Genomic DNA, 72,089 nt, shown 5'->3' with positions numbered 1-72,089 from the left:
CCTCGGCACCTAAACAATTTTTTTTTCTGTTGGACTGTGATATTGGGCTGTTTGATTCACATGGAAATAATTTTTCGAGGTTGTCCCCCTGTCTCCCAGAAGAATGGTTACCCTTCCCGCATCCCACCCAGGGCCATCATAACGTATAGGCACAGGGGCCTCCAAGCAGGGGCGGGTGGTGGTCACACAATCATAGCTGCGAGGCAGCAATCTCTACCTGCCTCCCAGCCTGCAGCCAGACAGTGAATGCCTGTTAGCATACTGATTGGTGGATGGCTAGACCTGCCCACTAATCAGAGTGCTGACAGTCGTCTACTGTATAGAATCATGTGGAGTGATGGCGCAGCGCAGGACTGCAGAAGGGGCATGTTATGATTTGGCATTGCTTTGCCAGGGCCTACAATTCTGTTAAGACAACCCTGATCCGGCCAACTTGTTAGTGAAGTGGACGGAATGGATGGGGGGAGGGATATTACCTGTAATATGAGGAGGGGACAGGGTCTATCATCAATGACGATCTCAGTACAATTAGTAAATGTCCCGTAAAATATTTATGTTATTACTGAATACTCCCACCAGGTTTAGTAAACTACCATTCATTCTAAGTGACCAGTGATATCTGGTGTTTCTCTAATGCAGGGGTGGCCAACCAGTGAGGGGCAAAGAGCCAAAAAAGATCTGTAGTGAAAGGTGCGTGCGCAAAGATGGAGGTGTGGCCTAGTTGTCACAAAGCCACACCCCATTTTTGTGCGCACACCTTTCGGTATGACGTTAATAGTAGTGATGAGCGGGTTCGGTTTCTCGGAAACCGAACCCCCCCGAACTTCACCCTTTTTACACGGGTCCGAGGCAGGTTCGAACCTTCCCGCCTTGCTCGGCTAACCCGAGCGCGCCCGAACGTCATCATCCTGCTGTCGGATTCTCGCGAGATTCGGATTCTATATAAGCAGCCGCGCGTCGCCGCCATTTTCACTCGTGCATTGGAGATGATAGGGAGAGGACGTGGCTGGCGTCCTCTCCGTTTATTGTTGAAGTTGATTGCTTTATTGCTTAATTGTGGGGAGGACTGGGGAGCAGAGTTTTGCTGATAAGTGACCACCAGTTTTTATCCGTTCTCTGCCTGAAAAAAACGCTCCATACCATATCTGTGCTCAGTGTGCTGCATAATATATCTGTGCTGAGTGCTCACACTGCTTAATTGTGGGGACTGGGGAGCAGCATATAGCAGGAGTACAGTGCAGAGTTTTGCTGACAGTGACCACCAGTATACGTTGTCTGCCTGAAAAACACTCCATATCTGTGCTCAGTGTGCTGCTTTATTGTGGGGACTGGGGACCACCAGTATAATTAATATTATATAGGAGGAGTACAGTGCAGAGTGCACTGCTGTACCTACCTCTGTGTCGTCATCCATTAAGTATACTATCCATCTACATTCTATACCTGTGGTGCATTTTAGTTTTGCAGTTTGCTGACACAGTGACCACCAGTATACTATATATAGCAGTACGGTAGGCCACTGCTGTACCTACCTCTGTGTCGTCATTCATTAAGTATACTATCTATCTACATTCTATACCTGTGGTGCATTTTAGTTTTGCAGTTTGCTGACACAGTGACCACCAGTATACTATACATAGCAGTACGGTAGGCCACTGCTGTACCTACCTCTGTGTCGTCATCCATTAAGTATACTATCCATCTACATTCTATACCTGTGGTGCATTTTAGTTTTGCAGTTTGCTGACACAGTGACCACCAGTATACTATATATAGCAGTACGGTAGACCACTGCTGTACCTACCTCTGTCGTCATTCATTAAGTATACTATCCATCTACATTCTATACCTGTGGTGCGCCTCTTTTTTCTTTGCATCATGTGCTGTTTGGGGACAATTTTTTTGAAGTGCCATCCTGTCTTGACACTGCAGTGCCTCTCCTAGATGGGCCAGGTGTTTGTGTCGGCCACTTGTGTCGCTTAGCTTAGTCACACAGCGACCTTGGTGCGCCTCTTTTTTTCTTTGCATCATGTGCTGTTTGGGGACAATTTTTTTGAAGTGCCATCCTGTCTTGATTGACACTGCAGTGCCACTCCTAGATGGGCCAGGTGTTTGTGTCGGTCACTTGTGTCGCTTAGCTTAGTCACACAGCGACCTTGGTGCACCTCTTTTTTTCTTTGCATCATGTGCTGTTTGGGGACAATTTTTTGAAGTGCCATCCTGTCTTGATTGACACTGCAGTGCCACTCCTAGATGGGCCAGGTGTTTGTGTCGGCCACTTGTGTCGCTTAGCTTAGTCACACAGCGACCTTGGTGCGCCTCTTTTTTTCTTTGCATCATGTGCTGTTTGGGGACTATTTTTTAAATCTGCCATCCTGTCTGACACTGCAGTGCCACTCCTAGATGGAGCAGGTGTTTGTGTCGGCCACTTGGGTCGCTTAGCTTAGTCACACAGCTACCTCATTGCGCCTCTTTTTTTCTTTGCATCATGTGCTGTTTGGGGACTATTTTTTTGAAGTGCCATCCTGCCTGACACTGCAGTGCCACTCCTAGATGGGCCAGGTGTTTGTGTCGGCCACTTGTGTCGCTTAGCTTAGCCATCCAGCGACCTCGGTGCAAATTGTAGGACTAAAAATAATATTGTGAGGTGTGAGGTGTTCAGAATAGACTGGAAATGAGTGGAAATTATGGTAATTGAGGTTAATAATACTATGGGATCAAAATGACCCCCAAATTCTATGATTTAAGCTGTTTTTTAGGGTTTTTTGAAAAAAACACCCGAATCCAAAACACACCCGAATCCGACAAAAAATTTTCGGTGAGGTTTTGCCAAAACGCGTCCGAATCCAAAACACGGCCGCGGAACCGAATCCAAAACCAAAACACAAAACCTGAAAAATGTCCGGTGCACATCACTAGTTAATAGGAGTATGACCTAGTGTCATAACCCCATTTTTAGTCATGTTGTACGCCACATACAAATAATGCCCCTGTACAGTGCCACATAAATAAAAAAACACCAAAAAAGGGGTGCCTCCAGTGCCAGATACATATATGCCCCACAGTACCAGATACATATATGCCCCCAATGCCAGATACACATGTCCCCACAGTGCCAGATACATATATGCCCCACAGTGCCAGATACATATATGCCACCAGTGCCAGATACACATGTCCCCACAGTGCCAGATACATATATCTGGACATGTCCCCACAGTGCCAGATACCCATGTCCCCACAGTGCCAGATACACATGTCCCCACAGTGCCAGATACATATATGCCCCCAGTGCCAGATACATATATGTCCCCAGTGCCAGATACACATGTCCCCACAGTGCCAGATACATATATGCCCCCAGTGCCAGATATACATGTCCCCACAGTGCCAGATACACATGTCCCCACAGTGCCAGATACATATATGCCCCCAGTTCCAGATACACATGTACCCACAGTGCCAGATACATATATGCCCCCAGTGCCAGATACATATATGCCCCCAGTGCCAGATACACATGTCCCCACAGTGCCAGATACATATATGCCCCCAGTGCCAGATACATATAGGTCCCAGGTGCCAGATACATATGTACCCACAGTGACAGATACATATATGCTCCACAGTGTCAGATACACATGTCTCCACAGTGCCAGATACATATATGCCCCCAGTGCCAGATACATATATGCCCCCAGTGCCAGATACACATGTCCCCACAGTGCAAGATACATATATGGCCCCAGTGCCAGATACATATATGCCCCAGTGCCAGATACACATGTCCACACAGTGCCAGATATGCCCCCCAGTGCAGAGCTGGATTAAGGGGTGGGCTCCGGGGGTAAGTACCCCGGGCCCCCCTGTCTAAAAGGGCCCCCTGCCACCCGCCAGAACGGATCTCTAATCCGATCCGCGCCGATGTGCTCCCCTCCCCACTGACAGCCCAGCGGTCATACTCAGAGCCGCCGTCACTGCAGAGCTGGCTGGGCTTCTTGCTGAGTGACGGCTCAGCCGCCCGATAGGATGGTAAGCTGCAGCCTGCGTCTCAGTGACTGGCTGAGCACGCAGGCTGTAGAGAAGAAGGAAGCTCCCTGGAAGTGTGGAGTCTGTGCTGTGGACTGTGGATGTGTGCTGGCCGGGTGGAGACTGGAGAGACAGAGAGGAACCTTCAGGCACTCACTGCCCTATTAGTAAGGATTTATTGATTTTTTTCCTCTTAGGTATGCATTCAATTTGTGTATAATATTATATATATATACAGTAACAACAGCTGTGACCGGCACTCCTACAGCAAAGGATGAATACCCGGGTACCTTCCCGTGGCACCACAAGGCCCAGCAAACAAAAACAATGTAATGGGCGGCACTCCAATGGATTTTAAGAAATCATACAGCTCACCAAGCCAGCTTCGTTCAACGTTTCAGGTGCCTTTATTTACACCTTTCGTCAGGATGACGAAAGGTGTAAATAAAGGCACCTGAAACGTTGAACGAAGCTGGCTTGGTGAGCTGTATGATTTCTTAAAATCCATTGGAGTGCCGCCCATTACATTGATTATATATATATATATATATATATATATATATGCACACTGTATGTGTGTATATATACATATATATATATATATATATATATATATTTATTTATTTATTTATTTATTTATTTTATGGGACCAGGTCAGGATCCTGGCTGTCGGGATCCTGGCAGTCAAAATACCGACACCAGAATCCCGACACCAGAATCCCAACCACCGGAATCCAAAATGACTGTTTGCAGGCCCATCGGAGAGGTAAGCCACAAGGGGGGAGGTTAGGTTTAAGCTGCAGGGGGAGGGTTAGGGTTAGACTGTGGGGAGGGGGGTTAGGTTTAGGCACCCCTGGGAATGGTTATGGTTAGGCTGCGGCAGGGGGGGGGGTTAGGTTTAGGCTGCGGGAAAGGGGATTAGGGTTAGGCACCTCCCGGGAGGGTTAGGCTGCGGGGGTGTGGGAGGGTTAGGTTTAGGCTGCAGAAAGTGAGGGTTAGGGGGAAATTAGGGAAAGGAAAGTATACTTACCTTGCTCCTGTTGGGATTCTCACCATCGGGATGCCGCGGTCGGTATTCTGACCGCCGGCATATAAGACCCAATCCATATGTATGTATGTATGTATGTATGTATGTATGTATGTGTGTGTGTGTGTGTGATATATATATGTGTGTGTGTGTGTGTGTGTGTGTGTGTATATATATATATATATTTATTTGTGTATATGTATATATGTGTGCATATATATATATATATATATATATATATATATATATAGATGTGGAGAAAAGATAGGCGGCACTCTCCGGGCTTAGTAGATGTGAGAAGTATAAGGCTGTTATTTCCTTATACTTCTCACATCTACTAAGCCCGGAGAGTGCCGCCTATCTTTTCTCCACATCTAAATTCCACTTTGAGTGGTAAGGAGGGCACCAAGGCCAGTACTGCTTTGCAGATTGAGTGCCGGCCATTGCAGCATCTACATATATATATATATATATATATATATATACAAACTACCCGATACTCCCCTAGTTCAAATGATACAGCGTATATCATAAATATATATATATATATATATATATATATATAAATATATATGGGTACTGTATGTATATATATATATATATATATATATATACACATACAAACTACCCGATACTCCCCTAGTTCAAATGATACAGCGTATATCATATATATATATAACTTTAGTTTTAGACCCCAGGCCCCCCAATGTCTTAATCCAGCTCTGCCCCAGTGCCAGATACACATGTCCCCACAGTGCCAGATATGTCCCCAATGCCAGATATGCATGTCCCCACAGTGCCAGATATGCCCCCAGTGCCAGATATGCCCCCAGTGCCAGATACACATGTCCCCGCAGTGCCAGATATGTCCCCAATGCCAGATATGCATGTCCCCACAGTGCCAGATATGCCCCCAGTGCCAGATACACATGTCCCCACAGTGCCAGATATGCCCCCAGTGCCAGATACACATGTCCCCACAGTGCCAGATATGTCCCCAATGCCAGATATGCATGTCCCCACAGTGCCAGATATGCCCCCAGTGCCAGATACACATGTCCCCACAGTGCCAGATATGCCCCCAGTGCCAGATACACATGTCCCCACAGTGCCAGATATGCCCCCAGTGCCAGATACACATGTCCCCACAGTGCCAGATATGCCCCCAGTGCCAGATACACATGTCCCCACAGTGCCAGATATGCCCCCAGTGCCAGATACACATGTCCCCACAGTGCCAGATATGCCCCCAGTGCCAGATACACATGTCCCCACAGTGCCAGATATGCCCCCAGTGCCAGATACACATGTCCCCACAGTGCCAGATATGCCCCCAGTGCCAGATACACATGTCCCCACAGTGCCAGATATGCATGTCCCTCCACTGCTCTGCTGTTTGTGAGGGGAGGAGAGTGCAGTGTGTGCCTCTCCTGCCCCTCAGTCTCCGGCGGCGTTGTCTCCAATTAGGCGCTGGTCCATGAGCCCATCAGAGCTCGTGGACCGGCAGTTAAGACTCCTGATCCGTGAGCTCTGATAGGCTCACGGGCCAGCGCCAGTCACTGCAGTCAGGCAGCGGGAGGCAGGACTCAAGCTCACAAGCCGCATGTGGAGGAAGAAACCGCAGGGCTGGCCACCGCTGCCTTAATGTATAAATGTGTTTATTATATTCCTATAATACTAGAAGAAGTCAATATCTATCACATTTTATTTTTATATAAAATCTTCCCAAATCCTTATATTTATGTATGAGAATATACAGCACTTTCCTTGTTGCTAAAATATCTCCTGTGATAAATAAATGGGCTGAAGGGAGATAAGAGGGCATCTTATTTAGTTGTAATGACTGGCTATTATCAGTCTCACTGCTTCAGTGACCCACAATGCTTCACTTTATCAAGAAATGTAAGCAGCCTTTCTCCTGCTGCAGAAACAATGTAATGTATTTCCGATTGGGATGCAAAAACATAATGTCTTTTGCTTCAGTGGCACAGTAAAACATATCTTTGTAATGATGTTCCATTTTCATGATTGATATGATTAAGATTCTCTATAATCATCCACCACTGCTTTGAATGAATCCTTTTTTGTTAAATCCAAATATCATTTTGAAGCTGTGTGTTTGATAGCTGTTTACTGTAAATAAAATAGATAAAACAAGTTCTCCAGGAGCTCTGGTTATGTGATATATGTTGGTTATTAAGGCGATTGGAGTAAGTGGCTAATAATATACGTGACTAGTAGTCGTAGATGCCTGATTCTAATGAATCTTGGCTAATTTGCTGTGACTGATGAATCCTGGTGTTAGTACTGAGTACTAAAGATTTATGACATTTATCACACAGCACCATAACTCATTATAGATTTACCCAGGTTGATCTAGTGCAGAGGTTCTCAAACTCGGTCCTCAGGACCCCACACAGTGCATGTTTTGCAGGTCTCCTCACAGAATCGCAAGTGAAATAATTAGCTCCACCTGTGGACCTTTTAAAATGTGTCAGTGAGTAATTAATACACCTGTGCACCTGCTGGGTTACCTGCAAAACATGCACTGTGTGGGGTCCTGAGGACCGAGTTTGAGAACCTCTGATCTAGTGGATACAGGCTACAAGAATAGTGCCGGGAAAGTGATGCCGGTAGTAGTAAGGTATCTGGTGTTGCACTTTGGTTCCATTGCCTTTGGACATGGACAGGTCTGCAATGTATCAATATTCGTCCTGATTCATGCTTGCAAGTAAAACAAAAAAGCAAACAACTGGGCAAAACCATGTTGCACTGCAGATGGGGCAGAATTAATATGTGCAGAGACATTTATGGCCTGTACACACTGGCAGATATATCGGCCGTTCTTTTGATATATCGCAGGTCCGTCGGCCAGTGTGTACGGGCGATATGTCTGTGAACTCTGTTGTTCACAGACATATCGCGTCGGCCCTGCAGCACAGTCGACCGATATATTGGCGCATCGCTGTGTGTGTACGGGCGGTCAGCCGACTGCCCATACACATGCTGCAGCAGCTGGCGGTGATTGACAGCTGAACTGGGTGGGCGTGTACACACAGTTCATGACGTCAGTCCCCGATGGATCAGGCAGTGTGTATGCTCAGCACACTGCCCGATCCATCCATAGATATATCTACCAGTGTGTACCCATCTTTAGATTTGGGTGTGGTACAGCAGCGCAATCCAAAATTCAAGTAGGCGAGCCACACTAACTGCCACAAACTGTCATCCCAAAAGGACACACTGGCAATTAGTGTGACACCCCTATTAGAATTTTGGTTTGTGCTGCAGCTGCATCTCTGGTGCCGCCACTGGTGGGGTGTGTTCAACTTCAAACTAAAATCTTAATTGCAGTGTAAACATAAAGTTGTTTAACATTTGTAAGCTACATGCAAAAGCAGCCAGTATTTCCCTTGCACAGAAAAAAATTAAATGTATTTGCTCCCCTTGTATGGCAACATGGTTTGTCCATACACTGCAATGACTGATTATCACGCAACAGAGCGATTATCGTCAGACTGTGCGATAGTGCTACTGCGATCTCGCTTGCAATGAGTATTACATTGCAAAGTGATTGACAGGAAGTCACCATTTGGAGGTGTCAACTGGGAGTTCATAGGGAGTGGTTGGCAAAACGCAGACGTATTATGGCTGTATTCGGGGCATATATCTGCCATCAGCTGCGAGCTTGTATGTGCTCAAACATGGCGTCTGTGCCGCTACTGCTATGTCTAGTCTGTGTAGCCACTGACCAACCCTTAGCTCCGATGTTCCTTGTTTTTGTGTGTAATTAGTGAGTGTGTACACAATTGTTACTGAGTTTGCGATGGCTCTGGTGGGCGTCTATTTTCATACCTGGGTGGCAGCTTCTCTTACTAACATTATCAGCTCCGTAGCTTAGAAAATCACAACTGCATTTGTGTACAAACATGAATTAGGCCCACAGTTACTTGCTTTTCCTGCTTTACTTACAAACATGAGTTAGTTACTTGCTTTTTCTACTTTACTTATACCCCTTTCACAACTCCAATGCCGGATCCCACCTGGGAATTGGAAACGGGTCCTTCCCGGGTGGGATCCGGCATTGGAGCCTCTGCGCTGGCTTCCCGACGCGGCAATATGCCGGGTCGGTTGCCGTAGCAGCGGGGGGCAGGGGTGGAGGCGGTGCTGGGAGATGAGCTCATCTCCGCGCCGCTTCTCCCAATGTAGTAAACGGGTCCCGGGTCGCATCGACCCGGGAACCCGTTGACACTGCCACTGACCCGGTATTAAGCCCAGGAATAACCCTTCTTATTACCCGGGTTAAATTACCGGGTCAAGCGGGAATTCTCCAAGGCTCCTTTCACATCGCACACTAACCCGTGTCGACCCTGCATTTTTTTGCGATGTGAAAGGGGTATTACAAACATGAATCAAGCCCGCAGTTACTTGCTCTTTCTGCAAACATGAATTAGGCCCACAGTTATTTGCTTTTTCTCATACGTCCTAGAGGATGCTGGGGACACTTCAAGAACCATGGGGGGTATAGACGGGATCCGCAGGAGACATGGGCACTTTAAGACTTTGAATGGGTGTGAACTGGCTCCTCCCTCTATGCCCCTCCTCCAGACTCCAGTTTTAGAATTGTGCCCAGGGAGACTGGTCACACACAGGGGAGCTCTACTGACTTTCTCTGAAAAGACAGTGGGCGGGATTCAATTATTTTCACCCGTTTCCACACTCGTTCTGTTTCTGCCCTCAGGGACGTTGTATCATTATTTCAGCTCACTACTCCTGTAGTAGCAAGGCACTCATCCCTTTACACAGTAAACCTGATTACTATGGGCGCAATATGCGCGATAACAGAGATCATTTTAGAAAGGAAATTGGGCGTGATATGTCATTTGAATCTCACTATTTATGTTAGGTTTTTTATTTTCAGGGAGACTGCTGGCAACGGTCTCCCTGCATCGTGGGATTTAGGGGAGAGAAGTCAGACCTACTTCTAATGAGTTCAAAGGCTCTGCTTCTTGGCTACAAGACACCATTAGCGCCTTAGGGTTTGGAACACTAGGTACGCCTAGGGGTTCACTCCCAGAGCCCGCCGTCACCCCCCTTGCAGAGCCAGAAGTCAGAAAACAGGTGAGTAGAAGAAGATAGAAGACTTCAGTGACGGCTTCTGAGGTACCGCACAGCGATCGCGCTGTGCGCCATGCTCCCATACACAACGGCACTACAGGGTGCAGGGCACGGGGGGGGGGGGGGCGCCCTGGGCAGCATTAAAACTCCTCATAAAAGCTGGCAAAAGTGGATAATATGTGCCAAGGCACAAAATCTTGACCCCCGCCAGCGTGTTTGTATTATAAAATAGCGGGGCTGAAGCGCGCCATTGAGGGGGCGGGGCTTAGCCCTCACAGCTCTCATCAGCGCCATTTTCTCTTCACAGAAGCTGTAGAGATGCTGGTCCTCTCCTCCACACTGCTGTAACAAGTAACAAGGTGCAAAAAACGGGGGAGGGGGGCACAGTTAATTTGGCTAATATAAGTTATAAAAGCGCTAGAAACAGGTCTGGGCTTTATATTAATGTTTCAGTACTAGGATTGAGCGCTGGGGCTGTGAGCTGGCAAACTCCCTCTGTGTTTCTCTGACAGGCTTTACTGTGGGTCTGTCCCTTATCTGCCCAGTGTGTCAGTGGGTGTCGGTACACGTGTGACGGCATGTCTGAAGCTGAGTGTTCTTCCCAGGAGGAGACTGTGTTAGAGACAGAAACTGCTGTGGGAGTGACCATGTCGGCACCGCCGACTCCTGATTGGGTAAATGTTTTGAATGCCTTGAATGCTAATGTGGCTCTTATTAATAAGAGATTGGATAAATCTGAATCTTAGAACCAGGCATGTAAGAAATCTGTGGAAGATGTGTTATCACAGGTCCAGACCCCCTCGGAGTCACATAAACGTTCATTTGCTCAGTTGGCAGACACAGATACCAACACGGACACTGACTCCAGTGTCGACTATAGTGATGCCAGATTAGACCCAAAGTTGGCAAAGAATATTCAGTACATGATTGTGGCAACAAAAGAAGTGTTAAATATCACTGAGGACCCTGCTGTTCCTGAAACTAGGGTCTGTGGGGGTAATTCCAAGTTGATCGCAGCAAGAATTTTGTTAGCAGTTGGGCAAAACCATGTGCACTGCAGGGGAGGCAGATTTAACATGTGCAGAGAGAGTTAGATTTGAGTGTGGTGTGTTCAATGTGCAATCTAATTTGCAGTGTAAAAATAAAGCAGCCAGTATTTACCCTGCACAGAAACAAAATAACCCACCCTTTCTGCACATGTTATATCTGCCTCTTCTGCAGTGCGCATGGTTTTGCCCAACTGCTAACAAAATTCCTGCTGCGATCAACTTGGAATTACCCCCTGTATGTATAAGGGAAAGAAACCTGAGGTAGGTTTTCCGCCATCTCATGAACTGAATACTTTTTTTGAGAAAATGTGGGAAAATCCTGACAAAAAGTTTCTGATTCCCAAGAAGATTCATGTGGCGTATCCGTTCCCCTCTGCGGATAGAGAAAAGTGGGAGTCTTCCCCCATTTTGGACAAGGCTCTGTCACGGTTGTCTAAAAAGGTGGCTTTACTGTCTCTTGACACGGCAGCCCTTAAGGATCCTGCGGATCGTAGACAGGAAAATACATTAAAATCCATTTACGTCACCACAGACCAATGACAAAGCTAAATTCTTTTGTCGTATAAACAACCCTTTATGAGGTCTAAGAACACTGTACGCTGTTTACTTAAGAAGTACCGTAAGGGTACGCTAGTTGCGTAACGATCGCTTAGCCGTAGGCGAGACGCTCAAGCGTCACGTTCGCTCACGGCCCAGAGATCACAGGCAGGCACGCTATTGGCTGTTGACTAACGTAATGATTCGCTATGGCGTAGCAGACGCTCGAGACCACGAGGAGATCACCAGCGGCGCAGACGCTCACAACGCTATACCTTTATGTCTAAACCTTTTATCAAAGTAATACACAGAATACCTTAATGTGAATACAGGGTGTAAGTGCAACCTTGTGTAACCTGACTAACTACAAAGCTGATTGAGCGTCACCGACGCTCAAGTGAACACTTAACACTATGAGAAAAATACACAGATACTTGATTAGGGTCCAAAGCCTATTAACTGTATTATAACTAATATACTTGTAAAAAGGAATCACAGTACAAATGATACACTACAATATAACAGAGACTTCCTATACAAGAAATACAATACAATACTATGCTGATCTAATACAATACAATACTAGTCAATGGGAGATACGAGAGAAAGAGAAGGGAGAGAGAGAGAGAGAGAGAGACGGAGAGAGAGAGATTGGCTCACAGTAAGACAATATGATTACGGAGAAAAACTTACGCACAAAGGGTATGATCGCATGCGCCTCTGGACTGCCAGCTTCCCGATTATCAGCAATGAGAACCGTTTGATGAGAAGTGCCAGCTGGATGCCACAGGCCCGTCTTTTATGCTACTCACACAATGCAATCCAATGGTCCCTACAATCTCATTGTCCATTGGACGCAGGAATTCGGCTTCGCATTATAACAAAGGTCATAGGTTGATTCATACAGGTGGGCTGTGTTGTATCAGTGGCCTTGGTTATGCAACACAATGGGTGATGACCAACACATTCCTGTCTTCTGGAGAGCTATTGTTTGACGAATACAAAACAGAATCCTGTCTGGGTTTTGTTCTATATTCATGATGTCCACTTTCAGTTGAGACAATGACATCTCAGCCCTCATTCTCCTGGATACAAACCCTAATCCATTCGAAAACACAGGTGTTGGCCCTCCTCATTGAGTCTCAAAGCTCAGTGTAATTAAAGGCTATTGTACTCCGTCTGCGGGAAAGATACTGATTTGGAGTACAATTGATCTTCAATTACTATTCCGGTGCTTACCTTATGCATGTAAAGTTATGAGGCCCTCCCAACATGCAAACTATTGTTTGGGGGATCTCTGAGGTCAAAGAGCCATTTGAGACCCACTGATACCTGTCTCCACTGTTCAGGTGCATGACTAAGTAAGAACAAATAATAATAAATGGACATAACTTCTTATGTCCATAACTATTCGCACGAGCGATTAATCCGCTCCAAACCAACACCGGAATATTGCTATTTAAATACTCTTCCGATGGGTACCAAACACTGCTGTATGACTCCTGTTAGACCCTTCGCACAATACAAAGAGGGATTCCTCCGTTCAGGGACATTCTATATTAACCAAACTTTCAGAATCTATCAAAGGGACCATGATCTATAAAATACATTATTTATAAAAATGTGTAACGAATGAGTCGCACGCTACGACTACATACTCTTTACCGTAAATACGCATACCGAGTGCGAGCGAGTGCACACAGTAGCGGCTATGCGCCTTCACGGGAAAGCGCACGCATGCGCAGCGCGTACCAGGGTGAGGTGCAAATATGGCAATGTGTATAGAAACATTTTTCTGACTTTGACAGTCCACCCTTTGGCAGTCAATAATAACTGCCACCTTCTAAAACATTTCAAAAGGAGAAAAATGTAAGTCAGGGGTTAATTGATTTCCATGGTGGGGTAAGGAAGAAGAGTGGAGCAGGTGTGAAGAGGGTATGACCTAGTGAGAAAGCAGAAGCATGTGTGTATGAGTCCATGTTTGGAGGGTCATGTATCATCGTGCCGTACGTGTGGTAAATCAAGCTTCGAGGTATTGCGAAGTATACATTTGAATTCCTTCTTATCCCGTGGTACAGGTCTGTGGATGGGCTGTCAAACTTTACCGAGCTCATTTCGGCTTTCAGTTGTAACAAAATGGGGATGCACATTTTAGTTGATGATACATGAATGGGGGAAGTATGTGGTTGCTGATATCTGTGCCTGTATTCCCTATCGACTATGTGTGTCATTACCTGAGGGTTGTAGAAATGAAGAAAAGACATAATTACGGTAAATGCGGTGGTATTCTATGTCAGGGAAATGTACATCTGTTGTTGAAGTTTTGTTCGGTATCTGTTGAGAGTCGTCTTCTTTGCGCTGTATTGCTCCTTGGGCATGAGCAAATAGCTTTGTCAGTGCCATCAGATTTACAAAAATGTTGGGCTAGCGTGAGTTTAAGAATACTAGGGAAACTGGGGATCCATGGCAAAGTTCATCAAATGTCCATTTCTCAAGTGGTCAAAACTTCATCTTTGGTGCTTGTCTGTTGTCTGTATAGCGTCTCGTCAACTTCCTCGTCCAAGGGGGTCTTTGTATCTTGGGGAAAAGCAGAAAAACAGGTGAAAGAAACGGACCTTATAATCGCATTTTCATCACATCATGGTTTCTATCATTGGGTCATAAATCAAATCCAGGTTAATTACAGTTTCCTCACTCCTCAAGCTCATCACTCTTGTACTTTGTTTGCACCTCATTAAAGCCTGCCCGCATCTAAATATCAATCCAATAGATATAACAACACCTAAAATACATAGGAGAAACTTTCCAACATCCATTATGACTCCTTGAGCCCAGTCTCCTAAACCGGAGAACCAATTTCGCGGGTTCAACCATGACACCCAACTAGTCAGCTCATTTCCTACAGCGGCAAGGGTGAGATTGTGTTTTCGGCGAAATTCCCATTTTAATTGGAGAATATCGTCCATCTTTTGGTCTATGACCTCTACCGGATCCTCGGTGCTATTTGTGATATACGTGCAACACTTTATACCGTACTGTGTTGCCAATGTAACACAATATCCGCCTGTCACTGCTGTGAGGTAATTAAGAACCATTCTATGCTGTACCAGTTCTGTTTTATAAGCTTGAAGTTCTCTTCCAGTGTATCTAAACGTGTCATCATACATTTCAGTGATATTATCTAACAAATTGGCGAGTGCGGAAATGTATCTATAGTTCAACACTCCTCGAGCGGTGCGAGTGAAATCTAACGCTACCAGAACCTGAATCCCGGTGGATTCATGGATCAGGTCAGAGGCCGGATGCTCCAACCTTTCTGACAGTTGTCTTTTAACTCGGTGCTCGTAATGAGTGTGAGTATAAGGAGCTTGGGCACCACGGTGTATGTCTTTCATTTTTGTCATGTGTTACAGTCATCACTTCAGGCAATACTTTTCCAATATAACACAATCCTTCAGAGTTTGGGGCAAGCCACTTGTACGCCTTTCTCCCGCATATGAAATATGCATCATCGGGGAGAACATATGGGACGGAGAAGGACATTACCATATTACACACCTTCCAGGTGAACTCTCCTGACCCTAATTCTTCCATCTGCTTAATGCATGTATCAGTTTGTACGATATGTGCACAGTATCCTGGTGATACTTCTCCAACTCTAGTAATCCTATTTCCTAAGGTATATCGATACCGGAAAGATTTTCCTCTACTGGCTATGTGGCGTACAAGCTCTGTATCTGTAGGCATTCTATCTGCTCTATGCGAGAAGGTCATGGTTAAGTTGCTCCATGACACTTCCCAATTTCCCGGCTTTCGGGGATTGGAGATGTTGAAACATAAGAGGGACCTATCCACATGGTATTGGTGGAGCTTCAAACTAGGAGGGCTGGAGATATTAAACCTCCTGTCCACCGGTCTCCCACCATTTAGCTCAAGTACCTCCCCTACCGTTAAAGGAAATGGTACTAGCCCTGATTTACTATGACCCTGAGGTACTTGAGAGCATACCCAACAATCTGTTTGGTTTAATACGTTACCCACTAAGGAGTGATAGTCACTCAATGGATGCCGGTCCATATGGATATTAAAACTGGATTGGCATTATTGTTACAGAGCCTACAGATACAGTTTTCTTTTTGAACTAACAATCCTTCACAATTGTTTACAAATAACATGGTTGTTAGATCGTGCCCGGTACTCGCCTTTGCTTGGTGATTGGGTTGCTATTGGAAATTTACACCTCCGTCTCAGTCATCAGGACCTTTCTGGATCCTTTCTCGACCTCGCTGGTACTTTCACCGAAACAGACTGCTCTGGTCAACATCTTGGTCAACAGGAAAATCCATATCACAGTCTCCTGGGGCAAGTCCATCTTACAGGAGGAGAAAAGAAGAAATTTGTAAAGGGGGTATAAGAAAACAGTTTGAGGGGGAGAGAACTTGTTACGATAATAAGTTCTCTCGTCTTGTTGTTCTTCTTGTTCTGCTGTCCTCTCAAAGGTGCTGTCTCTCAGTCTTCCAAACGAACATTCTGGTGATGCAATATTCCTTCCTAGCCGGCGATCTTTCTGTAAGGAGCAAAAATCTGGCATTACCATTGGTCCAACTGAGGGGTGACATAGCATCTTTAAACCATGGAAACATGAGTGGGAAGAGAGAGACAACAAAAAAAACAAAAGAGATAGAGAACAATTCATGTGCATATATACATTACATAACTCGACAATAACCATCAATAAGAAAAGAGAAACAAAACATTTTTAAACATTGTCAACATTAAGAAAACATTGTTAGCATTAGAAAAACATTGTCAGACTTATTAGGCTGTCATATCTATGTGTCTAATGGTCTCCTTGAGCAGTCCCTCCCCACCAGCACCTGCATTACTCCACTGTCTGTATCTGGCCAGAAATACATTGTGGCGGAGGTCATGCTGGGGTTTGGTAGACTTCTGCAAGGACCAAGTGGATATGCAATGTGTGAATTCTTACCACTACTCGTCAGAGATGGGGATAGAGAGAGAGAGAAAAAAAAACATTTTTCACAAATACATTTACAACTTTTCACCTGGTCATTCCTGTGTCTTCAGTGAATGACCTCCCACTTTGTTAACCGTTACCTCAGGCTTACCATCCGTCGTATGCTCATCTTTCTTGACTACCTATCATGGGTGTGGCTCAAAATTTCCTCCTATCTGATCTCTGATTATAATGGTGTGTGTTGTAATTTTGCTCATTTCTTGGTCTAGGGGGTCTAACTTTATGTGGGTTATTACAGTTGTTGGCATAATGCCCTTCTCTTAACAGATCCTTGGCTTTCTCCAAGTGTCAGTGAACTGGGGTCTTGGCTGATTTGATGCCTCCTCAAACGCTTGGATGCTCATCACCATCAACCGCTTTCCCTGTACCTACCTGATTCCTTGGATACCATGATTATGTCGTTGTCTAGGGAGTTGATATACCTTCTGTGAATCTTTGATCATACAGTTAGATCTTTCCTAGGATCTGGGTAATCAGATATGATTGATCTCAATTCTGTCCGGGACCAGGGATGGAGCATTGCACTGTCCTTGACGGGAATGGTTCCCTGATCGTCAGTCTTCCCATTGGGGACTGTGATCACCCTGACAGGACTAAACTCAATTACATCACCTTGTTTTGGTCTTACAATATGGGGTACATTTGTTTGTGCGTAATATAAAACATTGTACGTACCTGTGGACACGACCTCACCTGACCCTCCGTTAGGGGGTTTGATTATTGCCTTTACCGATTTGATCGTGTCCACCTGGATGTCTTGTAGGATGGCTTCTGGAAGAGGTGCCGACATTGTTCTGGGCTCACTTTCTTGTTTGTATTCCTGGGGAAAGTTTGACATGGGGTGCAACTTGCATAGGTTAATATTAATAGTTGTACATTCAACAACATTACAATAATCATTGTTACATTTATTACACTTATTCTTATGATCTATACTACAGTTGCTAAGAGCGTTTTTATTGTTCAACCTTGTGCTTTTCTCCGCAACCACAATCCTCCCTGATGCCATGTCTCTCTTCTCAAGATAAGAGTCAGAAAAGTCAATTGACTCTCTTTGTAATTCACCTTCCTGTTGCCATAACTGCAAATAATCATAATGTTTACTTCGTCTCTTTGTTGGTTCAATGAGACATATCCTCCTCCTTAAATTTTGTAACACTTTTTGGCTAAAGCTGTCTATATTTGGGAACTTCTCCCCATCATGTACAGTCATTCTTTCCCATTCATCACATAAAACTTCTGTGTGACTTCCATGTTTCTCACACATTATGTACCTGGCCGATCCTACTGGACGGTCTTCTGAATCAACCCGAACCGAGGTTGATCGCCCCCTACCTGAACAACTGGCCCCCATAATCTGCAGGTGTTGCTTACTACTCCTTTGATCTTTATATCACGGTCTTCAGCGAACCCTTACAGCAAACCAAATTATTCAAAATAGGCCGGCGGTGGCGGTTTACCGAGTACCCCACTCACTCGCCCACCTCGACCAATACGACCTGATCACACCGATATGGTGCTGGCGTACTCGATACAGGGCCCTACCAGAAACCTTCTGTTTACTGGAACATACGAGGGTTACCCACAGGACACTTACTCTTTCCAGTAAAGGTGGGGTTGTTAGATAGTTCCTGAGTGACCAGCGAACTTCCCTTTAAAAATAAAAAATTACACAAATCACGTCAGAATGTACAAATAGCGTTTGTGACCACTTTACTCTAATGGTATTAGGTCAGATTACTAACTACTGCACACAATTACGTGCGGTACAATCGTTCAGTACATAAGCACTACCTGTTATGTACTGAGAGATCAATGGAATCGAAAATTGCGGCTGCGAATTCCTTCAGCCAGAGCTTCCAATGGCCTATATGGGTTTTAGCACCAACCCCCGGGGTTGTGCTTCTTGTACCTTTATAGCGGACCTTCTTGTACCTTGTGACCTCCTGGTCTTGTTCTGTACGACCTCCTGGTCTGACCTCCTGGTCTTGTATACTGGTCCGCTATACTCTAATGCTCATATTTTATTTAACCAAGGATGCCTCCTTAGCCACCGTATATGTCACTTACACGTATGTCCTACCCGATTTCTTTTTGGTTCAACCTCTAAGTTATATAAACTTATGTAATAAAAACACACTCACTCAACACATGTACACTTTCGTTTCTATATCTATTTCTGCGCAGAAATTTTCTTTAGCCCAGCTGTGTTACCAATTAGGAGCAGGATCTGTTAAACTAAATTTCAAATTTTCCAAAAATAGATTTGCGTTATTTACCGCGTCGCGTTACTTACCGCTGTGCGTTACTTATCGCCTTTTCACAACTTGAGCTACGTGGGCGTAACCGGACGCTACGTTGCGTAATGTACGCTGCGTGCGTCTGCCTTTGGGTTGCGTACGCTAGTCTTTGTTAGAGACACGTGTACGCAAAACAAAAGATCCACCGTAACACAATTTCTTTTATCAATGTAAACGATCCCTGATCATCTACCGCATGGGTCTTCAACCTGCGACCCTCCAGCTGCTGTGGAACTACATATCCCAGCATGCCCTGCCTCAGTTTTAGCATACCTTAATAGCAAAACTGTGGCAGGGCATGCTGGGATGTGTAGTTTCACAGCAGCTGGAGGGCCACAGGATGAAGACCCATGATCTACCGCGTACCCCACTGGCTTTGCCTTATCTCCCAGGCAAACCTGTGTGTTTGTCTACACTTTTAACTATTACCTCTATTCTTAAACTATGAAATAACAGCAAGTCTCTTTTAGTACTTTCTATCAACTATAAAAATTGGCAAACAGGAATAGTGATATACGAAATTGAAAAAGAAATGCAGATATATATGTATGCGTGCGTGTATACGCAAGACAGAAGAGAAATAAACAGTTTTAAAAGACACAAGCGTTTTGTTCTTACTTCCGGTTCCCGGATTCCTTCAGCACTCTTTATCTAAGCGAAGCAGACGCTTATCCCGTCAGCACTGCGAGACAACCTCCCACCCTTTGCTGGGGGATAATGTCTGCTGATCTACCTAGTGCAGATATGAGAAGGACAGGACGAGTCCCCCAATTGACAAAGCTAAATTCTTTTGTCGTATAAACAACCCTTTATGAGGTCTAAGAACACTGTACGCTGTTTACTTAAGAAGTACCGTAAGGGTACGCTAGTTGCGTAACGATCGCTTAGCCGTAGGCGAGACGCTCAAGCGTCACGTTCGCTCACGGCCCAGAGATCACAGGCAGGCACGCTATTGGCTGTTGACTAACGTAATGATTCGCTATGGCGTAGCAGACGCTCGAGACCACGAGGAGATCACCAGCGGCGCAGACGCTCACAACGCTATACCTTTATGTCTAAACCTTTTATCAAAGTAATACACAGAATACCTTAATGTGAATACAGGGTGTAAGTGCAACCTTGTGTAACCTGACTAACTACAAAGCTGATTGAGCGTCACCGACGCTCAAGTGAACACTTAACACTATGAGAAAAATACACAGATACTTGATTAGGGTCCAAAGCCTATTAACTGTATTATAACTAATATACTTGTAAAAAGGAATCACAGTACAAATGATACACTACAATATAACAGAGACTTCCTATACAAGAAATACAATACAATACTATGCTGATCTAATACAATACAATACTAGTCAATGGGAGATACGAGAGAAAGAGAAGGGAGAGAGAGAGAGAGAGAGACGGAGAGAGAGAGATTGGCTCACAGTAAGACAATATGATTACGGAGAAAAACTTACGCACAAAGGGTATGATCGCATGCGCCTCTGGACTGCCAGCTTCCCGATTATCAGCAATGAGAACCGTTTGATGAGAAGTGCCAGCTGGATGCCACAGGCCCGTCTTTTATGCTACTCACACAATGCAATCCAATGGTCCCTACAATCTCATTGTCCATTGGACGCAGGAATTCGGCTTCGCATTATAACAAAGGTCATAGGTTGATTCATACAGGTGGGCTGTGTTGTATCAGTGGCCTTGGTTATGCAACACAATGGGTGATGACCAACACATTCCTGTCTTCTGGAGAGCTATTGTTTGACGAATACAAAACAGAATCCTGTCTGGGTTTTGTTCTATATTCATGATGTCCACTTTCAGTTGAGACAATGACATCTCAGCCCTCATTCTCCTGGATACAAACCCTAATCCATTCGAAAACACAGGTGTTGGCCCTCCTCATTGAGTCTCAAAGCTCAGTGTAATTAAAGGCTATTGTACTCCGTCTGCGGGAAAGATACTGATTTGGAGTACAATTGATCTTCAATTACTATTCCGGTGCTTACCTTATGCATGTAAAGTTATGAGGCCCTCCCAACATGCAAACTATTGTTTGGGGGATCTCTGAGGTCAAAGAGCCATTTGAGACCCACTGATACCTGTCTCCACTGTTCAGGTGCATGACTAAGTAAGAACAAATAATAATAAATGGACATAACTTCTTATGTCCATAACTATTCGCACGAGCGATTAATCCGCTCCAAACCAACACCGGAATATTGCTATTTAAATACTCTTCCGATGGGTACCAAACACTGCTGTATGACTCCTGTTAGACCCTTCGCACAATACAAAGAGGGATTCCTCCGTTCAGGGACATTCTATATTAACCAAACTTTCAGAATCTATCAAAGGGACCATGATCTATAAAATACATTATTTATAAAAATGTGTAACGAATGAGTCGCACGCTACGACTACATACTCTTTACCGTAAATACGCATACCGAGTGCGAGCGAGTGCACACAGTAGCGGGTATGCGCCTTCACGGGAAAGCGCACGCATGCGCAGCGCGTACCAGGGTGAGGTGCAAATATGGCAATGTGTATAGAAACATTTTTCTGACTTTGACACCAACCATTGCATCGGCGTGGGTGAGGAGTGCTATTGAAAAGTGGGCAGATAACTTGTCATCTGCTATAGATTCCCTAGATAGGGATAGTATCCTGTTAACTCTGGGTTATATCAGGGATGCTGCGGCCTACCTAAAGGAAGCAGCGAGGGATATTGGCATTTTGGGAGCAAAAGCCAATGCCATGGCAATTTCAGCTAGGAGGGCATTGTGGATTCATCAATGGAATGCTGATGCTGACTCTAAGAAAGTTATGGAGTCGCTCCCATATAAAGGTGGTGTCTTGTTCGGTGACGGTCTCACTGAATTGGTATCTACGGCTACCGCGGGTAAGTCGTCTTTTTTGCCTTTTTTGCCTTTTTTGCCTCCACAACAAAAGAAAGCCCATTTTCAGATGCAGTCGTTTCGGCCAAATAAATACAAAAAAGGACGAAGCTATTACTTCCTCGCTAATAGGGGAAGAGGAAAAGGTAAAAGATCTCTAGCTGTCGCAGCTACCCAGGAGCAGAATTCCTCCCCGGCTTCTGCCAAATCCACCGCATGACGCCGGGGCTCCTCTGAGGGAGTCCGCACCGGTGGGGGCACGTCTCAAGCTCTTCAGTCAATTCTGGGCTCGTTCGGCCCTGGACCCATGGGTTTTAGAGATAGTGTCCCAGGGATACAAACTGGAGTTTCAAGACGTTCCCCCTCACCGATTTTTCAAGTCGGCCTTACCAGCTTCTCTTCCGGACAGGAAGGTTGTATGCGATGCAATACAAAAGTTATGCCTAAATCAGGTTGTTATCAGGGTCCCCCAGTCTCAACAGGGAAAAGGCTTTTATTCCAGCCTGTTTGTGGTCCTGAAGCTGGACGGTTCGGTCAGACCAATTCTGAACCTAAAGTCCCTCAATCTTTACCTAAGAAAATTCAAATTCAAGATGGAATCTATCCGAGCAGTGATTTCCAGTCTGGAGGAAAGGGATTTCATGGTGTCGGTCAACATAAAGGATGCCTATTTACACATCCCCATATATCCTCCACATCAGGCTTACCTGAGGTTTGCTATTCAGGATTGTCATTACCAATTTCAGACATTGGCGTTTGGTCTGTCAACGGCTCCGAGGATTTTCACCAAGGTAATGACGGAAATCATGGTTCTTCTTCGCAGGCAAGGAGTCACAATTATCCCTTACTTGGGATAATTACTTCTGATAAAGGCGAGATCCAAAGACAAGCTGGTGCAGGACATTACGCTATCCCTGACAGTTCTACAACAACATGGTTGGATCCTAAACTTGCCAAAATCACAGTTGAATCTAACAAAACGGCTGTCGTTCTTGGGAATGATTCTGGACACAGAATTACAGAGAGTGTTTCTTCCAGAAGAAAAAGCTCTGGAAATCCAGAGTTTGGTCAGACAGATTCTGAAACCGGCGAGAGTGTCGATCCATCAATGCACTCGTTTACTGGGAAAGATGGTGGCGGCCTACGAGGCCATTCAATTTGGCAGGTTCCATGCCAGAGTTTTTCAGTGGGACCTGTTGGACAAGTGGTCCGGATCCCATCTGCACATGCACCGGAAAATAATCCTGTCCTCCAAGACCAGAATCTCACCCCTGTGGTGGCTGCACAGCTCTCACCTCCTAGAGGGACGCAGGTTCGGGATCCAGGACTGGATCCTGGTAACCACGGATGCAAGTCTCCGGGGCTGGGGAGCAGTCACTCAGGGGGAAAACTTCCAGGGAAGATGGTCAAGCCAGGAAGTTTGTCTGCACATAAACGTTCTAGAGTTAAGAGCCATTTACAACGGTCTTCTGCAAGCGGAACGTCTCCTTCGAAACCTGCCCGTACTTATCCAGTCAGACAATTTAACAGCAGTAGCGCACATAAACCGCCAGGGCGGAACGAAGAGCAGAGCAGCAATGGCAGAGGCCACAAAAGTTCTCCGCTGGACGGAAAGACATACAAGCGCTCTGTCAGCAATCTTCATTCCATGAGTGGACAACTGGGAAGCAGACTTCCTCAGCAGACACGATCTCCATCCAGGAGAGTGGGGTCTTCATCAAGAGGTGCTTGCAGAAGTGACAAGTCTTTGGGGAATTCCTCAAATAGACATGATGGCGTCTCGCCTTAACAAGAAACTTCAGAGATATTGTTTCAGGTCGAGAGACCCTCAAGCAATAGCAGTGGACGCTCTAGTGACACCATGGGTGTTTCGGTCGGTGTACGTGTTTGCTCCGCTTCCACTCATTCCAAAAGTGATAAACATCATAAGAAGAACAAAGGTTCAAGCGATCCTCATTGTTCCAGATTGGCCAAGGAGGGCTTGGTATCCAGATCTTCAGGAATTACTCATAGGAGATCCCTGGCCTCTTCCTCTACGAGAGGATCTATTACAGCAGGGGCCGTGCGTATATCATGACTTACCGCGGCTACGTTTGACGGCTTGGCGGTTGAAGCCGGATCCTAGCCCGAAAGGGTATTCCAAGTGAAGTCATTCCCACACTTCTTCAGGCTAGAAAAGAAGTAACGGCAAAACATTATCACCGTATTTGGAGAAAATATGTGTCTTGGTGTGAATCCAAGAGGGCTCCTACGGAAGAATTTCAGCTGGGGCTTTTTCTCCATTTTCTGCAAGCAGGTTTGGATGCGGGCCTGAAGTTAGGCTCCAGAAAAGTACAAATTTTGGCCTTACCGATTTTCTTTCAAAAAGAATTGGCCTCCCTCCCAGAAGTTCAGACTTTCGTGAAAGGAGTTTTGCACATCCAACCTCCTTTTGTGCCTCCAGTGGCACCATGGGATCTTAATGTGGTGTTGCAGTTCCTTCAATCTCACTGGTTTGAACCTTTACAGAAGGTAGAGTTGAAATTTCTCACTTGGAAAGTGGTCATGTTATTGGCCTTAGCATCCGCAAGGCGGGTATCTGAGTTGGCGGCTTTGTCTCACAAGAGTACGTATTTAATCTTCCATGAAGATAGAGCAGAGTTGAGGACTTGTCAACAATTTCTACCGAAGGTGGTTTCATCGTTCCACATGAATCAGCCTATTATGGTGCCAGTGGCTACTGACGTGTTTACTGAATCAAAATCTCTCAATGTAGTCAGAGCTTTAAAGATTTATGTCACCAGAACGGCTCCACTTAGGAAAACGGAAGCTCTGTTTATCCTGTATGCTGCCAACAAGATTGGAACTCCTGCTTCAAAGCAGACTATTGCGCGCTGGATCTGCAATTCGATTCAGCATGCTCATTCTATGGCTGGATTGCCGTTACCGAAATCAGTGAAGGCCCATTCTACCAGAAAGGTGAGCTCATCCTGGGCGGCAGCCTGAAAGGTCTTGGCATTACAACTCTGCCGAGCAGCTACGTGGTCGGGTTCAAACACTTTTGCGAAATTTTACAAGTTTGATACCCTGGCTGAGGAGGACCTCATGTTTGGTCAATCGGTGCTGCAGAGTCATCCGCACTCTCCCGCCCATTATAGAGCTTTGGTATAAACCCCATGGATCTTGAAGTGTCCCCAGCATCCCCTAGGACGTATGAGAAAATAGGACTTTAATACCTACCGGTAAATCCTTGTCTCTTAGTCCGTAGAGGATGCTGGGCGCCCGTCCTAGTGCGGACTCTATCTGCAGTTCTTACGTACTAAGTTTTGGTTATGTTACACACAGGTTGTATTCAGCCTGTTGCTGACATTGTTCATGCCGTTGACTGGATTTCTGTTAAATGCCACGTTGTACCGCATGTTTGTGGTGTGAGCTGGTATGTATCCCACCTTAATTTAACAATAAATCCTTTCCTCGAAATGTCCGTCTCCCTGGGCACAGTTCCTATAACTGGAGTCTGGAGGAGGGGCATAGAGGGAGGAGCCAGTTCACACCCATTCAAAGTCTTAAAGTGCCCATGTCTCCTGCGGATCCCGTCTATACCCCCCATGGTTCTTGAAGTGTCCCCAGCATCCTCTACGGACTAAGAGAAAAGGATTTACCGGTAGGTATTAAAATCCTATTTTCTGCTTTACTTACAAACATGAGTTGGGCCCACAGTTACTTGCTTTTTCTGCTTTACTTACAAACATGAGTTAGGCCAACAGTTACTTGCCTTCAGCCACTTGTTCTTCACCATTAATTGTCATAAATATAAGCCTCACAAGCTAATATTAGTAAATGATAATTGAATATTGAGTTCCTCATTCTGAGTATGACAGATCTCTTATAATGGACACAAATGGCAAGTTTCTGTATCCTGCACATGCGTAAAAGCGAGTTTATGCATTTTTTGCATATGCCTGTTCTATAATCTGCCAGGTGGTTTTTGGGTTGGATATGTTTTTGTGTAAAATAGGGTGTTTAGGGGCGGGAACTGGGTAGGGATAATGCAGTCACACATAACTACCCTGACTTGTGGGAGTGTTGTGGGTGTGTCATGTATCTTAAGCTCCATGTAATTCTGAGTCATATGTATGGGGAAGGGAAGCCTGTTTGCCCCTTCCCCTCCTCAAGTCTATTTAAAAGCAATGAACAGCTTTGGGAGGTGGCGATCTTCAGCTGCAACAGTTTCTGTTTATGACCCTTTGCATTGCCAACTGGCGGTGAAGTAGATACAAAATTGCGAACGTGAAGTTTTCCCTGGGACTTGAAAAGGAGCTCTGGATATGTAAATTGCTGCGATAAATTGTATTGATGCGATAAGCAGCAATACAGATTTATAGAAGTGGCAACTCTACATAAATGCCAGTTTCCTTTCCACATATGGATTGTGGCACAATAAAGATGGAATGATGTGTGATACCCCAATAATTATTTGCGCAGCCTGAGGGACTTTCTGGCACTAGCCCTGTAAGGGTTAACTCCCCCCCCCCTGCGTTGCCTAGCAACACCTTGCTGAGGGATCGGTGCGGGAAGCCTGGAAGCCCCTCGGATTGGGAGAAGAGAAAGCAGGAGAACAGAGAGGAGGAGCCGACCTGCAAGAGGATGAGAAGTGTGCAGCGTCTGGAGGGAGCGTGACAGGAGAGACAGAGCCGCGGTGTGCAGCGAGGAGATGCGCGGCTAGCCCGACCAGAAGAGCCCCACCGCCGCTAAACCCGTGCAGAGAGGGGAGCGGGGTCCCGGCGAGAAGAGGACCATGGCGTGGTGCGGCTGCAGACAGGCCGCATCACGTGGGTGAATGGGGAGAGATGCGACTGGCGGCAGCGCAAAGCCGCCGGCTACAGCCACAGCGGGGAACAGAGGCGCAGGAGCTTCCCCCCGCCTAGAGACACCGCGGCTTCAGTGCGCTGAAACCCAGAAGGGGGAGACCATACAGGGAAGGCTGCAGTGAGAAGAGAACACGGCTGCAGACAGCAGGAGCCTCAGTTACACTGCCGGTACCCTCACGTATCCCCACTACTTCAGCTGGCTATTAATGCTAGAAACCTTCCCCAGCTGACTGATATTGTTGTGCACCACACTCCTACCCGTACATTCACCAATCTTCCCTAGTTGGTTGATAAGTTGGGGGAACGGCGTCTCTGTGTAAAGAGTGTGGCACCTTGCCTTAGAACACTTACCCTTAACTGACACGCGTGTAGCCTGCATGATCGTGAGCTGCATATACTCACTGAGGAGAACTGTGATACCATCCCTATTAATATAACTTAAGCACTGGAGCACAACATTATTTATATACAACAAGTGCCTTACTTTTGTTCTGCACAAATTGTATCTACCTGTTGATTTAAATCCACACTAGGAATAGAAACCCTGTTGTGGTAAAGAGAGACTGTATGCTAGAATTGACATCTTTTCCGGAGTAACCTTATTTCCTTAAGACTTACCTTTCCGTGGATACAAATATGATGCTGCTAAATTGACTTACCTTTTTTTGGATACAAATACCTTTTAACACCATTGTTTATTGTTGCTGTGTTACAGTTAAAGTTACCCACCCTGCACGCCCTCCTATAACGGTCTACCTGATTTTTGTTGACACTATCTCAGGGGTTCACCATTGCCGTGCAGGCTTTACAAATCTGAGACACTGATACTAAACGGAAACCAGAGTGCACGAGTTGAATGTTATTACTGGCGCACAGCGCCACCCTGTGGACCGTCTAAATATTGTGCAAGTTTAGTACAGGAACATTTCTTGCCTTACCTTCCTCAAATTCGGTAATTGTACCGTAGTGGTTGACGTTGTATGTGAATAACTTGCTGAACCATCTCTGTGCCTTTTATGTTCGCAAATGGTGATTGATGTTTGCCGTTATCAGATGCCTTAGGGGTAAGATTGGTTATGTTGATACATAGTGTATGTGTTACATTCTAACCACAATTGACTGTATAGCGGAGACTAATCACCTCCTTCCAAATAAAAGTGTTGTCACCAGCATTTTGTACTATTCTTTATCTGTGGGTCCTCTTTGGGGTGTCCATTCTTCTGCCACAGGCTCCTGAGGAAGAAGTCGTGAGAGGTCTGAAAGCAGCAAGCGTCGTCTGGAGAAAGCAGGTACGCCTCCCCTCTCTCTACGGGGGTACTACCACAGATGTGACATCATCAAATACAACTATCCATCAGACATTCATTAAGTTTGCCGGTAGACTTTTTTTTTTCTAAATCTTAACAATTGGATTTATTTTTTAATTAATCTGCAAATCAAACTACGGAAAAATATAATTTATCTCTGGCCCTGAGTTAATTTCATTGATTGATGCGAGAACAAAAGTAACAGCTGCCAGAAAGGATTCTGGGATGTGACTTTGGTAAATACTATTCATTTAGCTATATTTGTTCATATTCTAGGAGGACAATCTGCAAAGTTCAGTGTTTGTTAGAAGATCCAATTATTTTAGCATGCATACAACTAAGCCAGTTTCAAAGCCACAGAGAATTTACACTAATAATGGCGGAAGCATCAATATGTTGCTTACAAAACACCTTTGAAAGCAGCATGTAGTTTATCGACTTGTCTGTGTGTGAAAATGGAAACTCCTACTCATCTCCAGAAATAAACATCTTATGTTTTATGAACATGATTAGTGTACAGAAACTTTTAAAACTCAGCATTCATTAAGAAGGATGTTTGTTTGCTTCATCCCCCACATATAGGAGAGTGTCTATAGGATATCACAGGACAGCATATGGTGTAAGCATTGTATATATTGATTGATGTGTTTACTAACCCTAAACCACAGGCAGAACATCGTATGTATGTACCTGTAGTGCCAATATATAAATGAACTGCTACTGTACACCAGTGGTGCAAGTAGAAATATTTTCTTAGTGGTACTGAGTGCAGAAAATGGGCGTGACCATGTGTAGTGAGGGGGTGTGGTCACATGCTGCTAGTGGGAGTGGCTACATGACACTAGCGGCATGGCCACACGACAGCCCCTTTTTTGGAGGGAATCTGGAGGCAAGGCTAAAAATGTATAACAATGCCTCCAGTATAATAGAAATATATAGTAATACCTCCAGTATAATAGAAATATAATGTAATGCCCCCAATTTAATAACAATATATAGCAATGCCTCCATTATAACAGGAAAATACAGCCACTGTCGCACTCCAAGTAACCTTGACATAGTGGGAGGAGCCGTCATGCTGGCAAGAACCATGGTCTTGTTGCTTTGTGGCACATTATAATTGTGGTAATGGCAAAGTGTGTGACAGGTGGTACTGCGTTACCGCTGCCAAATTCTTAAGGGTACTCCGTATCCGAGCCTACCTGCATACTCGCACCGCTGCTGTACAATGCTGTATAATAGCCACCTGCCCTAATAATTGTAATATTTTGACTGTTGAACTGTTTAAATAGTTATATAGATCAGGATGTACTGTACTAAAAGCAAAATGCAGTCTAAACTCAGAAAAGTGCTGAGTTTTGGCCAAATTCCTCTTATGTACTTTACGAAGCTATTGAATGCGATACAGCTTGGATCCACTAGATGCTGTTGCCTAGTAGAAGCCTATGGCCTTATTTTCAGAGACTCCCCAAGAGGGATCAATTCAAAATGAGACACGTAGCACATCCCGTCCATAGTCCCTAAGCTATATATGACTTTAATAATTGTTGAATATTTCTGTAATTGTATCAAATAATGTCATACCCCAACAATTGGCAAATGAAGCCTTTCATTTTACAAGGAAGGAGGGGTGGGTCAGGTATTTATTTTCTTTTGGCAAAGGTTCACAAGCATACAGTACTTTATTAACAGAATCTAGTGGGTTGGTGTTTCTGCTCCATTTGCGCTCTAAGGGGGACATTTACTAAGCAGTGATAAGAGCGGAGAAGTGAGCCAGTGGAAAAGTGCCCATGGTAACCAATCAGCACTGCAGTAACAGCTATAATTTGCATACTATAAAATTACACAGAGCTACTGATTGGTTAATGGGGCAACTTCTCCACTGGCTCACTTATTTGCTCTTATCACTGCTTAGTAAATGTCCCCCTTATTTCCATTACAGTATCTGGTCGTTATCCTCTGTTCAAATGATCATATATGCTGGTAAGCAAAGTTGCTACTGTATTTTCTGCATTCAAATTTCAACTGTTTTGTAGAGGGGCAAATTTTGCTTAATTCTTCCAGGAACAGCTCCGGTTGCCAGTTTTTAACACTGGTAAACACATGAAATTTGGTATCAAGATGGTTTTTCATGTATGTACAGTACACTGAGAAAAATTTATATAGAACACTTATGGCCAAATTCTACCAGAGAAATTCACAAAATTCTGCACTCAGATGAAGCATATATTTCACCCATCTTTACCTGTGATAGATAAATCATGGACTTTAAGGACCCCTGGCATTCTTTGTGCAAAGAATGGAAGGAAACTCTCTCTGTGTCACTCCACACACTAGGGACATATTTATTAATTATCGGGACGTGGTCCTGATAAATATAATTTCTTATTGTTACTTATCAGGGCAATAATAAGGTATAACACAAATGCATGAAAAAATACATCCGGGAACAGGTGCTACACTATGTTAGAAGTAAAGAGATTGCTACTACAATCACTTTACTCCCGAGTTAGGGGGGTGGGGCAGCCATTGGTCGGGAGATCTTGATTAGTCTCCTGGCCAATGTACCCTATAGCCTACAATGGCTATTTGGGCCATGCTCTGGAATACTTCGCAATCCAGAGCTTGGTAAATTCTGCACTTTACCAACCCCATAGTAAAATATTCTGGCTGCTCTCACAATAAAAAATGGGAGATTTAAGAGATATCTGCTACTGTCTCCGTACATAAATTAATGGAATCATTACTATTTGCACGTCGAAAAAGACCTTTAGAGAGACTCATAAGTATATTTAATAAAAGTCTGTTTTAATCTATTTTAAATAGATGAAAAGTAATCTTAAATGATGCTGCATTTCAGGGGCTAAAATTAGAGATGTGCGGCAGACACTTTTCGAGCTTTGTGTTTTGGTTATGGATCTGGATCCAACTCGTGTTTTGGATTTGGATTGATTTTGCCAAATCCACCCTTTCAGATTTTGGATTTGGTTTTGGATATGTATGATTTTTGAAAAAAATAAAAACAGCTAAAATCTCAGAATCTGGGTGTAATTTTGATCCCATGGTATTATTAACCTCAATTACATTCATTTCCACTCATTTCCAGTCTATTCTGAACACCTCACACCTCTCAATATTGTTTTTAGGCTAAAAGGTTGCACCGAGGTCGCTGGATGACTAAGCTAAGTGACACAAGTGGGCAGCACAAACACCTGGCCCATGTAGGAGTGGCACTGCAGTGGCAGACAGGATGGCAGTTTTAAAAACTAGGCCCCAAAGAGCACATCATGCAAAGAAAAAAAAGAGGTGCAAGATGGAATTGTCTTGGGCCTTCCCACCCGGGTCCTCCTCCTACCCATCCATATGTTCTTTAAACAGGACATACACAGTTTAATGAACCCATCATTTCAGCGACAGGTGTTCTCCCTGGAAAAAACTCGCCAAGTTCTCCGAATCATAGCTAGCTACAAACACACCACCTCCTTCTTTGATGACTTTTCACATTATGAGAAGAGGCAAGAGGAAGAGGACAGTGTCAAGAATGTGATTAAAAATTAGAGAGGCACACACAATCAGGAACAAATCACAGGCTTTCACCTCCACGTCTATATTGGTGTGGACCAGAAAAGACTTCAACCAAGCAAAAATATAATTATTAATTACCACATTACTGGACAAACTGAAAAACTAGGGGCCAAATCCTCCAAACTTGTACCCGCTTCATCATGTTCAGGGATTAAGATAATCTCGGATTTAATGCTGGGATGCAAATAAACTGATGTATACCACAGGATCAAGATTGGATATTTTCCCCTCCACGGGGTCTGGAGACTTATTTTGTAAAAATCTTGTGGGTTTCTTTTTTTCAATCTTTTTATTGCATTTTTATTTACATATTTTGTGGCAGATACCTTATTTTTGTTTTTCACAGCTCCCAGTTACACGCATGTGAGCATACCTGTGTGTCCCAGTTGCACGCATGTGAGCATACCTGTGTGTTTTGTTTATTTTATTCATATTTTATTTTTAAATAAAGCAGCACCGTAGCTGTTTCAGCAGCCCCTCATGAGACCCCACAGCAGCCCCGGATGGGGCAAGTTGAGTTTGAGTGGGTTCGGTAAAGTACTAAGCATGACTGTGCAGTGAATTTTTTGTTAGTGAGCCCCTGCCCTAGTGGAGCTTACCACTCTACAGTTGAAACTCATTTCATACTATAAGTAGGACTGTGGGAGGAAGCAATGCTAAACTCTGTGCCCACAGCATGCCTCAGCCTGGCAAGCCAGACATCTTCCTGGCTGTAAGCCACCATGAGACTCCATACTGTGCATTATTCAGTAACTGTTTATGCCTCACAGGAGCTCCTGGCCCATCTAGTGCTGCAGTGCAATGGAAAGCTGATGCAATGCAAGATCACTGAAATTCTGTTCTTCTAACACCGGGAGGTCTTGGGATAACTCTACACAGCCCTTAGAAAAAGAAGATCCCTGTACAACAAATGCGCATCTTCTAAATAAATAATCCCAAAATGTGGAACAACAATAATAAATCAAATTTAAGGTTGACTAATTGAAGCCATTCATTTGAGTGAGTCCCTAACATGAAATAATTGAGAAGAACCTATCTCTAATGCTCCGGCAGAAAATATCACTTTTACCTCTCCGGCAGTTGTGCTGGATTATGATTCAGTCTCTTCTGAGTCACACTGACTTTGGCCACAAATGTGGTCTCTACCAACTTTATTTAAAAACACTTTGTCAAAATAGCAATTTCCATTTCCACCTTTGTGGCTATGTTTTCACAATCTGTTTGTGATGTTGAAGTTTGTTTCATATATGCTCTATGCTTTCATTTAAACCTAGCATCAAGTACAGCAGCACCCCTGGAATTATATGGCAGCACCCCTTATACTGCATAGGTAACACCCCTGGAGAATTACATAGCACAGCAGACAGGCAACAGCACACCTGGACTTAAACGGCAGTGGGGCAGCACCCCTGAACTGATAGGGCAGAGGGGCAGCACCCCATATAGGGCAGCACCCCTGGAATGATGTGTCAAAGAAAATACATGCAAGATGGAAATGTCCTTGTGCCCTCCCACCCACCCTTATATTGTATAAACAGGAAATGCAAACTTTAACAAACCAATCATTTCAGCGACAGGGTCTGCCACACGACTGTGGCTGAAATGATTGGTTTGTTTGGACCCCCACCAAAAATAAAGCAATTAATCTCTCCTTACACAAACTTGCTCTACAGTGGCAAGATGTCGTCCTCATCCTCCGATACTTCCTTCAGTGTTTACATCCTCATCCTCACAGAGAAATAATATTCAAACAAAACATAATTTAGGTGTAAGTGGACTGCTTACGCTATTACCCAAAGTTTCTGAACTTGACAATGACTTATGGTGAATGCACTGCAGGTGATGTATAAGGGATGATATTCCTAGGTGGTTAACGTCCTTAAAACTACTTATTATGGATTGACAAAGGCAACAGATGGCTTCACACCTGTTGTCCTGATTTGTGGAGAAATAATTCAACACCGAAGAGGTGGCTTTTTTGGTATTTTGCCCAGGTATGACAATGGGCTTTTTCATCCCATTGACAACTATCTCCACTGGTGCCTTATTCAAACAAACCACATCACCATCAGAATCCTCATTGTCAACTTCCTCTGCAGCACCAGCTACACCCATATCCTCCTCATCCTGGTGTACTTCTACATTGACATCCTGAATCTCAATATCAGCAACTGGACTGGCGTTGCTCCTCCCAGCACTTGTAGAGGGCATGCAAATGGTGGTAGGAGCCTTCTCTTCCCATACAGTGTTGTGAAGGTCAGGCCTAGACATCGTACCTGCAGACAGTGTCAGCACCCCTGTATTTTCACAACAATCCTGTAATTTTACAGCATACCAGACAAGGCCAGCGTACATTTATTTTCACAGTACCCCTGTATTTTTAAAGCATACAGGACCAGTGTACTTTTATTTTAACAGCACCACCCCTGTATTTTAACAGCATAGAGGACCATTGTACTTTTATTTTAACAGCAGCATCTCTGCATTTTTACAGCATACACGGCCAAGTACTTATATTTTAACAACAGCACCCCTGTATTTTTACAGCATACAGGACCAGTGTACTTTTATTTTAACAGCAGCACCCCTGTATTTTAACAGCATACAGGACCAGTGTACATTTATTTTATCTGCAGCACCCCTATATTTTGACAGCATACAGGGCCAGTGTACATTTTTTTTTTTACTGCACCCCAGAATTTTTGCAGCATACAAGACAGGGCCAGTGTAAATTTTTTTACTGCACCAAAGAATTTTTGCAGCATACAAGACAGGGCCAGTGTACATTTATTACTGCACCCCTGAAGTTTTTCAGCATACCAGAAAGGGCTAGTATACATTTATTTTAACAACAGCACCCCTGAATTTTTACAGCATTCCGAACAGGGCCAGCACCCCTGTATTTTCACTGCATACAGGACGACAGTACCCCTGCCCCCTGTACAACACAGTGACAGCCAGGACAGCAACAACACCCATGTACAGCTGCAGCACCCCTAACAGCACATGAAACACCAGTGACAGCCAGGACAGCACCCCTAACAGCACAGGTACATCACAGTGATAGGAGCAGCACTCCTATAGAGCACACACTGACCCCACCCGATGCCATCACCCACAGAGAGAGACAGACGTCTGTCTCCCTCACTCTCCAAGTCCGGAGTGAAAATGGCGGCAATGCGCGGCTGTTTATATGGAATCCAAGACCCGCGAGAATCCGACAGCGGGATGATTACTTTTTTCCTCGAGAACCGAACCTGCTCATCTCTAGCTAAAATACACATTTACTAACATAATTTTTAGATTGATTTTTAAATGCTAGTAAATGTGTGTTTTAGCCATTGAAAAACATTGATTTAGATAACTTTCCATTGATAAAAACTGAAAATTGACCTTTAGTAAATATATTGCTTTGACCCTGCAAATATAGTTTTTACAGTAGCTCATGGGTTCAAAGAGTAAAACCCACAACATCTGTGTGCACTAAGACTTGTGATACTTCCAAATTAGCACCATGAAATTGAGGAGCAGCAAATGAGCACAGGGAAATGAAGACACTTGGGTCGCTTTTCTCTTCAACATTTAATAGCTTCTCTTCATTCTTCACCTCTCTCAAGTTACTGAAAGAAGGTAATTTTTTTCCTGGCCATTTACTAATGCTCATTACAGATTGGAAGGAACAAACAATGCTAGCCCTCTGAGGCTACCATTCAAAGCCACTCTACATCTCTCTGTTCTAATACTTGAAACAAATTAATTATTCCTTAGTGAAAAGTATACAATTCCTGCTCTTCTTTTCCGCCGGGTGAGGGAGGTGATTGCATGTCACTAAATTACTAAAAATGCTAAAGCGAAATTACACAAATATACAGTTTGCCTGCAGAATAGGACCATCAGGTCCATCTTGTGTACATGTATTGCGATATGAGTTTTCTGCTTTTGGATCTTTATGTTTTTCTTTCTTAATATTTTGATACCTAGAGCGGTTCATCTGCTAAGAAATGTGTCGATTCCTCATTGCGACGATGGCTGTGTTGGGTCATCAGCAAAATCCAACATGTTGGAAATCCTCAAGAGGTAATTCAGACCTGATCGATAGGCTGCGGTTTCTCACAGCCTGCGATCAGGTCTGAACTGCGCATGCGTATGCACTGCAATGCGCAGGCGCGACGGACCACAGCAATGGGTATCGGTGCACAGTGACGGGATGGTGCGAAAAAAGCGATCGCACGGGCGATCACAAGGTGACTGACAGGAAGAGGGCATTTGTGAGTGGCGACTGACCGTTTTCAGGGGGTGTCTGGAAAAACGCAGGCGTGTCCAAGCGTTGGAAGGGTGGGTGTCTGACGTCAATTCCGGTCCCGGCCAGGCTGAAGTGATTGCAGCGGCTAAGTAAGTCCTGGGCTGCAAAGAGACTGCACAAAATTAGTGTGTGCAGCTCTGCTACACATGCGTTCGCACATTTGCACAGCGAAAATACACTCCCCCTGTAGGCAGCGACTATCCGATCGCAGGGCTGCAAAAATCACTGCCCAGCGATCACGTCTGAATTAGGCCATCAATTCTCTGATTCCAACCCAAAAATGATTGGAATAGGTGAGTGTGGGATTTGTTTCATGTAGGATTTTCTGACCTTCCAGCATATCCCCCTTTATTGGAGTCCGCCATCTGGTGGAAAGGATCGGCATCAGCAGAACTGGGAATCAGCACATTAGTTTTAACAATAGATATGTTTGCATTTATTTCTGTTACTGTATAAGTTCTCTCCAGAATTGCTGGAAGACTATTCCCTGCAATATATCACCATCTCTGTAAAGCCCCATACACACTAGACGAGAAAGTTAAAGATATCACTTAGAAGGGCCATTCTGAGTGATATCTTTTACTATCTTGTCTAGTGTGTACACTCAATATCGTCAACAATGTGCGCTCCCGCGCATCGTTAACGACCCCCTCCCTCCTCACCTCATTAACGATGGCCATGCTGACGCCCTCCCCTCCTTTGCTCTCTTCACGCCGGCATCGGCAAGTGTGTATGCACTTAGCGATGCCGGCACCCCGCCGGGTCCCCGCCGCAGCCAATATCACTGGGTACACACATTGGCTAGTGTGTACCTGGCTTAACACAAAGCTCTTCGTCATATATCAGTTTAGTGTTCCAGCCTTTTTTGGCCAAAGGTGAACCAAAACTGGACACAGTAATGGAGGTGAGGTCTTGCCAGTGATCTGTGCAGTGCAATCTCTATCTTCACTTTGATGTCTTTAGATTCAATACTTAAGTTAATTTCTCTGTTTTCTGTAAATTATTATACAGTTGTATTAAAATTTTGTATTAAGCCTGTTACAAATATTTGCTTAATCTATAAAAACACATACCTCACCTTGCAGACCACAGGACATCAATAAGGCCGGGTACACATCAGAACGATGTCTATGCGGCCGATCCGACGGGTGACGGGACCCTGCATCGACAAGTGCATACACACATGCTTGATGCAGGGGACGATGGTGCAATGTAGGATTCCATCCTGCATTTGGCAATATGGCATCATACACGATATCTTCTGGTTGGCTGTGTAGCAGGGCCGACTGGAAACTATTGCATGTAATCGGCCTTACCCACTTAACGATATGCCTGATAAATCATTCCGATTTGTCCAGAAATTACTAATAGGACCGATATCTGTTTTAGTGTGTACCAACCATAAGGAATACACTTAGACATTTAAATAGCTCATTCCAAGAGAGTCCTACAGAGTGCAAAGTCTGAAGTGCATGGGTAAGGATGGGGGATTGGACGGAACATGACAATTGTGCCATTGTGGCTCTTTTAGCCACATTTCTCTGACGTCCTAAGTGGATGCTGGGGACTCCGTCAGGACCATGGGGATTAGCGGCTCCGCAGGAGACAGGGCACAAAAGTAAAAGCTTTAGGATCAGGTGGTGTGCACTGGCTCCTCCCCCTATGACCCTCCTCCAAGCCTCAGTTAGATTTTTGTGCCCGGCCGAGAAGGGTGCAATCTAGGTGGCTCTCCTAAAGAGCTGCTTAGAGTAAAAGTTTTGTTAGGTTTTTTATTTTCAGTGAGTCCTGCTGGCAACAGGCTCACTGCATCGAGGGACTTAGGGGAGAGAAGTGAACTCACCTGCGTGCAGGATGGATTGGCTTCTTAGGCTACTGGACACCATTAGCTCCAGAGGGAGTCGGAACACAGGTCTCACCCTGGGGTTCGTCCCGGAGCCGCGCCGCCGACCCCCTTGCAGATGCCGAAAAGTGAAGAGGTCCAGAAACCGGCGGCAGAAGACTTTTCAGTCTTCATAAGGTAGCGCACAGCACTGCAGCTGTGCGCCATTGTTGTCAGCACACTTCATAGCAGCGGTCACTGAGGGTGCAGGGCGCTGGGGGGTGGCGCCCTGGGCAGCAATGATAGTACCTTATTCTGGCTAAAAATACATCACATATAGCCCCTGGGGGCTATATGGATGTATTTAACCCCTGCCAGGTCTCAGAAAAACGGGAGAAGAAGCCCGCCGAAAAGGGGGCGGGGCCTATTCTCCTCAGCACACAGCGCCATTTTCCCTCACAGAAATGCTGGTGGGAAGGCTCCCAGGCTCTCCCCTGCACTGCACTACAGAAACAGGGTTAAAACAGAGAGGGGGGGCACTTATTTGGCGATATGACTATATATATTAAAATGCTATAAGGGAAAAACACTTATATAAAGGTTGTCCCTGTATAATTATAGCGTTTTTGGTGTGTGCTGGCAAACTCTCCCTCTGTCTCCCCAAAGGGCTAGTGGGGTCCTGTCCTCTATCAGAGCATTCCCTGTGTGTGTGCTGTGTGTCGGTACGTGTGTGTCGACATGTATGAGGACGATGTTGGTGAGGAGGCGGAGCAATTGCCTGTAATGGTGATGTCACTCTCTAGGGAGTCGACACCGGAATGGATGGCTTATTCAAGGAATTACGTGATAATGTCAACAGAGACGGCCGGCAAACAAAATAGTACCTGTCCAGGCGTCTCAAACACCGTCAGGGGCTTTAAAACGCCCATTTACCTCAGTCGGTCGACACAGACACAGACACGGACACTGATTTCAGTGTCGACAGTGAAGAAACAAACGTATTTTCCTTTAGGGCCACACGTTACTTGTTAAGGGCAATGAAGGAGGTGTTACATATTTCTGATACTACAAGTACCACAAAAAAGGGTATTATGTGGGGTGTGAAAAAACTACCTGTAGTTTTTCCTGAATCAGATAAATTAAATGAAGTGTGTGATGATGCGTGGGTTTCCCCCGATAGAAAATTATTGGCTTTATACCCTTTCCCGCCAGAAGTTAGGGCGCGTTGGGAAACACCCCTTAGGGTGGATAAGGCGCTCACACGCTTATCAAAACAAGTGGCGGTACCGTCTCCAGATAGGGCCGTCCTCAAGGAGCCAACTGATAGGAGGCTGGAAAATATCCTAAGAAGTATATACACACATACTGGTGTTATACTGCGACCAGCGATCGCCTCAGCCTGGATGTGCAGAGCTGGGGTGGCTTGGTCGGATTCCCTGACTAAAAATATTGATACCCTTGACAGGGACAGTATTTTATTGACTATAGAGCATTTAAAGGATGCATTTCTATATATACGAGATGCACAGAGGGATATTTGCACTCTGGCATCAAGAGTAAGTGCGATGTCCATATCTGCCAGAAGATGTTTATGGACACGACAGTGGTCAGGTGATGCAGATTCCAAACGGCACAAAGAAGTATTGCCGTATAAAGGGGAGGAGTTATTTGGGGTCGGTCCATCGGACCTGGTGGCCACGGCAACTGCTGGAAAATCCACCGTTTTTACCCTAAGTCACATCTCTGCAGAAAAAGACACCGTCTTTTCAGCCTCAGTCCTTTCGTCCCCATAAGAGTCATATCTGCCCAGGGATAGAGGAAAGGGAAGAAGACTGCAGCAGGCAGCCCATTCCCAGGAACAGAAGCCTCCACCGCTTCTGCCAAGTTTCTCAGCATGACGCTGGGGCCGTACAGGACCCCTGGATCCTACAAGTAGGATCCCAGGGGTACAGATTGGAAAGTCGAGACGTTTCCCCCTCGCAGGTTCCTGAAGTCTGCTTTACCAACGTCTCCCTCCGACAGGGAGGCAGTATTGGAAACAATTCACAAGCTGTATTCCCAGCAGGTGATAATCAAAGTACCCCTCCTACAACAAGGAAAGGGGTATTATTCCACACTATGTGTGGTACTGAAGCCAGAAGGCTCGGTGAGACCTATTCTAAATCTGAAATATTTGAACACTTACAAAGGTTCAAATCAAGATGGAGTCACTCAGAGCAGTGATAGCGAACCAGGAAGTCCCGGGACATCAGGGATACTTACCTCCATGTCCCAATTTGCCCTTCTCACCAGGGGTACCTCAGGTTCGTGGTACAGAACTGTCACTATCAGTTTCAGACGCTGCCGTTTGGATTGTCCACGGCACCCCGGGTCTTTACCAAGGTAATGGCCGAAATTATGATTCTTCTTCAAAGAAAATGGACGACCTCATGATAAGAGCAAGGTCCAGAGAACAGTTGGAGGTCGGAGTAGCACTATCTCAAGTAGTTCTACGACAGCACGGGTGGATTCTAAATATTCCAAAACCGCAGTTGTTTCCGACGACACATCGGCTGTTCCTAGGGATGATTCTGGACACAGTCCAGAAAAGGGTGTTTCTCCCGGAGAAGAAAGCCAGGGAGTTATCCGAGCTAGTCAGGAACCTCCTAAAACCAGGAAAAGTGTCAGTGCATCATTGCACAAGGGTCCTGGGAAAAATGGTGGCTTCTTACGAAGCGATTCCATTCGGCAGTTTTCACGCAAGAACTTTTCAGTGGGATCTACTGGAAAAATGGTCCGGATCGCATCTTCAGATGCATCAGCGGATAACCCTGTCTCCAAGGACAAGGGTGTTTCTTCTGCGGTGGCTGCAAAGTACTCATCTACTAATGGGCCGCAGATTCGGCATTCAGGAAGGGTCCTGGTGACCAGGGATGCCAGCCTGAGAGGCTGGGGAGCAGTCACACAGGGAAAAAATTTCCAGGGAGTGTGATCAAGTCTGGAGAATTCTCTCCACATAAATATACTGGAGCTAAGGGCAAGTTACAATGCTCTAAGCTTAGCAAGACCTCTGCTTCAAGGTCAACCGGTATTGATCCAGTGGGACAACATCACGGCAGTCGCCCACGTAAACAGACAGGGCGGCACAAGAAGCAGAAGGGCAATAGCAGAAACTGCAAGGATTCTTCGCTGGGCGGAAAATCAGGTGATAGCACTGTCAGCAGTGTTCATTCCGTCGCCCGGGAGAGTGGGGACTTCATCGGGAAGTCTTCCACATGATTGTGAACCATTGGGAAAGACCAAAGGTGGACAGGATGGCGTCCCGCCTGAACAAAAAACTGGACAGGTATTGCGCCAGGTCAAGAGACCCTCAGGCAATAGCTGTGGACGCTCTGGTAACACCGTGGGTGTACCAGTCAGTGTATGTGTTCCCTCCTCTGCTTCTCCTACCCAAGGTACTGAGAATTATAAGACGTAGAGGAGTAAGAACTATACTCGTGGCTCCGGATTGGCCAAGAAGGACTTGGTACCTGGAACTTCAAGAGATGCTCACAGAGGACTCATGGCCTCTGCCGCTAAGAAGGGACTTGCTTCAGCAAGTACCATGTCTGTACCAAGACTTACCGCGGCTCCGTTTGACGGCATGGCGGTTGAACGCCGGATCCTAAGGGAAAAAGGCATTCCGGAAGAGGTCATTCCTACCCTGGTCAAAGCCAGGAAGGAGGTGACCGCACAACATTATCACCACATGTGGCGAAAATATGTTGCGTGGTGTGAGGCCAGGAAGGCCCCACGAAGAAATTTCAACTCGGTCGATTCCTGCATTTCCTGCAAACAGGAGTGTCTATGGGCCTCAAATTGGGGTCCATTAAGGTTCAAATTTCGGCCCTGTCGATTTTCTTCCAGAAAGAATTGGCTTCAGTTCCTGAATTCCAGAAGTTTGTCAAGGGAGTACTGCATATACAACCCCCTTTTGTGCCTCCAGTGGCACTGTGGGATCTCAACGTAGTTCTGGGATTCCTCAAATCACATTGGTTTAAACCGCTCAAATCTGTGGATTTGAAATATCTCACATGGAAAGTGACCATGCTGTTGGCCCTGGCCTCGGCCAGGCGAGTGTCAGAATTGGCGGCTTTGTCTCACAAAAGCCCATATCTGATTGTCCATTCGGACAGGGCAGAGCTGCGGACTCGTCCCCAGTTTCTCCCTAAGGTGGTGTCAGTGTTTCACCTGAACCAGCTTATTGTGGTACCTGCGGCTACTAGGGACTTGGAGGACTCCAAGTTGCTAGATGTTGTCAGGGCCCTGAAAATATAGGTTTCCAGGACGGCTGGAGTCAGGAAAACTGACTTGCTGTTATCCTGTATGCACCCAATAAACTGGGTGCTCTTGCTTCTAAGCAGACGATTGCTAGTTGGATGTGTAGTACAATTCAGCTTGCACATGCTGTGGCAGGCCTGCCACAGCCAAAATATGTAAATGCCCATTCCACAAGGAAGGTGGGCTCATCTTGGGCGGCTGCCCGAGGGGTCTCGGCTTTACAACTTTGCCGAGCAGCTACTTGGTCAGGGGCACACCCTGACTGAGGAGGACCTAGAGTTCTCTCATTCAGTGCTGCAGAGTCATCCGCACTCTCCTGCCCGTTTGGGAGCTTTGGTATAATCCCCATGGTCCTGACGGAGTCCCCAGCATCCACTTAGGACGTCAGAGAAAATAAGAATTTACTTACCGATAATTCTATTTCTCGTAGTCCGTAGTGGATGCTGGGCGCCCATCCCAAGTGCGGATTGTCTGCAATACTTGTACATAGTTATTGTTACAAAAATCGGGTTATTATTGTTGTGAGCCATCTTTTCAGAGGCTCCGCTGTTATCATGCTGTTAACTGGGTTCAGATCACAGGTTGTACAGTGTGATTGGTGTGGCTGGTATGAGTCTTACCCGGGATTCAAAATCCTTCCTTATTGTGTACGCTCGTCCGGGCACAGTATCCTAACTGAGGCTTGGAGGAGGGTCATAGGGGGAGGAGCCAGTGCACACCACCTGATCCTAAAGCTTTTACTTTTGTGCCCTGTCTCCTGCGGAGCCGCTAATCCCCATGGTCCTGACGGAGTCCCCAGCATCCACTACGGACTACGAGAAATAGAATTATCGGTAAGTAAATTCTTATTATTACACCACTGTTTCCCCCACACATTACACCACTAGCACCTCTCTCCCTACACTTTATGGCAATAACAACCAACCCCCACACATTACACCAATGCTAGCTGCCTCCCCAAATTTTACACAAATACCGATCCTCTACCCACACATTAAGTCAATACCACCCAACCCATACGTTATACCCACACATTACACCACTACCACCTCTTTCCCTACACTTTATGTTAATAACAACCAACTCCCCGCATATTACACCAATACCAGCTGCCTCCCCAAACTTTACACCAATGCCTATCCTCTCCCCACACATTATGTCAATACCACCCTCCCTATACATTACACCCACACATTACACCAATACCAGCTCTATCCCTACACTTTACACCAATACTGATCCTCTCCCCACATATAATATCAATACCACCCTCCTTATACATTACACCCACACATAACAGCTTTACCAGCAGTCTTCCCACACATTACACCAATCCCACCCACTTTTACACACACATTTCATCAATTCCTTCCCCCTATACATGAATACATATACACACACGTGTGTGTCTGCTGATACGTTGCTCAGAGACACAGACAGCATCAAATCTTTCTTTCTGTATGAGCAGTTTTCAGACTGGGAGTGAAAGCACCTAATGCTGACTGCTGACACTATGTGGATAGTAGCACTGGGGGGGGGGGGGGGGGAGTAATTCCCCGGGCCCTTGCTGCTGGAGGAGCCCAGCGAGGGTCATCCCTCCTCCCTCTCCCAGAGTATACCTATGGCCGGCACCATCTTCCCGGTGATATCTTCAGGAAAATGGCACTGCACATTGAGAGCAAAGACTCTGGACTGAATGGAGAAGAAACAAAGGAGGTGAAGAGCAGGAAATGGTGGGCTTATCTGTGCAGCATATTTAATAAAGTGGCTGGTCTTTAGTAGAGATGAGCGGGTTCGGTTTCTTTGAATCCGAACCCGCACGAACTTCACTTTTTTTTCCACGGGTCCGAGCGACTCGGATCTTCCCGCCTTGCTCGGTTAACCCGAGCGCGCCCGAACGTCATCATGACGCTGTCGGATTCTCGCGAGGCTCGGATTCTATCGCGAGACTCGGATTCTATATAAGGAGCCGCGCGTCGCCGCCATTTTCACTCGTGCATTGAGATTGATAGGGAGAGGACGTGTCTGGCGTCCTCTCCATTAGAATAGAGATAGATAGATTAGATAGAGAGAGATTGTGCAGAGTCGCAGACAGAGTTAGTTTACCACAGTCAGTGACCAGTGCAGTTGCTAGTTAACTTTTATTTAATATAATATATCCGTTCACTTCTCTCTGCTATATCCGTTCTCTGCCTGAAAAAAAAAACGATACACAGCACAGTCAGTCACACAGTGTGACTCAGTCTGTGTGCACTCAGCTCAGCCCAGTGTGCTGCACAGTCATCAATGTATAAATTAAAAGCTTATAATTAATTGTGGGGGAGACTGGGGAGCACTGCAGGTTGTTAGCAGGAGCCAGGAGTACAATTATATTAATTAACAGTGCACACTTTTGCTGCAGGAGTGGTGACCAGTGCCTGACCACCAGTATAGTATTGTTGTATACTACTAATATCTCTTTAAATATCAACCAGTCTATATTAGCAGCAGACACAGTACAGTGCGGTAGTTCACGGCTGTGGCTACCTCTGTGTCGGCACACGGCAGGCAGTCCGTCCGACCAGAATTGTATTATTTATTATTATATACCTACCACCTAACCGTGGTTTTTTTTTCATTCTTTATACCGTCATAGTGTCATCCTAATTGTTACGAGTATACTACTATCTCTTTATCAACCAGTGTACAGTGCGGTAGTTCACGGCTGTGGCTACCTCTGTGTCGGCACACGGCAGGCAGTCCGTCCGACCAGAATTGTATTATTTATTATTATATACCTACCACCTAACCGTGGTTTTTTTTTCATTCTTTATACCGTCATAGTGTCATCCTAATTGTTACGAGTATACTACTATCTCTTTATCAACCAGTGTACAGTGCGGTAGTTCACGGCTGTGGCTACCTCTGTGTCGGCACACGGCAGGCAGTCCGTCCGACCAGAATTGTATTATTTATTATTATATACCTACCACCTAACCGTGGTTTTTTTTTCATTCTTTATACCGTCATAGTGTCATCCTAATTGTTACGAGTATACTACTATCTCTTTATCAACCAGTGTACAGTGCGGTAGTTCACGGCTGTGGCTACCTCTGTGTCGGCAGTCGGCAGGCAGTCCGTCCATCCATAATTGTATTATTATTATAATATATACCACCTAACTGTGGTTTTTTTTGCATTCTTTATACCGTCGTCATAGTGTCATACTAGTTGTTACGAGTATACTACTATCTCTTTATCAACCAGTGTACAGTGCGGTAGTTCACGGCTGTGGCTACCTCTGTGTCGGCAGTCGGCAGGCAGTCCGTCCATCCATAATTGTATTATTATTATAATATATACCACCTAACCGTGGTTTTTTTTTCATTCTTTATACCGTCGTCATAGTGTCATACTAGTTGTTACGAGTATACTACTATCTCTTTATCAACCAGTGTACAGTGCGGTAGTTCACGGCTGTGGCTAACTCTGTGTCGGCAGTCGGCAGGCAGTCCGTCCATCCATAATTGTATTATTATTATAATATATACCACCTAACCGTGGTTTTTTTTTCATTCTTTATACCGTCGTCATAGTGTCATACTAGTTGTTACGAGTATACTACTATCTCTTTATCAACCAGTGTACAGTGCGGTAGTTCACGGCTGTGGCTACCTCTGTGTCGGCAGTCGGCAGGCAGTCCGTCCATCCATAATTGTATTATTATTATAATATATACCACCTAACCGTGGTTTTTTTTTCATTCTTTATACCGTCGTCATAGTGTCATACTAGTTGTTACGAGTATACTACTATCTCTTTATCAACCAGTGTACAGTGCGGTAGTTCACGGCTGTGGCTACCTCTGTGTCGGCAGTCGGCAGGCAGTCCGTCCATCCATAATTGTATTATTATTATAATATATACCACCTAACCGTGGTTTTTTTATACCACCTAACCGTGGCAGTCCGTCCATAATTGTATACTAGTATCCAATCCATCCATCTCCATTGTTTACCTGAGGTGCCTTTTAGTTCTGCCTATAAAATATGGAGAACAAAAAAGTTGAGGTTCCAAAATTAGGGAAAGATCAAGATCCACTTCCACCTCGTGCTGAAGCTGCTGCCACTAGTCATGGCCGAGACGATGAAATGCCAGCAACGTCGTCTGCTAAGGCCGATGCCCAATGTCATAGTACAGAGCATGTCAAATCCAAAACACCAAATATCAGAAAAAAAAGGACTCCAAAACCTAAAATAAAATTGTCGGAGGAGAAGCGTAAACTTGCCAATATGCCATTTACCACACGGAGTGGCAAGGAACGGCTGAGGCCCTGGCCTATGTTCATGGCTAGTGGTTCAGCTTCACATGAGGATGGAAGCACTCAGCCTCTCGCTAGAAAACTGAAAAGACTCAAGCTGGCAAAAGCACCGCAAAGAACTGTGCGTTCTTTGAAATCCCAAATCCACAAGGAGAGTCCAATTGTGTCGTTTGCGATGCCTGACCTTCCCAACACTGGACGTGAAGAGCATGCGCCTTCCACTATTTGCATGCCCCCTGCAAGTGCTGGAAGGAGCACCCGCAGTCCAGTTCCTGATAGTCAGATTGAAGATGTCAGTGTTGAAGTACACCAGGATGAGGAGGATATGGGTGTTGCTGGCGCTGGGGAGGAAATTGACCAGGAGGATTCTGATGGTGAGGTGGTTTGTTTAAGTCAGGCACCCGGGGAGACACCTGTTGTCCGTGGGAGGAATATGGCCGTTGACATGCCAGGTGAAAATACCAAAAAAATCAGCTCTTCGGTGTGGAGGTATTTCACCAGAAATGCGGACAACAGGTGTCAAGCCGTGTGTTCCCTTTGTCAAGCTGTAATAAGTAGGGGTAAGGACGTTAACCACCTCGGAACATCCTCCCTTATACGTCACCTGCAGCGCATTCATAATAAGTCAGTGACAAGTTCAAAAACTTTGGGTGACAGCGGAAGCAGTCCACTGACCAGTAAATCCCTTCCTCTTGTAACCAAGCTCACGCAAACCACCCCACCAACTCCCTCAGTGTCAATTTCCTCCTTCCCCAGGAATGCCAATAGTCCTGCAGGCCATGTCACTGGCAAGTCTGACGAGTCCTTTCCTGCCTGGGATTCCTCCGATGCATCCTTGCGTGTAACGCCTACTGCTGCTGGCGCTGCTGTTGTTGCCGCTGGGAGTCGATGGTCATCCCAGAGGGGAAGTCGTAAGCCCACTTGTACTACTTCCAGTAAGCAATTGACTGTTCAACAGTCCTTTGCGAGGAAGATGAAATATCACAGCAGTCATCCTACTGCAAAGCGGATAACTGAGTCCTTGACAACTATGTTGGTGTTAGACGTGCGTCCGGTATCCGCCGTTAGTTCACAGGGAACTAGACAATTTATTGAGGCAGTGTGCCCCCGTTACCAAATACCATCTAGGTTCCACTTCTCTAGGCAGGCGATACCGAGAATGTACACGGACGTCAGAAAAAGACTCACCAGTGTCCTAAAAAATGCAGTTGTACCCAATGTCCACTTAACCACGGACATGTGGACAAGTGGAGCAGGGCAGGGTCAGGACTATATGACTGTGACAGCCCACTGGGTAGATGTATGGACTCCCGCCGCAAGAACAGCAGCGGCGGCACCAGTAGCAGCATCTCGCAAACGCCAACTCTTTCCTAGGCAGGCTACGCTTTGTATCACCGCTTTCCAGAATACGCACACAGCTGAAAACCTCTTACGGCAACTGAGGAAGATCATCGCGGAATGGCTTACCCCAATTGGACTCTCCTGTGGATTTGTGGCATCGGACAACGCCAGCAATATTGTGTGTGCATTAAATATGGGCAAATTCCAGCACGTCCCATGTTTTGCACATACCTTGAATTTGGTGGTGCAGAATTTTTTAAAAAACGACAGGGGCGTGCAAGAGATGCTGTCGGTGGCCAGAAAAATTGCGGGACACTTTCGGCGTACAGGCACCACGTACAGAAGACTGGAGCACCACCAAAAACTACTGAACCTGCCCTGCCATCATCTGAAGCAAGAAGTGGTAACGAGGTGGAATTCAACCCTCTATATGCTTCAGAGGTTGGAGGAGCAGCAAAAGGCCATTCAAGCCTATACAATTGAGCACGATATAGGAGATGGAATGCACCTGTCTCAAGTGCAGTGGAGAATGATTTCAACGTTGTGCAAGGTTCTGATGCCCTTTGAACTTGCCACACGTGAAGTCAGTTCAGACACTGCCAGCCTGAGTCAGGTCATTCCCCTCATCAGGCTTTTGCAGAAGAAGCTGGAGGCATTGAAGAAGGAGCTAACACGGAGCGATTCCGCTAGGCATGTGGGACTTGTGGATGCAGCCCTTAATTCGCTTAACAAGGATTCACGGGTGGTCAATCTGTTGAAATCAGAGCACTACATTTTGGCCACCGTGCTCGATCCTAGATTTAAAGCCTACCTTGGATCTCTCTTTCCGGCAGACACAGGTCTGCTGGGGTTGAAAGACCTGCTGGTGACAAAATTGTCAAGTCAAGCGGAACGCGACCTGTCAACATCTCCTCCTTCACATTCTCCCGCAACTGGGGGTGCGAGGAAAAGGCTCAGAATTCCGAGCCCACCCGCTGGCGGTGATGCAGGGCAGTCTGGAGCGACTGCTGATGCTGACATCTGGTCCGGACTGAAGGACCTGACAACGATTACGGACATGTCGTCTACTGTCACTGCATATGATTCTCTCAACATTGATAGAATGGTGGAGGATTATATGAGTGACCGCATCCAAGTAGGCACGTCACACAGTCCGTACTTATACTGGCAGGAAAAAGAGGCAATTTGGAGGCCCTTGCACAAACTGGCTTTATTCTACCTAAGTTGCCCTCCCACAAGTGTGTACTCCGAAAGAGTGTTTAGTGCCGCCGCTCACCTTGTCAGCAATCGGCGTACGAGGTTACATCCAGAAAATGTGGAGAAGATGATGTTCATTAAAATGAATTATAATCAATTCCTCCGCGGAGACATTGACCAGCAGCAATTGCCTCCACAAAGTACACAGGGAGCTGAGATGGTGGATTCCAGTGGGGACGAATTGATAATCTGTGAGGAGGGGGATGTACACGGTGATATATCGGAGGGTGAAGATGAGGTGGACATCTTGCCTCTGTAGAGCCAGTTTGTGCAAGGAGAGATTAATTGCTTCTTTTTTGGGGGGGGTCCAAACCAACCCGTCATATCAGTCACAGTCGTGTGGCAGACCCTGTCACTGAAATGATGGGTTGGTTAAAGTGTGCATGTCCTGTTTTGTTTATACAACATAAGGGTGGGTGGGAGGGCCCAAGGATAATTCCATCTTGCACCTCTTTTTTCTTTTCTTTTTCTTTGCATCATGTGCTGATTGGGGAGGGTTTTTTGGAAGGGACATCCTGCGTGACACTGCAGTGCCACTCCTAGATGGGCCCGGTGTTTGTGTCGGCCACTAGGGTCGCTAATCTTACTCACACAGCTACCTCATTGCGCCTCTTTTTTTCTTTGCGTCATGTGCTGTTTGGGGAGGGTTTTTTGGAAGGGACATCCTGCGTGACACTGCAGTGCCACTCCTAGATGTGCCCAGTGTTTGTGTCGGCCACTAGGGTCGCTAATCTTACTCACACAGTCAGCTACCTCATTGCGCCTCTTTTTTTCTTTGCGTCATGTGCTGTTTGGGGAGGGTTTTTTGGAAGGGCCATCCTGCGTGACACTGCAGTGCCACTCCTAGATGGGCCCGGTGTTTGTGTCGGCCACTAGGGTCGCTTATCTTACTCACACAGCGACCTCGGTGCAAATTTTAGGACTAAAAATAATATTGTGAGGTGTGATGTGTTCAGAATAGGCTGAAAATGAGTGTAAATTATGTTTTTTGAGGTTAATAATACTTTGGGATCAAAATTACCCCCAAATTCTATGATTTAAGCTGTTTTTTAGGGTTTTTTTAAAAAAACACCCGAATCCAAAACACACCCGAATCCGACAAAAAAAATTTGGTGAGGTTTTGCCAAAACGCGGTCGAACCCAAAACACGGCCGCGGAACCGAACCCAAAACCAAAACACAAAACCCGAAAAATTTCCGGCGCTCATCTCTAGTCTTTAGGAAGGGGCCAGACACCATGGAGCAAACGGAAGCCATGTCAGCCCTGGCATATTACAGGTAAAAAGTCATACAAATGCATTAAGCAACCCCAAGATGTCATGGAGCCACTGGTTTAATGAAACTCCCAGTGATGCCTTTTGCCAGTCCTCCCCTACTGTTAATTTTGACAGTCCATGAAACACTTTTTCTGTGACCCTCTTAAAATGCTAAAAACAAAAGCTATTATTTAAGGCAGTTGGCAATAACTTTCCCCACTTCATATCCTCATATCCTCTCTCTTCAGTATGTGGCTTTGCTATTCCTCCCTGTGTTACTTTCTCTCAGTAATTGAAAGAATATTTTATCACTCTGTTTTAATGACAGCAATATTTACTTCTATTTGCGCTTAGCATGTTTTCTTGTGTGTTTATTAGAGATGAGCGGGTTCGGTTCCCTGAGAACTGAAACCCCCCGGACTTCACGCTCCGAGTCCGGCTCGGGTTTTCCCGCCAGACTCGGAAATCAGAACAAGGCAAAATGTCATCATCCCACTGTCAAATTCTTGCGGGTTTTTGATTCCATATAGGGAGCCGTGCGTTGCCGCCATTTTCACTCCAGTCCTGGAGAGTGTAGCAAGAGGACATGTCTCCTCAGTGTCTGTGCGGGAAAGTAGCATGGCATGTGGGGTGGTGACCTGCTATTTTGTATCATTCCAGTGGTGCTGTCTTGTGCTGCATCAGTCCAGTGGTGCTGTCTTGTGCTGCATCAGTCCAGTGGTGGTGTCCTGTGCTGCCATAAGTCCAGTGGTGGTGCTGTATAAGTCCAGTCCAGTGGTGTTGCTGTATAAATCCAGTCCAGTGATGCTGCAGTAAAAGTTCAGTCCAGTGGTGCTGCCATATAAGTCCAGTGGTACTGCCGTATAAGTCCAGTGGTGCTGTCCTAAGCTGTTTATTATTTACTCCAAATAAATGAGTTATTAATATTTAATCCAAATAATTTTTACAGGGTGTGCCCTGTGTGGTGTAGGGGTACGCTCTCCTGTGCTGCATATTATTATAATAACTCAAAATAAAAGGGTCAGTAGCTAAATAATTTTTACAGGCTTCGCCGTGTATGTGTGGTTTAGGGGTACGCTCTCCTATGCTGATATTATTATAATAACTCCATATAAAAGGGTTATTATTATCCAAATAATATTTACAGGGTTTGCCCTATGAGGTGTAGGGGTACGCTCTCTTGTGCCGCATATTGTTATGTTACTTCAGAAAAATAATGGAGAACAAAAATTTGGAGGATAAAATAGGGAAAGATCAAGAACCAATTTCTCCTAGTGCTGAAGCTGCTGCCACTAGTCATGACATAGATGATGAAATGCCATCAACGTCGTCTGCCAAGACCGATGCCCAATGTCATAGTATAGGGCATGTAAAATCCAAAAAGCCAAAGTTTAGTAAAATGATCCAAAAAAAAGAAATTTAAATGGTCTGAGGAGAAACGTAAACTTGCCAATAAGCCATTTATGACATGGAGTGGCAAGGAACGGCTAAGGCCCTGGCCTATGTTCATGACTAGTGGTTCAGCTTCACATGATGATGGAAGCCCTCATCCTCCCGCTAGAAAAATGAAAAGAGTTAATCTGGCAAAAGCACAGCAAAGAACTGTGCGTTCTAAGATGGTATCACAAATATCCAAGGAGAGTCCAAGTATGTTGGCGGTTGCGATGCCTGACCTTCCCAACACTGGACAAGAAGAGTTGGCTCCTCCCACCATTTGCACGCCCTCTGAAAGTGCTTGAAGGAGCACCCACAGTCCAGTTTCTGATATTAAAATTGAAGATGTCTCTGTTGAAGTACACCAGGATGAGGTTATGGGTGTTGCTGGTGCTGAGGAGGAAGTTGACGCTGAGGATTCTGATGGTGATGTAGTTTGTTTAAATCAGGCACCAGGGGAGACAGTTGTTGTCCGTGGGATGAATAAGGCCATTGTCATAGAGAGATAGTAGTGTGTAGAGATATCCTAATGGCACTAACAAAGCGACAGCTCTTACCTATCGAGGTTATACCATATAACCAAAACTTTAAACTGGAAAAAATGTGTGGGTGATAGATAACATGCGCGCTAAGGTTCTAATAAGGTGGATGCGAACATGCAGAACCATATATGTCAAATGGTATACTTATCTCAAACACGATGTTAGTTCTCAATACAAGTACGGTTTTCATACATCAATGAATATGCAAAGAGAAAAAGAATTTCTAACATGGCATAATATTGTTTCAACTAGTTGAATTTTACACAGCAATATAAAATTAGAATTCAAAAACACTGTGCAGAGCCTTCACTGCCGATGATGGAAATGAATTAGAGGCTTTACCAGATAGATAATGATTCCAGGCACACATAGAATACTGGTCATAAGCACTGTCCTCAACAGTTTTCCATTCAACTCTCATATGTGGAAATAAAGCACCACATAGTATAATTCCGTTTCCACAATTTATTACATACTGTAGACAATGTTCACATGCACATAAAAACAGGAGAATAAGGTGGAGGCGTTACCAGATTGAAGATCAATACGAGCCCAAAGATCTTAATTTGAAGTGCTAGGTTCCGGAAACTGGACCTCCGCTCTGTAATTGAATTCCAACTGCAACGCTATATCCACTCCTGCTACCAATCCACCTGTCACAGGTCAACGCGTATCGACCTGGATGCTCTTCGTCAGGGCAATGTGACAGTGGGATTGCTGAATGAGACTATACAGTCTGGGGATGAACTACTTCCTGGTTAAAGGTCATTCCTTAACAATACAAAAGCGTATATTCCCCGTAATTTAACGATAAAAAACTATGTTAATATATTTCTTTAAAAATGCCTATTGCCGAACCACCAATAAAAATGTGTAAAAGGTCTCTTTAATAGTTAAAAACTACTTGGTCTTAATGGTGGAATGCAAGCTCCGGACTTTAGGGTGCCACTGGAACGCACCAGCCGAAAATTACATCAACTTCCGCTTGTGCCATGTACATTTTCTCCCCGGGCGTGGAATGCATCGTCATAGTAGCTGGATTTAGTCCTGGAATGCACCCTTCCGGAAGTGACGTCTACTTCTGGAGTGTACCTTGGACAATTTTTCTCCCCGGGCGTGGAACGCATCATCATAATAGCTAGACTAAGTGCTGGAATGCATCCTTCCAGAAGTGACATCTACTTACGGAATATAAGTTCCGAATCTATATATAACAATATCCTTTCTATTTATAAGATCGAAGTCCAATGGTTCTAAAGTTCATATGTGGAGACTTATTAGGTCAATACATATAACTGTCGATTAATAGATAGAACACAGAGTAGATCATTCAAAGTCCATCTGAAACGCATCTCCTAGGAGATGCTATACACTCCTGTTTTTTTTATGTATTTCAATACGTATAATGGATTCTACAATAAAAAAACTGAATATAAACAATTTCATAAAATGAAGTACAGGGAGCCCATGATTTTAAAAGGTGAGAACCCCCATATTATTACTCATGAGGTAGAAGGCCAAGGGTGAGTAGGTGGTGGAAAGAGGAAAAGAAGGAAAATTGTTTAGAGTAGGGACTCTGATGATTATTACTATTCCAGAAACCATTTCAGATCAAAGTGTTGATTCAGCCCTTTTGGAGCAAGAGTCTTTAATTTATGTATCTACTGCATTTCTGCTATTGCAAGCATTTTCTCCTCATTTCTTTGTCTCCAATTGCCTCGGATATTGGGGGTAATTCTGAGTTGATCGCAGCAGGAACTTTGTTAGCAGTTGGGCAAAACCATGTGCACTGCAGGGGAGGCAGATATAACATGTGCAGAGAGAGTTAGATTTGGGAGGGTTATTTTGTTTCTGTGCAGGGTAAATACTGGCTGCTTTATTTTTACACTGCAATTTAGATTTCATATTGAACACACCACACCCAAATCTAACTCTCTCTGCACATGTTATATCTGCCTCCCCTGCAGTGCACATGGTTTTGCCCAACTGCTAACAAAGTTCCTGCTGCGATCAACTCAGAATTACCCCCATTATCTATAGCTAAAAACATAGTAATTGCTGATGTTGAACAGTTATGAACCTCTTTAAAATGATTGGATAGAGAATGCGTTGTGAGTCCTTTACTGATGTTTCTTAAGTGTTCCCCAAGACATGTTTTGAGGGCCCTACTCGTTTGTCCTACATAGAGTCATTTGCTACTGCATTGAATTAAATAAACCACATTACTCATGAGGCAGGTCATAAAATGTTTTAAATTGTATTCTTGTTCTCCAACCGTAAATTTTGTATATTTCGAGGTTGATGTTTTTACTTCTTTACATGGTTAACATGTACCGCACCCACTGGGTAGATGAATTGCCTCCCGCAGCAACAACAGCAGTGGCACCAGTAGCAGCATCTCACAAATGCCAGCTCGTTCTTAGGCAGGTTACGCTGTGTATCATCAGTTTCCGTAAGAGGCACACCGCTGACAACCTCTTACGGAAACTGAGGAACATCATCACACAATGGCTTACCCCACTTAGACTCTCCTGGGGATTTGTGATATCGGACAATGCCACCAATATTGTGCATGCATTACATCTGGGCAAATTCCAGCCAGCACGTCCCATGTTTTGCACATACAATTAATTTGGTGGTTCAGAATTTTTTTTTAAATTACAGGGGTGTGCAAGAGATGCTGTCGGTGGCTCGAAAAATTGCGGGTCACTTTCGACATTCAGCCACTGCGTGCCGAAGACTGGAGCACCAACAAACACTACTGAACCTGCACTGCCATCACCTGAAGCAAGAGGTGGTAACTAGGTGGAATTCAACACTCTGTATGCTTCAGAGGATGGAGGAGCAGCAAAAGGCCATTCAAGCCTATACATCCACCTACGATATAGGCCAAGGAGGGGGAATGCACCTGACTCAATCGTAGTGGAGAATGATTTCCGTGTTGTGCAAGGTTCTCCAAACCTTTGGACATGCAACACGTGAAGTCAGTTCAGATACTGTCAGCTTGAGTCAGGTCATTCCCCTCATCAGGCTTTTGCAGAAACAGCTGGAGAAATTGAAGGAGGTGCTAATACGTAGCGATTCCGCTAAGTATGTGGGACTTGTGGATGGAGTCCTTCATTCGCTTTGCCAGGATTCAAGGGTGGTCAATCTTTTGAAATCAGAGCACTACATTTTGGCCACCATGCTCGATCCTAGGTTTAAAGCCTATGTTGTATTTCTCTTTGTGGCAGACACAAGTCTGCAGAGGTGCAAAGACCTGCTGGTGAAAAAATTGTCAACTCAAGCGGAACGTGACCCGTCTACAGCTCCTCCTTCATTTTCTCCCGCAACTGGGCCTGCAAGAAAAAGGATACAATTTCCTAGCCCACCCACTGGTGGTGATGCAGGGCAGTCAGGAGCAAGTGTTGACATCTGGTTCGGACTGAAGGACCTGCCAACAATTACTGACATGTCTACTGTCACTGCATATGATGCTGTCACCATTGCAGGAATGGTGGAGGATTATATCGGTGACAGGATCCAAGTAGTCATGTCAGACAGTCCGTATGTATACTGGCAGGAAAAAGAGGCAATTTGGAGGCCCTTTCACAAACTGGCTTTATTTTACCTAAGTTGCCCTCCCTCCAGTGTGTGCTCCAAAAAAGTGTTTAGTGCAGCTGGTAACCTTGTCAGCGAGCGAGGAGGAGGTTACTTCCACAAAATGTGGAAAAGATGATGTTATCAAAATTAATGAAAATTTCCTCCAGGAAGACATTTACCAGCAATTGCCTCCAGAAAGTACACAGGGACCTGTGATGGTGGATTCCAGTGGGGAAGAATTAATACTCTGTGAGGAGAAGGATGTACACACTGAAAGGGGTGAGGAATTGGAGGATAAGGATGAGGATGACATCTTGCTTCTGTAGAGACAGTTTGTGCAAGGAGAGATGAATTGCTTATTTTTGGTGGGGGGATTAATTGCATCTTTTTTTGCCTGGGCCCAAACAAAGCAATCATTTCAGCCATAGTCGTATGACAGACCCTGTCGCTAAAATGATTGGTTTGTTAATGTATGCATATCCTGTTTATACAACATAAGAGTGGGTGGGAGGGCCCAAGGACAATTCCATCTTGCACCTCTTATTTTTTTCTTTGAATTTTGTGCTCTTTGGGACCAAGTTATTAAAACTGCCATCCTGTCTGACACTGTAATGCCACTCCTAGATAGGCCAGGTGTTTGTGCCGCCCACTTGTGTCAGTTAGCTTAGTCATCCAGCGACCTGGTTGCACCTCTTTTTCTTCTTTGCATTATGTGCTCTCTTTTGGCCTAATTTTTAAAAGTGCCATCCTGTCTGACACAGCAATGCCACTCCTAGATAGGCCAGGTGTTTGTGCCGCCCAGTTGGGTCGCTTAGCTTAGTCATCCAGCTACCTCAGTACACCTCTTTTTCTTCTTTACATTATGTGCTCTTTGGGGTCAAGTTTTTAAAAGTGCCATCCTGTCTGACACTGCAGTGCCACTCCTAGATGGGCCAGGTGTTTGTGCCGCCCACTTGGGTCGCTTAGATTAGTAATCCAGCGACCTCGGTGCAACCTTTTGGCCTAAAAACAATACTGTGAAGTGTGAGGTGTTCATAATAGACTGAAAATGAGTGGAAATTAATGTTATTGAGGTTAATAATACCGTAGGATCAAAATTACCCCCAAATTCTGTGATTTTAGTTGTGTTTTTTTCAAATCATTAAGATTCAAAACCAAAACCCGACAGGGTGGTTTTGGCAAAACCAATCCAGATCCAAAACATGAGCGGGGATTCAGATCCAAAACCAAAACACGAAAAGTGCCCGCCGCACATCTCTAGTGTTTATACTAGTAATGTGCACCGGACATTTTTCGGGTTTTGTGTTTTGGATTCGGTTCCGCAGCCGTGTTTTGGATTCGGACGCATTTTGCCAAAACCTCCCTGAAATTTTTTTGTCAGATTCGGGTGTGTTTTGGATTCGGGTGTTTTTTTTTTTACAAAAAACCCTCAAAAACAGCTTAAATCATAGAATTTGGGGGTCATTTTGATCCCATAGTATTATTAACCTCAATAACCATAATTTACACTCATTTTCAGTCTATTCTGAACACCTCACACCTCACAATATTATTTTTAGTCCTAAAATTTGCACCAAGGTCGCTGGATGGCTAAGCTAAGCGACACAAGTGGCCGACACAAACACCTGGCCCATCTAGGAGTGGCACTGCAGTGTCAGACAGGATGGCACTTCAAAAAAATTGTCTCCAAGCAGCACATGATGCAAAGAAAAAAAGAGGCGCACTAAGGTCGCTGTGTGACTAAGCTAAGCGACACAAGTGGCCGACACAAACACCTGGCCCATCTAGGAGTGGCACTGCAGTGTCAGACAGGATGGCACTTCAAAAAAATTGTCCCCAAACAGCACATGATGCAAAGAAAAAAAGAGGCGCACCAAGGTCGCTGTGTGACTAAGCTAAGCGACACAAGTGGCTGACACAAACACCTGGCCCATCTAGGAGTGGCACTGCAGTGTCAGACAGGATGGCACTTAAAAAAATAGTCCCCAAACAGCACATGATGCAAAGAAAAATGAAAGAAAAAAGAGGTGCAAGATGGAATTGTCCTTGGGCCCTCCCACCCACCCTTATGTTGTATAAACAGGACATGCACACTTTAACGAACCCATCATTTCAGCGACAGGGTCTTCCAAACGACTGTGACTGAAATGACTGATTGGTTTGGGCCCCCACCAAAAAAGAAGCAATCAATCTCTCCTTGCACAAACTGGCTCTACAGAGGCAAGATGTCCACCTCATCATCATCCTCCGATTCCTCACCCCTTTCACTGTGTACATCCCCCTCCTCACAGATTATTAATTCGTCCCCACTGGAATCCACCATCTCAGATCCCTGTGTACTTTCTGGAGGCAATTGTTGCTGGTGAATGTCTCCACGGAGGAATTGATTATAATTAATTTTGATGAACATCATCTTCTCCACATTTTCTGGAAGTAACCTTGTACGCCGATTGCTGACAAGGTGAGCGGCAGCACTAAACACTCTTTCGGAGTACACACTGGAGGGAGGGCAACTTAGGTAAAATAAAGCCAGTTTCTGCAAGGGCCTCCAAATTGCCTCTTTTTCCTGCCAGTATACGTACAGACTGTCTGACGTGCCTACTTGGATGCGGTCACTCATATAATCCTCCACCATTCTTTCAATGGTGAGAGAATCATATGCAGTGACAGTAGACGACATGTCAGTAATCGTTGGCAGGTCCTTCAGTCCGGACCAGATGTCAGCACTCGCTCCAGACTGCTCTGCATCACCGCCAGCGGGTGGGTTCGGAATTCTTAGCCTTTTCCTCGCACCCCCAGTTGCGGGAGAATGTGAAGGAGGAGCTGTTGACAGCAGAGCCGGCCCTAACCAATATGAAGCCCTAGGCAAGATTTTGGCTGGTGCCCCCTAGCACCACCCCTGGTTCCGCCTCTGACCTTGCACTTCTTTCCCAGAACCATCACCCCTCAGCCATAACAGTCCTTATTTTGGTGTTTGTACCCCCTATATTTTAAATAGGAACAGTTCGCACATTTGGCGCACAGCCCAAAAAGGGGTGTGTTTTTGCTGGCAAGGGGCATGGCCACACAATAGTAACCCCAATTCCAAATACGCCACACAGTATTGCACTTTATTCACATTTGATCATGCGATAGTTTCCATAATTAATATTACATCCCACAGTAGTGTCACTTTACCTTATAAACGTTACTCCTCAAAGTAGAGCCCCTTATTCACATTACATCACACTGAATTGCTCCTTATTCACATTACACTACACCCTATTGCTCTTTATTCACATTAGACGACACAGTAGTGCCCTTTCTATACGCAACACCACATAGAAGAGCACCTTAAACACATAATTCCACACAGTAATGCCCCTAACACATATGAGACACATTATTAATGTCCTTCTAAACATAATGTGCTTACACATTATGACAACCTTTATTAATGCCCTTTTACACATAATGTCCCTTACACATATGCCGCACATTATTAATGCCCTAATACACATAATGACACACATAGTGCCCCCTACACATTTGCTGCACATTGTTAGTGCCCCTATACACATAATGACAAATACAGTAGTACCCTGTTACACATACTGTATGCCACACATTATTAATGCCCTTATACACATAATGACACACATAGTGCCCCTTATACATATGTTGCACATTAATGCATTTTTACATGACACACATAATGCTCCTTACACATATTCCGAACACTACTGCACAACCAACCCACTCACATGCACACAGCACTCACACTGCCGCTAACACTGTGACCTCTGCCTCTGCTTGGATACAGATGTGTCCTCATAAATCTTGCCTCAGTGCTAACGTCGGGCACATTTTTTAATCAAAATGCATCTTATTTGCATTGTTATGTGGCTAGGATGCACAAGCAGCTTCTGCTGATTAAAATGATATACAGCATGCCTTTATACTGTGTGAGACTGTGGCTGTATCTGCATATGAAATGCTACACACAGAATATAGGCATGCCGCATATCATTTTAATCAGCAGAAGTTCCGCTTGACTTGACAATTTTCTCACCAGCCGGTCTTTGAAACTCTGCAGACTTGTGTCTGCTGGAAAGAGAGATACAACGTAGGTTTTAAATCTAGGATTGAGCACGGTGGCCAAAATGTAGTGCTCTGATTTCAACAGATTGACCACCCGTGAATCCTGGTTAAGCGAATTAAGGGCTCCATCCACAAGTCCCACATGCCTAGCGGAATCGCTCTGTTTTAGCTACTCCTTCAATGTCTCAAGCTTCTTCTGCAAAAGCCTGATGAGGGGAATGACCTGACTCAGGCTGGCAGTGTCTGAACTGACTTCACGTGTGGCAAGTTCAAAGGGTTGCAGAACCTTGCACAACATTTAAATCATTCTCCACTGCGCTTGAGACAGGTGCATTCCCCCTCCTTTGCCTATATCGTGGGCAGATGTATAGGCTTGAATGGCCTTTTGCTGCTCCTCCATCCTCTGAAGCATATAGAGGGTTGAATTCCACCTCGTTACCACCTCTTGCTTCAGATGATGGCAGGGCAGGTTCAGGAGTGGTTGCTGGTGCTCCAGTCTTCGGCACGCGGTGGCTGAATGCCGAAAGTGGCCCGCAATTCTTTGGGCCACCGACAGCATCTCTTGCACGCCCCTGTCGTTTTTTAAATAATTCTGCACCACCAAATTCAATGTATGTGCAAAACATGGGACGTGCTGGAATTTGCCCGGATGTAATGCACGCACAATATTGCTGGCGTTGTCCGATGTCACAAATCCCCAGGAGAGACCAATTGGGGTAAGCCATTCTGCGATGATGTTCCTCAGTTTCCGTAAGAGGTTGTCAGCTGTGTGCCTCTTATGGAAAGCGGTGATACAAAAGCGTAGCCTGCCTAGGAACGAGTTGGCGTTTGCAAGATGCTGGTACTGGTGCCGCCGCTGCTGTTTTTGCTGCGGGAGGCAATACATCTACCCAGTGGGCTGTCACAGTCATATAGTCCTGAGTCTGCCCTGCTCCACTTGTCCACATGTCCGTGGTTAAGTGGACATTGGGTACAACTGCATTTTTTAGGACACTGGTGACTCTTTTTCTGACGTCTGTGTACATTTTCGGTATCGCCTGCCTAGAGAAATGGAACCTAGATGGTATTTGGTATCGGGGACACAGTACCTCAATCAAGTCTCTAGTTGCCTGTGAATTAACGGTGGATACCGGACACACGTTTCTCACCACCCAGGCTGACAAGACCTGAGTTATCCGCTTTGCAGCAGGATGACTGCTGTGATATTTCATCTTCCTCGCAAAGGACTGTTGGACAGTCAATTGCTTACTGGAAATAGTACAAGTGGTCTTCCGACTTCCCCTCTGGGATGACGATCGACTCCCAGCAGCAACAACAGCAGTGCAAGCAGCAGTAGGCGTTACACTCAAGGATGCATCAGAGGAATCCCAGGCAGGAGAGGACTCGTCAGACTTACCAGTGACATGGCCTGCAGGACTATTGGCTTTCCTGTGTAAGGTGGAAATTGACACTGAGGGAGTTGGTGGTGTGGTTTGCAGGAGCTTGGTTACAAGAGGAAGGGACTTAGTGGTCAGTGGACTGCTTCCGCTGTCATCCAAAGTTTTTGAACTTGTCACTGACTTCTGATGAATGCGGTCCAGGTGACGTATAAGGGAGGATGTTCCTAGGTGGTTAACGTCCTTACCCCTACTTATTACAGCTTTACAAAGGCAACACACGGCTTGACACCTGTTGTCCGCATTTGTGTTGAAATAATTCCACACCGAAGAGGTGATTTTTTTTTGTATTTTGACCAGGCATGTCGATGGCCATATTCATCCCACGGACAACAGGTGTCTCCTCGGGTGCCTGACTTAAACAAACCACCTCACCATCAGAATCCTCCTTGTCAATTTCCTCCCCAGCGCCAGCAACACCCATATCCTCATCCTGGTGTACTTCAACAGTGACATCTTCAATTTGACTATCAGGAACTGGACTGCGGGTGCTCCTTCCAGCACTTGCAGGGGGCATGCAAATGGTGGAAGGCGCAAGCTCTTCCCGTCCAGTGTTGGGAAGGTCAGGCATCGCAACCGACACAATTGGACTCTCCTTGGGGATTTGTGATTTAGAAGAACGCACAGTTCTTTGCTGTGCTTTTGCCAGCTTAAGTCTTTTCATTTTTCTAGCGAGAGGATGAGTGCTTCCATCCTCATGTGAATCTGAACCACTAGCCATGAACATAGGCCAGGGCCTCAGCCGTTCCTTGCCACTCCGTGTCGTAAATGGCATATTGGCAAGTTTACGCTTCTCATCAGACGCTTTCAATTTTGATTTTTGGGTCATTTTACTGAACTTTTGTTTTTTGGATTTTACATGCTATCTACTATGACATTGGGCATCGGCCTTGGCAGACGACGTTGATGGCATTTCATCGTCTCGGCCATGACTAGTGGCAGCAGCTTCAGCATGAGGTGGAAGTGGGTCTTGATCTTTCCCTATTTTAACCTCCACATTTTTGTTCTCCATTTTTTAATGTGTGGAATTATATGCCAGTATCAATAGCAATGGCCTACTACTATATATACTGCGCACAACTGAAATGCACCACAGGTATGGATGGATAGTATACTTGACGACACAGAGGTAGGTAGAGCAGTGGCCTTCCGTACCGTACTGCTATATATACTGGTGGTCACTGTCAGCAAACTGCAAAACTAAAATGCACCACAGGTATAGAATCTAGATGGATAGTATACTTGACGACACAGAGGTAGGTAGAGCAGTGGCCTTCCGTACCATACTGCTATATATACTGGTGGTCACTGTCAGCAAACTGCAAAACTAAAATGCACCACAGGTATAGAATCTAGATGGATAGTATACTTGACGACACAGAGGTAGGTAGAGCAGTGGCCTTCCGTACCATACTGCTATATATACTGGTGGTCACTGTCAGCAAACTGCAAAACTAAAATGCACCACAGGTATAGAATCTAGATGGATAGTATACTTGATGACACAGAGGTAGGTAGAGCAGTGGCCTTCCGTACCGTACAGCTATATATACTGGTGGTCACTGTCAGCAAACTGCAAAACTAAAATGCACCACAGGTATAGAATCTAGATGGATAGTATACTTGATGACACAGAGGTAGGTAGAGCAGTGGCCTTCCGTACCGTACTGCTATATATACTGGTGGTCACTGTCAGCAAACTGCAAAACTAAAATGCACCACAGGTATAGAATCTAGATGGATAGTATACTTGATGACACAGAGGTAGGTAGAGCAGTGGCCTTCCGTACCGTACTGCTATATATACTGGTGGTCACTGTCAGCAAACTGCAAAACTAAAATGCACCACAGGTATAGAATCTAGATGGATAGTATACTTGACGACACAGAGGTAGGTAGAGCAGTGGCCATCTGTACCGTACTGCTATATATACTGGTGGTCACTGTCAGCAAAACTCTGCACTGTACTCCTCCTATATAATACTGCTGGTCCCCAGTCCCCACAATAAAGCAGTGTGAGCACAGATATATGCAGCACACTGAGCACAGATATGGAGCGTTTTTCAAGCAGACAACGTATAATACTGGTGGTCACTGGTCAGCAAAACTCTGCACTGTACTCCTCCTATATAATACTGCTGGTCCCCAGTCCCCACAATCAGTGGCGTAAGTTTGTCACAGTTGCCCGGAGGCAAGAAAAATATTGGTGCCATATATATATATATATATATATATATATATATAGAGAGAAATCTTTAAGAAAAGGGCACTCACTTAGCCATATACTTCAAATTTTTATTATCACCCACATTTGGGCATGACGGTGAATAAACAATGTTTCACGGTGGCTCAGGCTTAAGAATCAAAAAAACAGTTCCAAAAAGTATGGCATCACTGATGCCCAATGAATCTTTCCATATTAATGAATCTCAAAGATCAAAACACAAGATTAGATGACTTAGCTGTCCGTCGACCTCGGTCACTAAATGACCGTTCAAGACCATCACATCATGTCACTTGTCACCGTGTTTAGTGTAGAGCCATCCATGCATGCAAAGCCTCACCATCCATCTTATATACACTTACTTATTATAAATTACTTACAGGTGCATCGACCATCCAGCCCGCATCACCCGGCGTGCGTGTCACCACTCTGCGCATGCGCTGCTATACAATTATCACCTTCCGTCCCTAAGACCCATTTGCGGTTCACCAGATCAGTCACTTCCTGCTCGTGCGCCTCAATTCACGCTACGTCACTTCCGGTGACGTGCGCTGGACGCACTCGAGACAGGAACCAAGACTCAGTTGTCTCCATGACAACGGGGCGCCGTGAGCATCAGGTTTAAACCTGTGCATCACTGCCCCGCATTGCACGTCAACAACTTGGTTTCCTGGAATGTATAGAAAATAAGTATGCATTTTCCTTCTCCAATAGAATATCACCTGTAATAAAGCATACTGATAGGGCCATATGGGAAAATCACATGCAGCGCAGATATGGTTCACGACAGCCATAAGGTTGATAGGGTCTTACTATACAGATCATAGATGCATTGAAATATTAATCATAGATGCACTAAAATATTAATGAAAGATGCACTAAAATATTAATGAACGGGGCGATATCCATGCAAAGATGGTCTCACTAGTCATTGTTCATCACCAATCACCCACCACACTATTGACAAACAATTATATTCTGGTTCACATAATTACCATAATTATCAATACAAAAGCCTATTAAGGCCATACTAGAAAAAACTTTTTTAAAAAAAAATAAAAATAAAAAAAGTAAGAAAAGTAGAAAAACTAACATACATGAAGAGCTATATTGCTAACCACCATATACCAAGACAGACATAGACATGTAAATGAACTGGCATATGCCGGATATCGGTTGATCATTATATATCCAGTTTGTGTTTATAAAAAACACTTCATGTTAATGTTCTCATTTAGACCCCTAGGTATCTTGGTGCCAAGTTTAAATATCCATCTGGATTCACTTTGAAGTAGTTTCCTACCACGGTCACCACCCCTCGTCAATTTAGGGACATGATCTATGATCATACATTTGAGTGTTGCCAGTTGGTGACCATTGGTCAAAAAATGCAGAGCCACCGGCTTATCACTTTGTTTGTTAATGAATGCCTGTCGGATCGAGAGTCTGTGATTCGCCATTCTTTCCCTAAACGTGGTGATGGTCTTTCCAACGTAATAGAGTCCGCAAGGACACATCAAAATGTAAATCACATGGTCTGAGGTGCACGTGACATGATGTTTAATGGCAATCTTCTGACCAGTGTGAGGATGAGAAAACACTTTGCCGGTGAGCATACTATTACAAGTTGTGCATCCTAGACAACGAAAGCAACCAAGCCTACTGGACCTAAGCCAATTGGTCTTAGATTTATCAAAATTCTTCATTGGTTGCATCAAAATCTGCTTCAGATTCGGGCCACGTGCAAACGATATTAGTGGCTTCTTTTTTATGTTCTTAAACGTAGTGTCTGAGGCTATAATTGGCCAATGCTTTCTCACCGATTTTGCAAACGATGGAGCTTTTACATCATACTGTGTGGTGATGACCATTCTCTCATTGTTCCGTGTTTTAGGTTTACTATCCTCATGGGAAAAGATGTGTCTAGCCCTTTTTAGAGCCTTCTTCACCAGAGATGTACCATAGCCTCTCTCATGAAATCTGGACGCCATTTCAACCAGTTGTTGTTCTCTTAGCGTTTCTTCTGAGTTGTTTCGCATTACGCGGAGAAACTGTGAAATCGGTAGTCCATTTTTTAGTGCCCTGGGGTGGTGACTAGTGGAATATAAGAACGTATTCCTGTCTGTCTTCTTTCGATACAGGGTAGTTCCCAATAAACCCTCCTTTTTAAATACACATACATCTAAAAATTCTATCCGGTCCGTCTGAATATTGTGTGTGAAGCGGATCGGGCTGTCCAGCCCATTTAATTCCGCTACCATCTGCATGAAACTATCACGGGTATTACCCCAAATAATGAATACATCATCGATAAACCTATAATAGTGCAGAATGCTGGGACCATATCTAGGGTAGATATTCTCGTTTTCATATTGCGTCATGAAAATATTGGCGTAAACAGGCGCCAAATTAGATCCATCGCGGTCCCAGCATTCTGCACATAATAAGCGTCAGAGTAGCGAAAATGATTCTGAGTCAAGATGATTTCAATCAATTCACATACAAAATCAATAGGGGGCCCTACAAAGTCAAAATTAGACAATGCCAATCGCACTGCCGAAATACCCAAATCATGAGGTATTACTGTATATAAAGATGATACATCCATAGTGGCAAATAGATAATCTGTTGGTAATGTATCAATAGAGGTGAGTTTTCTCAAAAAATCTGCAGTATCACGTATATAGCTTCTGCTATTCACTACTACCGGTTGTAGCAAAAAATCAATGTATTTGGCTAGAGGTTGTAAAACCGATTTCTCAGCTGACACAATTGGACGACCTGGGGGTCTGTCAAGGGACTTGTGGATCTTCGGTATACAGTATAGTATTGGACAGACCGGTTGATCAACAGTCAAAATTTTCACCAAACGCTCATCCAACAAGCCTCCCGACCTGCCCTTGTCCAGCAGCTGATCTACTTGTGTCTTAATCTCATACATTGGATTATATGACTTTCGCGTGTACGTAGCAGTATCACTTAATTGAGATCTAATATCCTCGTCATAATATTGGTAATCCAACAATACAACTCCTCCCCCTTTATCTGCCATACGAATTACAATCTCTTGATTATTTTGTAATGATCTAATCGCCTCTCTTTGTTCATAATTGATGTTTGAGTAGCAACCAGAATTTCCAGGGGACACTTTGAGATCCTCATCAACCATCCTTAAAAAGGTCTTAATACTCGGATTGGCCGATGGGGGATCAAAATCACTAGATCCTTTCATTGTAAATGTGTTACTATCAACGACTATGTCGCGAGAGTCTTTAAAGAATTCACGCAACCGTAGCTTGCGTCCCATCTTATACATATCTACCTGTGTATCGAACTCCTCACGTTTAAAGGTAGGTACAAAGGAAAGTCCCAGGGATAAGACTGAGGTTTCAGCTGGCGTCAAAATGTGTCTAGACAAATTGAAAATATTTTCAATTGTCACTTCTTTCTTCTTCCCCTTCTTCCCCTGGCCCCTCCGCGTGCGGCCCTTCTTCCTGAACTGCCACCAATCCCCTTGGGATCCAGTTGTGCCCCTAAAAAATTCTGGCCACTAGGGGGCAATGTGTCATTATTTTCTGTTTCAGATGAGGAATATGAGGAATCCACAGAGTACGGTACCCTGTGTCTACTTTCAAAATTCCTATACCTCGGTGTTCTAGACCCTTCACCAGTTAACCATCTGTATACTGTATGATTTCTATAATCATTCTGTACTGTTTCAAGCTTATTCTTCTTGAAAGTGATTAAATCTTTTTTGTACCGGTCAATCTGAGTGGTGAGTTTTTCAAGCCACTTCTCAGATTTATCATCAACCAATTTTGGTTGTAACCGTGACCTAAAATCCTCGAGGTCAGTCCTTGTTTTCTGCAATTCTATCCCTACCTCCTCGACCACCAATAAAATGAGGTCGAGGGAGCACTTATTCAAAACACCGCACCATTTGCTACAAAAGCTAGGATTGGTGCGTCCTATTGTGGGAATATTGTGGATCCGAAAACCACGTGGGATTTTTTTCTGGCGATAGTAATCAGACAAAAACTGACCATGTAGGACTAGGTCCACCTCGCGTTTACTCAATCTTAATAATTTATAATATAGATCAACAGCATTATCAGCTGGTAACTGGTTAAATTCTTCTTGCTCAAATAATACCTTACCGGCATCCTCATCAGTTAGACTCACCTGAGCATTTTCAGCTAAATCTAACAGGTGTTCATCAAGTAACCTAGCACCTTGTGACATGGTACTACTGTAAAAATAAACACAGTTTCCTCCAGCCCATCAAAACAAGCCTCATGCAGATGTCACACACAATACAGACCAAATAAATTACATCAAAGGAAAATACAACACGCAATGCAATATCATGAACCCAGAAAAACAACCAATTGTCAAATATTGCGCTGTGTCATTGATATTTAAGTAAAAAACACAACAATTAACTGGTCAAAAAAAGTTCAAGGTGCTAAGTAAAGGGGGTCAAACAAAAGTTAACCCATAAGTAGAAAATGTATTTGAATACTTGCACACTTCAATAATCCAATAATTCTGGTGCTCCTTTAAGTCTGCTCCATTAGGATCCAGATAATTAGAGAAATCTTTAAGAAAAGGGCACTCACTTAGCCATATACTTCAAATTTTTATTATCACCCACATTTGGGCATGACGGTGAATAAACAATGTTTCACGGTGGCTCAGGCTTAAGAATCAAAAAAACAGTTCCAAAAAGTATGGCATCACTGATGCCCAATGAATCTTTCCATATTAATGAATCTCAAAGATCAAAACACAAGATTAGATGACTTAGCTGTCCGTCGACCTCGGTCACTAAATGACCGTTCAAGACCATCACATCATGTCACTTGTCACCGTGTTTAGTGTAGAGCCATCCATGCATGCAAAGCCTCACCATCCATCTTATATACACTTACTTATTATAAATTACTTACAGGTGCATCGACCATCCAGCCCGCATCACCCGGCGTGCGTGTCACCACTCTGCGCATGCGCTGCTATACAATTATCACCTTCCGTCCCTAAGACCCATTTGCGGTTCACCAGATCAGTCACTTCCTGCTCGTGCGCCTCAATTCACGCTACGTCACTTCCGGTGACGTGCGCTGGACGCACTCGAGACAGGAACCAAGACTCAGTTGTCTCCATGACAACGGGGCGCCGTGAGCATCAGGTTTAAACCTGTGCATCACTGCCCCGCATTGCACGTCAACAACTTGGTTTCCTGGAATGTATAGAAAATAAGTATGCATTTTCCTTCTCCAATAGAATATCACCTGTAATAAAACAACTCAGAAGAAACGCTAAGAGAACAACAACTGGTTGAAATGGCGTCCAGATTTCATGAGAGAGGCTATGGTACATCTCTGGTGAAGAAGGCTCTAAAAAGGGCTAGACACATCTTTTCCCATGAGGATAGTAAACCTAAAACACGGAACAATGAGAGAATGGTCATCACCACACAGTATGATGTAAAAGCTCCATCGTTTGCAAAATCGGTGAGAAAGTATTGGCCAATTATAGCCTCAGACACTACGTTTAAGAACATAAAAAAGAAGCCACTAATATCGTTTGCACGTGGCCCGAATCTGAAGCAGATTTTGATGCAACCAATGAAGAATTTTGATAAATCTAAGACCAATTGGCTTAGGTCCAGTAGGCTTGGTTGCTTTCGTTGTCTAGGATGCACAACTTGTAATAGTATGCTCACCGGCAAAGTGTTTTCTCATCCTCACACTGGTCAGAAGATTGCCATTAAACATCATGTCACGTGCACCTCAGACCATGTGATTTACATTTTGATGTGTCCTTGCGGACTCTATTACGTTGGAAAGACCATCACCACGTTTAGGGAAAGAATGGCGAATCACAGACTCTCGATCCGACAGGCATTCATTAACAAACAAAGTGATAAGCCGGTGGCTCGGCATTTTTTGACCAATGGTCACCAACTGGCAACACTCAAATGTATGATCATAGATCATGTCCCTAAATTGACGAGGGGTGGTGACCGTGGTAGGAAACTACTTCAAAGTGAATCCAGATGGATATTTAAACTTGGCACCAAGATACCTAGGGGTCTAAATGAGAACATTAACATGAAGTGTTTTTTATAAACACAAACTGGATATATAATGATCAACCGATATCCGGCATATGCCAGTTCATTTACATGTCTATGTCTGTCTTGGTATATGGTGGTTAGCAATATAGCTCTTCATGTATGTTAGTTTTTCTACTTTTCTTACTTTTTTTATTTTTATTTTTTTAAAAAAAAGTTTTTTCTAGTATGGCCTTAATAGGCTTTTGTATTGATAATTATGGTAATTATGTGAACCAGAATATAATTGTTTGTCAATAGTGTGGTGGGTGATTGGTGATGAACAATGACTAGTGAGACCATCTTTGCATGGATATCGCCCCGTTCATTAATATTTTAGTGCATCTTTCATTAATATTTTAGTGCATCTATGATTAATATTTCAATGCATCTATGATCTGTATAGTAAGACCCTATCAACCTTATGGCTGTCGTGAACCATATCTGCGCTGCATGTGATTTTCCCATATGGCCCTATCAGTATGCTTTATTACAGGTGATATTCTATTGGAGAAGGAAAATGCATACTTATTTTCTATACATTCCAGGAAACCAAGTTGTTGACGTGCAATGCGGGGCAGTGATGCACAGGTTTAAACCTGATGCTCACGGCGCCCCGTTGTCATGGAGACAACTGAGTCTTGGTTCCTGTCTCGAGTGCGTCCAGCGCACGTCACCGGAAGTGACGTAGCGTGAATTGAGGCGCACGAGCAGGAAGTGACTGATCTGGTGAACCGCAAATGGGTCTTAGGGACGGAAGGTGATAATTGTATAGCAGCGCATGCGCAGAGTGGTGACACGCACGCCGGGTGATGCGGGCTGGATGGTCGATGCACCTGTAAGTAATTTATAATAAGTAAGTGTATATAAGATGGATGGTGAGGCTTTGCATGCATGGATGGCTCTACACTAAACACGGTGACAAGTGACATGATGTGATGGTCTTGAACGGTCATTTAGTGACCGAGGTCGACGGACAGCTAAGTCATCTAATCTTGTGTTTTGATCTTTGAGATTCATTAATATGGAAAGATTCATTGGGCATCAGTGATGCCATACTTTTTGGAACTGTTTTTTTGATTCTTAAGCCTGAGCCACCGTGAAACATTGTTTATTCACCGTCATGCCCAAATGTGGGTGATAATAAAAATTTGAAGTATATGGCTAAGTGAGTGCCCTTTTCTTAAAGATTTCTCTAATTATCTGGATCCTAATGGAGCAGACTTAAAGGAGCACCAGAATTATTGGATTATTGAAGTGTGCAAGTATTCAAATACATTTTCTATATATATATATATATATATATATATATATAAAATTGTTTTTATTTTTTTTTGCTCCTGCATAGCAAGCCTGCATATACTAACTATATAAAGCTACTGCAAAACCGTTGCAACTAGGCAGATCTATGTAGGGGTACAGCCACATACTACATAGATCTGCTCAGTCACTCACAATGCTGATTAGTCTTCTGACAATTAATTTGCAAGTGTCATATCCAGGATTAGACCCCACAACCTATTACACTGGAAGCATGCACCTTACTGATGGAGATATCTGCTCTTGCATAGGTAGGAGAATTCTAACTATATGAAGTTACCTTGAATACTGTGTACAATTCTGGGCACCGTACTACAAAAAGGATATCCTGGAGCTTGAAAAGGTATAGAGGAGGGCAACCAAACTAATTAAGGGCATGGAGACGATGGAATACAAGGAAAGGCTTGAAAGACTAGGCATGTTTACATTGGAAAAGCGGAGACTAAGAGGGGATATGATCAACATCTACAAATATATAAGGGGACAATACACAGAGCTTGCGCGGGACCTGTTTTTGGTTAGATCAACACAGAGGACTCGTGGACACTCGCTCAGGTTAGAGGAGAGGAGATTCCGCACAATACGGCGTAAAGGCTTTTTCACGGTAAGGACAATACGTGTTTGGAATTCCCTGCCCGAGGGAGTTGTAATGGCGGAATCTGTCAACACCTTTAAGAATGGGTTAGACAAATTCCTAATGGATAATATATCCAGGGGTATGGTGCATAGTCATGCATTATAGTTACTATAAATAGGGATAAAATGCAACGGCTGACAGCAGCATCAGTCAGAAATTTTAGTCAAATCATCATGCATAGGAGACCACAAATAGGTTGAACTCGATGGACAATTGTCTTTTTTCAACCTCAGATACTATGTTACTATGTTACTATGTTACTTGTAAATGTCAGAGAAATAACTTCATATAGTTAGAATTCTCATGCTTCCTTTATAGGAGCAAATAGCTTCATCAGTAAGGTGTCTGCTTTCAGTGTATCTATAATAAAGAGGGTGTGATTTGTAAGTTGTAGTTACTAGTGGG

This window comes from Pseudophryne corroboree, chromosome 9 (assembly GCF_028390025.1).
Source record: "Pseudophryne corroboree isolate aPseCor3 chromosome 9, aPseCor3.hap2, whole genome shotgun sequence".
Classification (NCBI taxonomy): domain Eukaryota; kingdom Metazoa; phylum Chordata; class Amphibia; order Anura; family Myobatrachidae; genus Pseudophryne; species Pseudophryne corroboree.
Note: the sequence above shows the minus strand (reverse complement) of the source record.